General features: G+C 51.0%; 1 protein-coding gene across 1 annotated transcript; it reads right to left on the minus strand.

Moving 5' to 3' along the window:
• Positions 1–35,277: 35,277 nt before the first annotated feature.
• On the minus strand, positions 35,278–38,222 carry SIX3 (SIX homeobox 3). Its single transcript, XM_059133536.1, has 2 exons — positions 37,405–38,222; positions 35,278–35,545 (listed from the first exon to the last, which is right to left on the minus strand). Exons 1-2 carry the CDS (start codon positions 38,220–38,222, stop codon positions 35,353–35,355), a joined length of 1,011 nt encoding a protein of 336 aa, XP_058989519.1. The 3' UTR covers positions 35,278–35,352.
• Positions 38,223–70,668: the final 32,446 nt, after the last annotated feature.

The following is a 70,668-nucleotide window of genomic DNA, read 5'->3' on the forward strand; positions in this document are numbered from 1 at the left end:
TAATAGAAATTGTCCCTGAAGGGGCACCTGAGTGGCTCAGTGGGTTAAAGCCTCTGCCTTCGGCTCGGGTCATAATCCCGGGGTCCTGGGATCGAGCCCCGCGTCGGGCTCTCTGCTCCGCGGGGAGCCTGCTTCCTCCTCTCTCTCTCTCTCTGCCTGCCTCTCTGCCTACTTATGATCTCTGTCTGTCAAATAAATAAATAAAATCTTAAAAAAAAAAAAAGTCTTTAAAAAAAAAAAAGAAATTGTCCCTGAAAAAAACCTAGACATTGAGTTTACTAGACAAAAACTTTAAGTCAGCTAATTTAAATGTGATCAAGGTAATCAAGGAAGCCAAGCCTAAAGAACCAAAGAGATGCACCTGACTGGCTCAGTTGGTAGAGCGCGCCGCTCTTGATCTTGGGGTTGTGAGTTCGAGCCCCACATTGGGTATAGAAATTACGTTTTGAGAAGAATAATTAAATGAATATGTTTATTTAAACAAGAAGTAATTTTTTGAGCTGGGAGAAGAAAACATCAGCCAACTCAAAGGTAGGTTAATTGAAATTATCCAATCTGAGAAACACAAAGAAGAAAAAAATGAAGAAAACTGAGGAGATCCCATGAGCCAGAAAATCACCCCACAGCAAAAGAAGTGCAGCAACATGCCCGTGCTCAAAGAACCCACTAGTTTTACTGGGTTGCCCACCATCCTGAGACAGCTGGCTTGATAGAAAGGTGGAATGGTCTTTTGAAGATTTAGTTAAAGCCCCAGTTAGATGACAATACCTTGCAAGGCTCGAGTGAGGTTCTCCAGAAAGCTGCATATGCTCTGAATTAGCCTCCAATATATGGTGCTGTTTCTCCCATCACTAGAATTCAAAGGTCCAGGAATCAAGAGGTAGAAATGAGAGGAACACCACTCCCTATTCTCCCTAGTGACCCACTAGGCACAAATTTTGCTCCCTGTTCCCATGACAGTATACTTTGCTGGCCTAGAGGTCCTAGTTCCAGAAGGAGAAAGGCTTCCGCCAGGAGACACGGTGATGATTCCGTTGAACCTGGAGTTGACACAGCCACCTGCCCACTTTGGGCTTCTCATGCCTCTGAGTCAAAAGGCACAGAAAGACATGACTGTGCCGGCTGGGCGATTTGCCCTGACCACCAAGGGGAAACTGGACTATGCTCTACAATGGAGGGAGGCAAGAGTATGTCTGGGAAAAAATAAAGAAGGAGTTACTTTTCACACTCGTTAGAGCTTTGTATGCTTGGCAGGATAATAAGTGTCCTTTGCTTTCTGGTAATGGACTCTACCAGCCCACCGCAGCACAATAAAGGCCCCCTTAATTCGGTCTCCACGTTTCCCATAATAACAGAACCTGCGATCTGTGGTTGGTCACATGGCTGTCCAAAATAAAGATGACATGATCCAGCCTCCCTTGCAGACAGGTGTACTGGGCGACTGAGTTCTGACTGACGAATACAATTGGAAGTATTTTCTGCAAATTTCTGGATGTGTTCTTAAAGGAAGAGGAGTCCTTTTTCTCCCTCCGACCACCGTGGACCATGAGACAGCATGCTAAAGTCGGTGGAAAGTCAAGCTAAAGGGATGCCTGGGTGGCTCAGTCAGTTAAGCGTCTGCCTTCAGCTCAGGTCATGACCCCTGGGGTCCTGGGATCGAGTCCTGAATCAGGTTCCTTGTTCAGTAGGGAGCCTGCTTCTCCCTCTGCCTGCTGTTCCCCCTGCTTGCACACACACACACACACACACACACACACACACACACTCTCTCTCTCTCTGTGACAAATAAATAAATAAAATCTCAAAGAAAAAAAAAAAAAGCCAAGCAAAAGAAGCCTGAATTTTATATGACTTTAGAGAAGCTATTTCAGCCCTAGACTTCCTACTCTTGACTTCATTAATGTAAAAGAAAAATAAACACCTATTTTATTTAAAACCCTTGGGTTTTCTGGCACATGCAGTTGTATCTCACTAATTTCAACAACCCTTCCAAATTCAGAGTATAATCTTCCTGCCTGGAATCTACTCTATGGCCCTTCTACGTATATAATTTGCATTTATCCTCTCAGTATTTCTCTGACACGTGGCATTAAGTCTGACTATTCCTGGTTCACAAAGGTATAGTAAAGTCGCATACTTCCATTTACAGAGTTGCCCAGGGCAGCCGAGCTGAGAAGTGGCACCTCCTAGTTCCCCGGCACGTGCCGACCCCACCAGAGGGTACTGTGACAAGGTCTGTCGTGACTCAGCCTGGGCACCCAAATGCAGAAGTTCCCCATGCTTGCTTTTGGCAGGAGCCATGCTGACATTGAAATGATGCTGAGAAAGTTCTCAGCCACTCAGACCCCTAGATAAATTTGTCGGGACTCAGGAAGCCACCAGAGACGTTTCTACTTTTAGTCAGGCTTTTCTCAGGCTGGTGCCCTCAGGAAGAGTCCAGAGGCAGAGAGGGAAAGATCTGGAAGGGTTTTGTAGCAACTATGTGGGGTAATGAGCTAGCGGAAGCCAGAGAGAATTGACTTTTTTCCCTTCCTGGCCTGTAGGATCGGTACCTGAAGTATTTTACCTCATTTGTATAAAAACTCTGGAGGATCACGGTGAAGTCTCCAGACAGACAGATCACAGTCTGCTCTCCTAGGGAGTGAAGGACAAGTTCAGGGAGATCTCATAAAGACGCATGTGTGGACAGAGCAATGGAGCGTAAACTGAAGTAAGCAACCAGGAGTCTGGAAGTAAATAACCTAAACTTGTGGGCTGGGACGCTGAAGGCGAAAGCATGGGGTTTATTGGCAATTACTCTTCAAAGACATTAACCCATAACCGGCATAGTGCAGACTTCAATGCAGTTCGGTTGCACGATATCATCGGTCAAGAGTCTACAATGTCAGGGGCACCTGTGGGACTTAATGGGTTAAGTGTCTGCCCTCAGTTCAGATCATGGTCTCAGGGTCCTGGGATCCAGCCCCACGTCAGGCTCCCTGCTCAGTGGGGTTGTCTGCTTCTCCCTCTCCCCCTCTGCCCCTTCTCCTGTACTCTTGCTCCCTCTGTCTTTCAAATAAATAGAATCTTTAAAAAAAAAAAAAAAAAAAAAGACTAAGGAACCCTTTTGGGGTGCCTGGGTGGCTCAGTTGTTAAGCATCTGCCTTTGGCTCAGGTCATGATCCCAGAGTCCTGGGACCAAGCCCCACATTGGGCTCCCTGATCCGTGAGAAGCCTGCTTCTCCCTCTCCCACTCCCCCTGCTTGTGTTCCTGCTCTCGCGGTCTCTCTGTCAAACAGATTTTTGAAAATCTTGAAAAAAGGAAAAAAAGAGTCTACAATGTGTCAGTCATCATATCCAGCACTGGTTTGCAAATACATGGAAGATATGGTCCTTGCCTTCATGGGGTGAGTCTAGTTCCTAGGGTCACCAGGAAGAGATCTGGAAAGAGGCTCCTTCCTTGCTTTCTGAGACATTGTTCTGCTTGTATTATTTGTTTAGTTTTTCAATCTAACAATTATTTGCAAAATCTTTTTGTACCTCCTAACCATTTGGGGAAGGATCTTTTTTTAATATTCATTTATTTATTTGAGAGAGAGAGAGTGAGTGAGTGAGTGAATGGGAGGAGGGGCAGAGGGAGAGAAGCTCAAGCAGACTCCCCACTGAGCACGGAGCCCCATGTGGGGCTTGGTCTCATGACCTATGAGATCATGACCTGAACTGAAACCAAGGGTCAGATGCTTAACCGACCGGTTAATGTTTTATAAACTAAATCTGATCATCCTGGCATTCAAGTCCTTCTGTTACACGAGGAATACAAATGATTGGGGGGCTTTTATTCCTTTTGGGGACCATCTGATCTTCTCTTGGAGTTCCTTATAATCATCAGGTAACATATTTTCACCTGGAACTTGACCCGAAGAGGAGTGCCAGCCTCAATCTACATATGAAATATTAGTATAGAATCATTTTAAAATTTCTAGATAAAAACATGAAAGTTATTTCCTTGTCTCTCCCCAAACAAGGGAGGCTGACTTGAAACTCAAAAAAAAAAAAGAGGTTTTGGATAGAGAAGGAGTAGATTTAGTAAGCACAGAGCGAGAGGCAGATATAGAAACGGTAATTTAATTCAGTAAGTGTGGTGGTTTCAAAACACTGGGGCAGATTTTTTCCACCTCTTCCATCAAGAGGCAGAATTCCTTCCCTTAGGGCCCCTGGCAAACCTCTGACTACTTTGACCAGCCAGATATGGTAGAAAGGGCATTCTGTGACTTCTGAGGTTAATCAGGCAAGGTCGGGAAGCTTCCACCTTGGTCACTGAGTACTCGCTTCTGGAGCTCGGGGCCTTCACTTAAGAAACCCAGCTGCCTGGGGGCCAGGGGCCTCATGCTAGAGCACACGGAGGCATTGCCCACACCAGCCTTCCAGCCACCCCTGCCAATGAGCCAGACATACAAGAGAAGATGCCCCAGGCCCCCTGAGCAGCTCATCAGCCAGCTAAATGCTACCGCCTGAACTTTGTCAATGCCACAGAGAACCAGAAGAATCAGCCAGACAAAGCGAATTCCTGACACACAAAGTTGTGAGGTACAAGAACATGAAATATGGTTGTTTTAAATCACTAGATTTGGAGGCAGTTGTCATGCGGCAGAGGATAGCCAGGCAATAAGGGAAGTGTTGCTCAAAAATCAGAGCTACGGAAGAGCAGGGCAGACAATCCTTGGAGGGAATGCTTGTCTGCAGTAGTCAAGGAGGGCTGGAAAGGTGTTGCCCAGTGGTGATTGGGAGGTGACCCAGCTAGATCGCTCCCCTAAGGAACTGTGAGGCCGTGGGCAAGTCATTTTACTCTGCATCTCACAGGACCAGACCACGCGTCGAAATGGATGTGAAATCTGCCTTGTGCAAACTAAGAAGGACAGTGCTCTCTCCCCGACAAACATCCTCCCCCCCTGCCGGTTTTTAAATTGTAGGAGGGAATCCTGCATTGGCTGAGCAGTTGGATTAGGTGAATTAACTCCAAGATTCTATAAAAAGAGAAGAAGCCCTACTTCATGCAGAAGGCATAAACACGTGTAAAAATATATGCTCCCATGTATGACTTATAGGTCAGGATTTCATCTTCTCCAAGACTGCTCGCAGTTAAAGCCCAAGTTCTCCTCACTGTTTCCCCAGTCTCTGTGATATGCCAGCCCAACAAGAGAGCTCTTTATTAGGTTGAAAATAGAAGTCGATTTTAGAAGCTCTAGAAATGGATCTCTCTAGAAGGAGGCTGGAAGTGTTTGGGGAAAGTCCCAGAACTTGAGGGTGATAGCATAATTATGGCTTGCCCAAATTCCTCCAGTGCCCTTGGTCTAGAAGGCCAATCAGTATTTCTGACAAGTGTGTTTATGGGGCTCAGTTAAAGAATCAGAAATATCGGGGGTGTTGCAGGGACAGTGGGATGAAGAAGTTTCGCTGGACTTAGTTTGCAAAGCCCCAAATACCGAAAAGGGCAGTCCCAGGTGGTGATTCACATCCCAGGCTTGCAAACTCGGAGCTGGATCCCCAGGCACTCGAGGCTCGAAGGTAAAGTTATGGCGCCACCTGCTGGAGAAACAGAGGCTAGATTCTCTCCTGGAGCCGGTTCTGTTTCTCCCTAACATCTTTGCTCAAGCTCAACCCTCCAGAGACCCTACACTTGCAGGAGAGCCCCAGCCCAGCCAGATGGGAAATCACTGCCCTGCTTATCAATATGCCTTCAGCTTTGCAAACCCTGTGCTTTTCGGGCTGGAGAATCAGAACGTGATAAACCTAGCACTCTTTCCCAAAGCAGACTAGGATTGGATGGACATGCTCTGAGTCTCTTTTTAAGTTCGGGGCCAGAGGCAAGATGGAGTCCCCTGACATTGTCCTGCCTGCAAATCAGCAGCGCTCCCTTCCAGCCCACCGTGGTGAGAAGCCTCTTCCCAGAGCTTTCTGGAAGGGCACTGCTGTGAGTCTGAGGGAAGAGGCATGGGCAGTAAGAGAAGGCACACTTTTTTCCAGCACACAAGTGAGCCCACAGCAATCCAAAGCCCATTCCAATGTGGCTGAATTTGTCAAGGCCTCTTTCTGTGTGGACTGGCTCTAAAAGGCTCTGTAATAACTCAGTAATGGCCAGCAGACGCCTTAAAAGTGGCTCCCTCCTTTAGGGATCATTAGAAAGCTATTAAGGGTATCTAATTATTTCCAAATGCTAATAAAGGTGCTAATGAGCTGGGCAAGTTTTCTCACTTTTGTGGAGATAATTAGAAGGCAATTATTTTTTTATGTACATAAAGGAGTGGGAACCTCACTGTAATCTCTACAACTGAGTTTTGTTCTGCCCTTGTCTCGGAAGCTTCTCTACAATGTTCATTATGCCTGGACAAGAGTCCTGGGTTTTCGGACTCCATCCCACCAGTCCACCTCCACAAACATTTGGTCTGAAGGAAGCAGAGGGAGAAAACAGAGGCGATCTCTCTTTCTCTAGGACTTTGGGGTAAGGGGCTATCTTGGCTGTGCATTCTGCTTCAGGTCCCATGTAGCTCTCAGGCAAGGGTTCTCCAACCAGAGCCCACATCCGAACCACTTGGAGGCTTGCTGACCCCATCCTGGAGGCTCTGACTTGCTGGATCTGGGGAAGGGAGTGGGAATTTACATCACCAGTGAAAAACACCACTCTGAAACGGGCAGTCCGCAGCTACCCTCCCTGCAAGAAATTAACAGGTGGGATGAGAAAGGGCTACTTGACTTTGGGGGCGGGAGGGTGTGTGTGTGTGTGTGTGTGTGTGTGTGGAAATGACATCTTCATCTTCACTAACGTCTACCTGAAAGTTGGCTGTTTCTTACATTTTGAATACAAGCGATCAATCAGATATGCTCCAATCCTAATTATTAAAGCCTTAGCAGTATCTGCAAAGATCATCTGTGTGCATCCCTCCTTCAAAACACCAATGGTTGGTTTTTCTGTCCCGCCAGTAGATTTTATTATGTAATCCATTACTGGAGAAGCACATATATTACTATATCGCTAGGTTAAAAAATATTTTGATAACTGTGTTTCGAAAAGATCAATTTCCTTGAGGTCCTCTGTACTTTTCTCTTTGAAAATGTTACTCAGGCTGCCCAGGGAGGAGAGGGAAGGGAGGCAGGGCCCGCAGCACCAAAAAAGAGAAAGGAATGAAGGAAGGAAGGGAGGGAGGCAGAAAAAAGAAAAGAAAAAAGAGTAAAAACTTTGTTCTTGTGGTGTGAAATGAATCCTCAAGGAGAATTCAGAGCTCCTGTCAAAGGCAAAGTTCGAAAGAAGTGACGTTGGTGTTTGCATGGGGAGAGAGGTGGGTGTGCAGGGGGAGGTGGTGTAGAGGCAGGGGCCTGGAGAAGAGGGCAGCTTACTGGCTGCGAAAGCAAAAAGCAAAATTCACGTGGCTAATCTTCCCTAGAATTCAAAACTTTCCAGCATATTTCTTAGCCAGAAGTTGCCTGGGACTTGCTTTGATTGTTTTGTTTTGTTTCTCCCCCTCTCCCTTGTGTGTTGAGACAAATCTCCCAAACCTGTGGTTTTGAGCAAAGCCCCCTACTTCTGCGTCATCCCGTGTCTCAAACCACCCACTCTTTCTGGCTTCAGGGAAACACACACTGGAGCTTTGTTCAAGAACTGGAAGGAACTGGTAACATTAACATCTCAAAGTCCTGCATTCAGGCACGTTAATCCTTGTATTTGCTCTGATTCCTTAAGCAAGTCCCCTTTCCTTTCTGTGCCTGGGACCGACACTTCAGTGGAGGCGGGAGAGATGGATGCTCCATTTTCCTGAATGTTCTAGAAGGGGAGGATGGAGGATTCTCTTAAAGTTTGAGAGAAGGAGGTTTGTTGCTACACCCCGGATTCACGGAGCTCTTCCACAGCTTCTTTCCCATCCATCCGTCCATCCTTGAGCCCCACCTTAAAAAGAAACAGAGAACAGGACCCCTAGGCCTTCAGTACAGGAGAGACAGACTTACACATAAAAAAAGACAGCATTACTGGGATCAGTGCTGTCTCAGAAGACTGTAAAAACCCTCCAGGTACAGATGAGCAGGTGACTAGTTCTTCCCGGAGCCGGACAGCCATGGGTCGCACCCTAGCTGCATGTGGTGGGCTGAAGGAAAGGAGATCTGGGGGTGTGGGGAGATACACTGGGGGATGGTGTTCAACTCAACAAACTGGGCTGTTTGAGAGAAGCAGGCTTGCAGCAAAGGATTAGAGGAAAAACAAACTAAAATAAAAAACAAATAAATAAAAATGCATGTGTGTGTATAGGCATGCCAGGTATTGGAAATCAGAAATCAGAGCTGAACCCACAGCTGGGGCTCAGCGCTTGAACCCCAGCTCCCCCGCAAACCCAAGGCACTCCTGAGAGAAGAATGTGCTAGAAGATAAGAGACAAGGCAATAATGATGACCGTTATTTATTGAGCACCTACTAAGTACTAAGAACTGGCTCAGTGTTCTGCTTTTCATTTAGCCCTCAGGACATACCCACAAGGTGGGTATCATTGCTCTCATTCTCCAGGGAGGAAACCAAAGCTGTAAGGGACTGTCCACCAAGACTCTGATCACCCCCCTCCCCAGTGTGCCCAAGCCCTGCTGTGGGGCCTGGTGAGCACCTGTGGGACCCCTCAGAAGAGTCCTTTAACTCCAGCTACTGGCCGTGGGGCCAAAAACACACTGGGCTGAGTGGCCCCTTTGCGGTCCCCTCCCAAACTGGCTTTGAGCCCTGGTGGGGTCCGTCAGTGAGAAAAAGACCGTCTAGTAGGAAAGAATCAAAAGCAACCATAGGAACATCTCAGTCTGGGAAACAGGGTGGGCTGGCCTGCAGGCCCATGCCCTAGGCCCACACCCACCTCAGCGGGCCCAGCAGGTCGGAGCCGCCCACAAGCAGGACAGGAAGGAAGGGAGGGGGGCAGAGAGCACTGGAGGCGGCTTCAGCCCACTGGAGCTGAGCTGGAAACTTTGGCCTCAATTCTGCTTATTCAGATCCTCTTCACTCAATTGGGGAGTTCCATGTCCTCCTGGGAACCCAACTCATCAGTGGGGGGGTGGGGAGGAGGGGGAGGGAAGGGAAGCCGGGGGGATCCACCACATCCCCTCTTTCTGCCCTTCTGCCGCTGACTAGTGGGTTCGGTAGCCAAGGCCACGACACTGACGTCCACTCCGCCTCCACACCCAGGCAGGACTCCTTCAGCGGGTGTGCAGAACTTACCTCGGACTTTGTCGGAGCTCCCCTGGCCACACGCCAGTTCAGAGGGACAAACGCCAGACATGCCGGATACAGAGCTAAATGCCAGGCATCAAACAGGACGGCTGGCTCCAGCGTCCCTGAGGGGCCACACTGAGGAGCCAACGCCCCAAGGGCCTGGGAGACCGGCTAGTCCAGCCAGGGCTGAAGGTTGTGGAGGTTGCACAGGCCAGGGTCCCCACAGCCAGTAGCTTCTCTCTGAAGCCCTGCGACTCCCCCTACTGGCACCCCAGCTCACAAAGCCCAGCTCAGAGGGCAACTCTGAGTTTATAAGGACCACTTTTTCCCTACCCCTTGCTCCCCATACCCCGCCCCCCCCCCCATTGCGGGGATGGGGAGCTGCTGCTGCTTTCCTTGCCACTGCCATTGAAAAGTGAGATTGCAGCGGCTCGGGCTCACCCCAGATTTCCATCCAGAGTCCTAACACCTTAACTTCTCCTGGCCTCAGTTTCCCCATCCGTGAAGTGGGACTAAGATCAAAAGGGTTAATATAGGTGAAGAGCCCAACCTAGGTGGTGCTCAGCAGCCACAGTGTCTTTCCAGCCCTCCTTCCCCCTCCCTCAGCACTGCACTTGCCCCTGGGACTAGGAGAGGAGTCCCAAGCAAACTGGGCCCCTTTGGTGGCTGCTGGGCTGGGGGGTGGGGGGGGTGGCACAGCAGTTCTAGAACAAAGAGTTTCAAAATCCAGGATGTTCACCCTCAGGGTGACCAGGTACTGGCCTCCGATATTTAAAGGGTGCTGCCCTGGGAGAAAAGGGAGCTGCCTCTGTCCTGAGGAGTCCCAAGGGGTCGCTGGTGGACCCCTTCGAGGGTGCTCTGGGGGGACAGTGTAGGTGACTTGAGAAGGAAGAGGTCTCCAGAGGTGGGTCCAGGGATGCTGCGGGCTGGCTTCCATAGAGCCTGGTGAGGTCAAGAGGGAAGAGAGAACGGAGTAAGAGACCTTACGTTTCCTCTCGTCTGTCTCTTCTGCGTCTATTAAAATCGGTGGCTGCTAAAGGGCATGGCACGGAGAAGACTTTTCACCCCAAAGCTCTCTGTGTCCATTGTTGATGCCTGCAGTTCCTTCCCTGCAGATTTGCCACTTGGGGCTAAGCTACTGTCCCTTGCAAAATGCCAGACCCCGTGGCTGGTGTCAGGTGATTCATCAGAGCCCTGGACAAGGTTCCGATGGGGGAGGTAGGAAGAGGAGGGTGAGGCACATTTGTATTACGTCAATCCTTAAGGAGTTAAAAAACCCTCCTGTGTTTTTAAAGAATATCAAGGATAAGCCCATGGCCGGACTGGCTATGCACACGGCACGTTTTCTTTCCCATTTTAATCCGTTTTCTGGATTCATGTTTTCGGTTCTTATTCAATTAAAAACAAGGCACATATATTTAAATGTATCTTCTTATTGTTCTATAAATGTAATAAGAAATAGCAATAGAACACCAAGGCAGTTCTAAAAATGACAGCCCAGCCTCAAACACAGTAGCCAAGAGTCCAATCTAGAACAATGACCCCACACAAAGTGAAAGTACCACATGTGAAAACATTCTTTCACCTTATACTTGGTATTCTTAAAAACACCATGCGTTTTAACCCCCTAGATAGGATTGACATAATACAAAACAGTACAAGTTATGGTGTTTTGGGGGCAGTCCTCCATTTGACTGGAACATAGCGTGTGTTATCCCGGGGCGGAGTGAAAAGCTCTTTGGACGACATGGAAATTCACACTCCAGACTTGAACGGATGCCGTAGGACCCTTTTCACAGCAGCATTATTCACAACAGCTGAAAGGTGGAAATGATCCAAGTTCATCGGTGGGTGAGTGGAGAAACAAAACATGGTCTACGCATGCCCACAATGGAATATTATTCGGCCTTAAAAAGGAATGAACTCAGATCCATGTTATGACACAGATGACCTTGAGCAAATTACGCTCAGTGAAATCAGACAGAAGAAGACCCAGAAGAACATATACTGTAGGAGTCCACTTACAGGAGATAGCCTACAGTAGAACCTCGGGAGGTAGTGAAGGTCCCCATCGTCAGAGGTGCTCCACGATAAGCTGTCCTCTGCCGATTTGTAGCCCTCTGTATGCTGAGCTTCTTGATTAAGGAAGGGGGCAGGAGATCCCCAGCAGAGGAGGTTTCGTCTGAAGGAGTGGCTGCGGCTTTTTCACAGGAAGCCACTAATCCTTGCAGGGAGCCTATCTGGCCCAGGGCACTCGATAATCCCAAACTGCCATTCTGGGGTTTGCTTTCATCCTGGTGCCTGGCGCGAGGGACAGGGCTGCAGAGCACTTTCAACGCTTCCTGGCAACAGTGTGGGGCAGGGGCAGACAGTCTGGCTCCCTGTGCCTTTGCCCTTAATTCCGGAGTAGGGAGGGGACAGGGCAGGAGGATGGCACAGAGGAGGAGATGTGACCCTCACCGTCTTGAGGATTGCTTCGGAGCCGCGGGTGGAAGGAGGGGACTCGGCTCCTGGGATTCAGCAGATGCAGGGGAGCAGCCCGTGACGCCAAAGGACGGCCCTCGCCAGCACAAGATGACAATTTTTGCTTCCCACAGCCTCCAACTTTGGGACGGAGGGATGAACTCTACAGGGAGTGCTGTTTTTAGGAACTTTTTAAGAGGACAATGGGTAGCTGAAGACTTGGATGATAGACCATGGTGAGACTGAAGAGGAGTGGGCAAGGGGATCTTTTTGAGCAGAGGGAGTTTCCTGGTCTTTTTCTACCCCAGCCCTCTGCCTGTCCTTCCTGGGAACCCCCTCTGTCCCACAGCACAAGCACCTATCAGTACTCGTGGGCAGGAAGGTGTGGGTACACCTGAGGGTCCCAGATGGAGCCACGCATCAGAATCACCTCCTAGGCTCTTTTCTGTCAAGGTGCCTCTGAGAATCGTCTCTAATAAAAACACAGGATTCCATCGCAAACGGATGAACTCAGGAATGAGAGCCAGGAAGGGAAATCAGACTGAGATTTGCCCAACAGAGTTAAGGATCAGGTGGCAGTGAGTGGATTCTGCATCCCAGGGCCGTGGGCATCCCACGTGGGACATGCACTGGGCACCGTGCTAGCCACCGTGCTAGCTAGGAGCTGGGGACGGGAGAGGCACTGCACACAGCTTCACGAAACAGTCAGCAAACTGGCTGATGATGTATCCAGTTGTCTGGGTCCCTGAGATGGCCCCGTGCGCCACTGCTCCTGGGACCAACACAGAAGCCGAGCTCAAGGGATGACCTCGGTGGGGAGTCAGTGGGTCTCCCGGGACCCTTCTCCATCCTCCCCCAGAACCTCAGCCCTGCATTTCTTCGGCAGTCCCTCCATGTCGGCACCAGTCTGGGCATCTGTGGCTGAGTTACTGGCCCAGCTGCTGAGTGTTTAGAGAAACCAGCAGGGTTCTCTGCCCGCCAGGAGCAGGCAGCTGGCAAGATGTCACATCTGAGCGTGGGCAGGGCTGTCTCGCTCGCACCTCTGTGGCAGGCTTGCCAGAGGACCCAATTCCCCGGCCAGTGGTGAAGGTCGAAAGAGGTCCCGTGAATCATTTCGAGAGCCCACATGTGAAGCAGGATTGTGTCCTCTTCCTCACGGTGGGGAGCGGCAGGGAGTTGGAGATAACAGAAGGGCCCCATCCCCCAGCCTGGGGCATTTTTCTCAGAATTGCTTTAATCTGGTGATTGTTTATCAACAACCCATCTCCATCAGATCCTGGTGGAGTGTAGACTCTTCTTTTTTTTTTTTTTTTTTTAAAGATTTTATTTATTTATTAGAGAGAGAGGGAGAGAGAGCGAGCACAGGCAGACAGAGAGGCAGGCAAAGGGCAGAGGGAGAAGCAGGCTCCCTGCCGAGCAAGGAGCCCGATGTGGGACTCGATCCCAGGACGCTGGGATCATGACCTGAGCCGAAGGCAGCTGCTTAACCAACTGAGCCACCCAGGCGCCCCGAGTGTAGACTCTTCTTAATGATGATCTGATTCACCAAGAGCTCGTTTCTCAACCTGGCCTTCTACCTTCCTCCTGTTTTTCAGGGCTCACATCCTACTGCGCATACAATAATTCAATGATCTCTCATTTGCTGAGTTCTTACACTGTGCCTATCTCTGCCGAACCCCGCCTGTGTGTTACCTGATGTTCCCGGATACTCTTCTCTGACAGCCCCCTTCCCAGATTCACTTCTTTAATTTCCAGGACAACCCCCTCTTGGTTTTCTTCCAATCTCCACGTTCGTTCCCTCTCCGCCTCTTGGGCTGGTTCTTTCTCTTATCCTTGACGCGGTAACAGTTGGAAAGCTTAGGGCAAGGCATCTTGTTTCTTTCTTTTTCTCCATCCATTCTCTCTCTTGGTGAGGTCATCCCACCCCATGGCCTTAAACAGCTATATGGAATATGACAACAACTCCAACCCCCCACCCCCAGACCACTCTTGAACTTCTACTTGGTCATAAACACTCAGAGTCAGCACGTCTAACCTGAGCTCCTGCCCCCTTCCCTGCCCCAAACATGCTCCACTTTTAGCCTTGTCAGTTTCAGTCAATGGCACCTCTCACCTTCCAATTACTCAGAACCATCCCAGAGCTCCCACTGTTCCCCACAACAGCTGTATGGCCTGGCCGGACCAGTACGGCACCTAGGCTCGCTTCTGTGACCACCTCTCCCAAGGCTCCCTGCTCAAATCACAGTGGCCTCCTTGCGGGCCCTCAGAAACCGCCGACATGCCTCCAGGCCTCAAGTCTAGCTCTTCTCTCTTCTTGGAACACGTTTCTTCCAGATGTTTACTTGTCTCACCTCCTGCAAGTCAGCCTACATCTCACTCTCTCTGAAGACTAAGCTGACAACCCAGCTTTTGGCCAGGACTTGCCCCCACCACACTCTTCCTGGGTCTCTTCTTCCCTCGTTCTACTTTTTATTGTTCCCATAGACCTGTTACCTTCAAACACACTATATGTTACTAATACATACATAAAAATATTTATTTTTTTGGTCCATCTTCCTTAACGTGAGGACGCAAAGACACTCGCCTGTCTTTGTCCCCTGATACAGCCCAAGTTCCTAGAACGATGTCTCCTACATAATAGATACTCCGTGAACACTGTGGGATCATTGTCGTCAGCTGAATCTCCTCCAGGCCAGTTGGAAGAACTTCCCAGGCTGCAGAACAAACATGATGATAACACACCCACAATGTTACCGATCTCACATCATTTCCTGCTTAAAATATTTTGTCTATGGAACGCTCACACATGTAATTCATGATTAGCTTGAATGTCTCTATCCTGGGGCATATTTGGAAAAATCCTGGGAAGTGTGAGATTCTAGTTTAAAATTCGGTCTCAAATCTTTCATGAATATGAATGAACTTCAGAAATAGTAACAAAATATGTGTTTATTGTGACTTGGCATTTCTCCTTTCATATTTTGGAGCCAGAATGTATTTCTGAGGTCTGAAACATTGTCACAAGTCCAGGTCATGTGACCCTGGTCCTTGAGGAACAAAGAGCCTGATGATTGAAGTTCGTGATAGAACTAAAGAGGGGGCCAATCCTACCTGCTAAGGGGACAGCCATGTCACCTTGACTCTAGAGATGCCTGCAATCCTGAACAACACTTCTGATACCTGAACAGCTCACTTTTCAGTCTCTGTGGGGCCCTCCATGCAGCTTTCCTTGGGTTCTCAGAGGCCCAGACTCATAGTGAAGACCCTCTTCTTCATTTCCACGTACATCCGCACTGTGAGCCAGGGTTTCTGGCTAGAGAACATGACTCTCTACTCTGAGTCAAAAGAACCCCATCAACCCTCTCTCCAAACTCCAGTTCCCATTTTATGTCCTTTCTGCGGATTGGGTTGTTGGAATAACCCTGGTATCCCTCATTACCGTCTGGCCTGGGATCCCTTCAGGTGCAGGATATGCACACAATAAGCAAAGCACACAAAAATGTATGTATGAGGTTCTGCAAAGTCACTGTTTATAGAATCTTTGTGTCGGGAGCAACTGGCTGGCTCAGTCAGTAGAGCATATGACTCTTAAGCTGGGGGTAGGAGTTCAAGCTCCATGTTGGGTGTAGAGATTACTTAAAAAAAAAAAAAATCTTTATTTAAAAAAAAGAATCTTTGTGTTTGTTCACTGTCCCGATGGTAAACACCTTGGCATCCAACAGCATTAGCCCGTCTCACCAAGTAAGGAAGTGGCTTCCCAGCCCTTACCATGTGTTCTCATCCCCTGTTGGTGCCACCGACACACACTCATACTGAGCCCCAGGCCTGTTGGCGGCCCACCAATCCCCCATCTCGGCTCTCTGTGATGGTCTTTTGGTTAGGCCTCTGAACTGGCACCTCTAATTTCTGGCTAACCCACACTCACTCTGCAGCTGTCCTCCCCCTCTTGGAAATCCTCCTGGTTTCTTGTCATTTCTTCTGTAACTCCAGACTCCCGGAGCTGTGGACCAGCCACATCTCAGGAACTTGCAGGCACAATTTTCCGACACGGTGATGCTCTCTTCCCTCTGGCTTCCAGGAAGCCCCGTCCTGCTGTCTGTCTGCTCCTTTTCCCTCCCTCCTAGCTGTTGACACTGAAGCTACATGAGCCATGTGGTATAAAAGGAACATGAGCCTTGGAAGGGCACAGATTCAGGTTCCAATTTGGAATGTGCCACTTACGATCTCAGGGACCTTGCATGTGCCATCTGGCATGTCATTTAACCTCTCTGACCTTCTTTTTTTTTTTTTTTTTTTTCGTTAGTTGGATAGGATTAACAATAGTTATCTTAGAGGCTTTGTGAGAAATAATTAATAAAAAGTACCTTGGACAGTGCTCAGGGCAGAGTAAGTGCTCACTTAAGGGGAGTCTTCCCCTGGCCTTGACTTTCTGCCCTCTGTCTAGTATCTGCAAGCGCTTTTTTAAAAGGATGAGGTCTTGGCGTCAGTCTTAATTCTTCAAACTTAGGCTCAACATATGTCATCCACAGCCAGTGCACAGACAGATTCCTTCTACCTTCTGTCTTTCACCAATCCTCCTTAGAGTCCTGCCAAGTTCCTCAGTAGGACAATGTGTGAGACGATACTAGAATGGACCCCTCTGGGACCAGGGTTCACCATGACCCTGCTTGCTTCACAGATCTTTAAAAATGCCCTCTTCTCTCTCCTCCTCACTAGCCCCATCTTCTGTGGAAAGAGAGGGAAAGGTGAGAGGTTGTGACTTTCCCACAGCTGTCATTAATTTTGAGTCTTACAGACAGTGAGGTTAAAAATCTCTACTTCTTGACAGGAGTAAACACATGACATTTTTCTATACAAATAGGACCACCTCTTTATACCATTCAGGCAGCCCCCAAGATTCCTGCAACACCAGGCCTTTTGCTGTCTCCCCACAGGCCTCATAGAGACACAAATGCCTGCAAAGGACTTTCTTCTCCAGGAATGTCAGCAATGACCTTGGCCTCTGATTCTGATGGCAGATTTCTCTGATGTCAGGTTTCTGGGATGACGTTGTGATGCCATTTACCACTTGCATATTTGGTTCAGATGCTACTAGATTATTTCCCACACTGTCCCTGTCTTGACTGAGGAAGAGGACCCCATTTCTGAAGCTCTCCATCTCCAGCTGGTTTGGGATGTGGGCCGCCCTGTCTGCAAGCAGAAGTAGAGATAAACTTGATGAGTTCTCTGGCTTTTGCAGTCCATAAGCTCCCATGATAGACACAGGCCTCTCTCCTCTATTAATGTGGCCACAAAGGTGGAAACCTTTTTCCCGCCTGGCAAGTTACCATCGGCCTGGCTGCTGGCAGGGGAACCAGGGGGAAGAAGATGTTAAATGAGTCTCCTGTAGGTGCCCTAAAGTTTGAGACCACTCCACAGTACCTTCCTTAGCAGAGGGAATCCTGGGGCATGTAGGTTCTGAACCCACCTCTCACTACGCCCTTCCCAACCCCATTCCTAGTTCTCTGCAGTCAAAATCAAATTCAAAAGAACAGCCTCAAAAGAAGAAGTTGCAAAAACACAGTGTGAGGGAAAATGGAGCAGGGGGGATGTCAGTCCCTCATCTGTTTAGGGCTAGGGACAAAAAGGTCAAAATTCCCCTACTCCCTGAATCTTGTCAATCTCCGATCTCTTGGGGGACCAGCTGGTAGAGATTCTCCACGGACTCTCATGGAACCACTAAATCGGAGATGACTTGGTCTCAGGGCCCATGACAACGCCCTCTGCTTTCCATACCTGAGTAACTTCTCAGGTCCTTTGAGCCAATAGAACACACGTAGTTCTCAAGGTTCTTCCCTGTCAATAAATTCTATCTTATTCCAGGGACAGTGAGAGCCTAACAATTATCTCTGCGGCGGCTATACACCTGCTAAGATCCGTGCATTCCCTCTCCTGTCTAACCGCCATCCCCAGGTCTGGCTGCAGAAGGGAGAGTCTGCTTGCACGGAGCCAAGCCAGTGCAGGGGATGGAGATGATGTCCCCTGACACCAGAAGAGACAGCTCACATTTCACTTTGTTCTCCCCTGTCCAACCAGAGGGGTCTCACTCTTGGGTCCTTTGAGGTGACACCATCCCCACCCTAAGGACAAACCCAGCCCCTAGTCAACACCCGGCTCCTTCAGGTTTGCCCACGAACTATGAATCCTGGGCACGGAGGAAGAAAAGAGGTAAGGAAGAAACTGAGGCCAGGGCAGAGGCCAGGCTGGCCGGTATGGCTGCTTCCGAGGCATCTGGGGAGGAGGTATTCCATTTCCTGAGCTGCGCTTGTCCCATTTTGGTTTGAACAGATGGAAATATAGTTCAATGTTTCAACATCATTTGCCTCTCTCGTGCTAAAATATTGATAAATGCTGCCCAGGCTGATGGCCCGCAGTCGCCCGCAGTAACTGGAGCATGATGTGTACTGAAGTGAGACACGGCAAAGCCTTTAACGAGTGTTTAAAATTCCTGGAATAATGCGCAACACTGGCTTAGCTCATTCGGCTCCTGAAAACCTGCCCCCCCACCCCCACCCCCTCACCCCCCGCCGCCCAGGCCCAGCCGCCTCCTAAGCGACAGGAGGACTGTGGGCCCAGCCCCGACCCCCTGCTGGTGGCACTTAGAGCCGCAGCTGCTCGTCTTCAGGACGGGGAAACAAAGCAGGAGGTGTCCGCATCTGCGGCAGAGCCAGGCGGGGAGCCGACGGGGACAGGGACGCGCGCAGGGCGCTGGGCCTCCTGCCTGCAGGGGCCCTTCCCCGGGAACTCAGGCCCCAGAAAGAGGGGGCGCTGGGCAGGGCTCTCCAAAAAGACGCGTGAGGGAAGGGCAGGGAAAGGGGAAAGAGGAAGATGAAGAGAGTGGGGACTGGGAAAAAGAAAAGAAGGAGAAAGAGAGGGGAGGAAGGCAGCCATTGCCAGGAGCGCCCTGGGAAAAGTGTCCGGCTCCTGAAAGGAGAATCCAGCTTGTGCCCTGAGGAAAAGGAAAAGGGTCTCAGCCGGTGGCACCCCAGTCCCAGGACACCCCTCTTCAAGGGGGTTGCTGGCAGAGCAGCCAGGGACGAAGCAGTGTCCGTCTTGCGAGGAGGACAGAGGTGGGTGGAGAGGGGCAAACAGCAGAAAGGGCAAGGAAAGGAAACCTTTGTCGTGCTGGGTGCAGCGGAGCGCAGATGGGCTGGGAAATTCAGTGCCCATCACGTCCAGACCACTCTCCTTCCCAGCTCCCACGGCACCCTCAGAGAAGCCTTGTTTCACGGCCCATCCAGGGGTGCCCCACAATTCCCCCCCCGCCCAACACCCCCCCCCCCCCCGTGCTCTCACTCACCCTGGTCTGTCAACACTTCCTCCTGCAGGCTGTCTGGTTGCTGACCCCAGAGAATCCTCTTGTTGGCTCCAGGCTATCCTGCCCTGCCCAGGAAGTCCTTGCCTCCACGCTTTTCGGGGGTTATCTCCAGGTTCAGTATGTCCTATCTGGGGGCCTAATGGCCTATTGGTTTCTCTTGGCAAATTCTGTGGCCCACCAGTAACACCTGGGTTCCCAAACCTTGTCACTCACTCACTCATTCACTCACTCGCTCGCTCACTGATTCAACCAATACATGCCAGGCTCTGTGTTAGGTGCTGTGGGCAATCCAAGGGGCCTTCGACACCACCTTGCCTGCAGTGTGGTTGGGGAACTAAGCCATGCACCCAAATCCCTGGAAGGCCAGGGAGAATGTGGCTATGGCTCCTTGGAGACCAAGGTAGCTCAGTGAGGGCACTGTGTTTGTCTAGCACTTTCTGCACCGTGTGTAACTCCCGCAGCCTGAGTGAGTCCCTCCTGCTGCTGTTTGAGAAACCACATCTCCCCTGGGGTCAACTGCTGAGTTCCTGTGGCCTCTGCCTCCAGACCCACCAGGATGACTCAGGGGCTCAGCTTACCACCCCACCCTGTCCCTGAGCTGGAATCCTGTGACTCAGGGGCCCAGATGTTCCTGAACAGGGCAGTTCCAGACTTCCTCACTCAAGTTGTGGTGTTCTAACACCTTATGCAAACATCGCAGACCACACAGCCCGGGTTCTCAGGGAGCGCCAGGGCCGAGGGGCGAGTTCTGCCCCAGACAGAGGCGCTGAACCCAGCCTTCCCTGGAGGGATGAGGGGATGTGTCATCATTCTTACGATTTGTCTCTGACGGAGCCTCTGGGAAAGGAGCTAGTTCCATGGGATTATCCTTAAGCCAGGCCTTCAGGGAGAACCCTTTTCCCCCAGAACTCAGAGCACCCCCCCACACCCTGCCACGGCCTCCACCACCAGCAGACTCTGAAGAAGGACGAGACGGGTGCCTGTGATGGAACTCCTCACCCCACCCCCTGCAAGGTGACTTCAGACAATGGAGAAGACCAGCAAGCTCTCCAGTTCTCTCAGCCCCTCAAATGTCCTCACCTGTAAAATGGGGATAAAGATGATGATGGCCAGGATGCTGGGATGCTTAAAAGAAATAAGGCAGGGGCACCTGGGTGGCTCAGTCATTAAGTGTCTGACTTTGGATCAGGTCATGATCCCTGGGGTCCTGGGATCCAGCCCCACATTGGGCTCCCTGCTCAACAGGGAGCCTGCTTCTCCCTCATCCCTTCCCCTGCTGTGTTCCCTCTCTTGCTGTGTCTCTTTGTCAAATAAATAAACAAAATCTTTTTTAAAAAATGAGAGCTGGAAGTCCTCATCACAAGAAAAAACAATTTGTAACTGTGCATGGCGATGGATGCTATCTAGAGGTATTGTGATCATTTCGCAATGTGCACAGATAGTGAATCATGTTGTACACCTGAAGCTAATATAATGTCATCTGTCAGTTGTATTTCAATAAAAAATCATGAGGAGGGGAACTTGGGTGGCTCAGTCGGTTAAGGATCCAACACTTGATTTTGGTTCATGTCATGGTCTTAGCTGTCAAGGGATCAAGCCCTGTGTCAGACTCCCTGCTCAGCGGGAGTCTGCTTATCCCTCTTTCTCTGCCCACCCCCCCCCCACCGTCTCCTTCTCTCTCTCTCAGATATGTAAATAAATCCTGGAAAAAAAAAAAAAAAAAAAGAATGAGACCTGGCCCTAACCTACGGGTCAGTTGAGCACCTGAGTCAGAGATCTAATCTCTGCAGAATTACAGACGTCCTTGAAAAAGAACTTTTTTGGTTTTTGAAGTTTGGAGCATCTTGAACCAAGTCTCTTCTTTCCTCGGAAGAAGAAGCCTGCATCTTCCCCTTGGCCGCGTGATAAATGGAAGAGGGAAAAGGCACCGGGAGCCCCGGGACAGAGGAGGACATGCAACCTCCTGCTCTCATCCAGCCAGCATTCCCCCACTCCAGGCAGACCCTGCAGCAAACACGCCCCCCAGCCCGGCCAGTCACCAGCTCCCTGGCTCCAAGTGCCTGCAGATACCCTGTCTCCCGTCCTAGCAGTGTTCGATCCTAATTTCTTCTTTCCATCCAGCATCAAGTTAGAACCATCCTGAATGGACATACTGGGAAATAAGGAGGGGTGCAGGATGTGTGTTAGGGAGAAGGACCCTGAAAACTACAACAACTGAGTATACTCAGCCCAGATGACTTCTCTTTCTAAGGCTAAAATACAGGTTATCTGCAGGCTGGGGTGGCCCCATGCATGAGGTGGGGGTACCTGCAAGTCCTCCCCCCTTATCTCAACGACCCCCTGGGAAGAGGTGAAACCCCCTTTCATCAACTGATGAATAAATAACATGTGGTATATCCATATACGGGATATTTTTCGGCCATAAAAAGAATGAAGTGTGAGACATGCCATAAAGTGGATGAATCTTGAAAACACTATGCGAAGTGAAAGAAGTCACATACCTAAGGCCACATAGAGTAGGAGTCTCATTGTCTGGAATGTCCAGAATATGTTCATCTATAGAGACAGACAGTAGCTGACTGGTTAACAGGGGCTCGGGGAGAGAGCAAGGGGACCACGGGAACAATTGTGTATGGGGTTTAACGGGTACAGGTTTCTTTTTGGGGTGAAGAGAATATTCTAGAACTAGACAGTGGAGATGCCTGCACATCATGAATGTACTAAATATGGCAGACTAACTGTACACTTAAAATGGTTTAAATGGTAGATTTTATGTTATGCGTCTTTCTGCCACAACTTTCTAAGAAACAAAACGTTTTCAGGCCTTGAATATTTCTTCCTTCAGTTCAATCCTTCTGACTGTTCCCTCATCTAAGAAGGGTTCCAGGGGCGCCTGGGTGGCTCAGTTGTTTGAGCATCTGCCTTAGGCTGAGGTCATGATCCCAGAGTCCCAGGATTGAGCCCTGTGTTGGGCTCCCCGTCTAGACGGGAGTCCACTTCTCCCTCTGACCCTCACCCCTCTCATGCCCTCTCTCTCTTTCAAATAAATGAATAAAATCTTTTTTAAAAAATTGGGGGTGGGGGAGCCTGGGTGGCTCAGTGGGTTAAGCTTCTGCCTTCTGCTCAGGTCATGATCTCAGGGTCCTGGGATCGAGCCCCGCATCAGGCTCTCTGGAGCCTGCTTCTCCCTCTCTCTCTGCCTGCCTCTCTGCCTACTTGTGATCTCTCTCTATCAAATAAATAAATAAAATCTAAAAAGAAGAAGAAGGAGGAAGAGGAGGAGGAGGAGGAGAGTAGTAGTAGTAGTTCCGGAGGAGTAGTTCCCACTTGAGTGAAAAAGAAAATTTTATGTTCCTATTATTATTGGTGGGGGGCTGTCCACTGGCCAAAGGATAGTCCCACAGGGCCTTGACTAGGCTGTGAGTATTACCCTCAGACCAACCATCCAAGACTAAGAATGAGAAGAAGAAAGACGCAGCCTCTTGTCCATCCCAGGCCTTCGTCTTCACCCAGCCTATCAGCACTGAGCTTCCCGGGTGGTCCCCAACCAGGGAGCAGAGAAGGCTGATCTGCCATGCCTTCCTTTTTTTTTTTTTTTTTTTGAGATTGTTTATTTATTTATTTGACAGAGAGAGAGAGAGAGAGAGAGATCGATCACAAGTAGGCAGAGAGGCAGGCAGAGAGAGAGGAGGAAGCAGGCTCCAGAGAGCCCGATGCAGGGCTCGATTCCGGGACCCTGAGATCATGACCTGAGCAGAAGGCAGAAGCTTAACCCACTGAGCCACCCAGGTGCCCCCCCTTTTGCTTTTTAAAGATTTTATGTATTTATGACAGAGAGAGATAGCAAGAGGGGGAACAGGAGCCATGGGGGAGCTAGAGAGGGAGAAGCAGGCTCCCTGCTGAGCAGGGAGGCCAGATATAGGGCTTGATCCCAGGACCTTGGAGTCATGACCTTAGCTGAAGTCAGGCACTTAACAACAGAGCCACCCAGGAGCCCCGGATCCACCCTGTCTTAAGCCCATCTTCTTCTGGAAACTCTGACTCCTGTTGCAGAAGGGCAGGCAGGATGGAGTCCAGGCTCAAGCCATTCGACAGCTATCTGGAGGGTCACCTATAAGACCACAGTGCTGGTATGGACATCACCCAGCCCCTTCCAAGCCCCCTCCAAGCCCCCTCCAAGCTGTGCTGGAGTTGGCACAGATCGCCGCAGGAGGCCTGGATCTCCTCCCTCGGTGGAGATAACCTGGAACTTCATGAGACAGCACACTCAGTTTGTGGTGGACCAAACTTGGTCTAGGAGCCAGCCGCCCAAACCACCATGGAATTTCCAGGAGAAACTGACACGCGGCTTGGATGTGCCAGGGAAGAGAAAGGGCGTTTGGAGACAGGGGCCTGGGCCTGGGTAGTCCTCCAGGTAGATGGCAGGAAGACATCCAGAAAGATACATTTTCCCAGATGCCTCTGAGGCTCCTCTCACCCCTAATGCCAGGAGCCAAGATGTATCTGTCTTCTCCAGCGTGTGTAGAAATCAAGACTCCAGGCCCTTGGGCTGTCCGGGATGCCACCAGCTTTGCCGCACTGGCCCCGTGACTCTGGTCGAAGCCTTCCTGTGGACTTGACCCTTCATGGTTTCTCCACTTCCATGATTCACATTGCAACTCTTCCAATTTCCTCTCCCACCATGACTCTCTTTATCCTGAGAATATACACATTCAACCCAATGGACCCCACTTGCTTTCCCAAAACCTTGGGGTGAGAAGTGTTCGGGAATTCAGAATTCTGGAGATTTAGGGGAAGTACATACAATCCTACTTATAGTACACATTATTCAGTACTACCCAGAGGGGACAGAGCTGTACCTGTAATCCAGCACATTAATATTTCTACAGTGAAACATCTGATATCCCTGCCAAGTGGGGTCAATGAGGGCTATAAATAGCTTCACATCAGTTTAGCTCAGGTTTCGCTGCCAAATAGTTTTGGCAGCAAGTATAACAAACAAACAAGCCCAAACAAACCTTTCAGAATTCCGGGCTTGTAGAGAAGAGAGTGGGGATCTGTATTTACACTGCATAAGGGAGAACAGGGCACGCAAATTACCCTTATGAGAATAAAAGGAAAAGGCTCCTCTTGCCCACACCCTTCCACCACCCACCCTTCTGGGATCACCTGGCATTGGAGCCCTGCCTCCTTGAATCAGTGTCCAGAACTCTGCTGAGTTACAGGCCACCTAACTAGCTGTGTGCTTAAGGCCAGAGATGGAGCCACCCTAAGTCTTAGGTTCCTGATCTCTCGGAATGGGAAAGAAAATGATTCCAAAGCCTCCTTTTATGTCTGACCTTTTGCCATGCTACTCAATACATTAGCCAAAGTTGGCCATGCTGTTCAGAGAAAGGCAGTGCCTCTACCATCAGGAGCAGCCCAAGAAAACAGCTCAGCACCCAGCACCCCTTCCCACCTGAGTGGAAGGGAAGAGTAGGTGCCAAGTGGGTATGGCTTCTCCAACACAGGTCACCATGGTGGAAGCAGAGCCCCACACGCCATCTGTAGGAGACCGGGAGGCATCTGCAGGAGAAAGAAAGCGTTGGCTGTGGCATCAAATCGTTTAAGAGAACCGTACAAGCTAGACAGGTGAACCCAAATCCCTCAAGTCAAGATGGAAAGTCCTACAGACGCAAGACCGTGGATTTTGGTATAAACCATAAAACAGGGCTTGGTCCATCGAAGGTCCCTTTAAGAGCAGAAAGAGGCTACCCTGGGTAAGAGGTGCTGGGGAAAACCCAACAGGAAAGGAAAGGGCCCTAGAGTGAATCCCTGTGGCATGCGGCCTGCACATCCAGAGCCCAGGGCGCAGAGAACTGGGCCGCTGCGCGTCGCCGCCGCGAGGTGGCAGCAAAAACCCGCCAATGGCGCACAGCGCGCCGCTTCCCGCCGCGGACCTGGTTTTACTCTCGCCTGGGCGCTCAGCTAGAGAGCCGAAGGGTAACCCTTCCGACGCCGTGGAGGGCTGAGTGCCTCGGCCAGGCTCTCCCGGAGGCGGAAGAGGAGCCTTTCTCTGGTGTCCTGCTCATAAAAGCTTCTAACGTGGTGTCTGGAAACTTCTCGAGGGACTGGGAGCCTCGATCCCCGGACCCGCTCCCCTCTCTGCATTACCCCTACCGTGCCACCCCCTGGGAGAATGGATCCAGATCTCCCTCCCCCATTCCTGCTCGCTCTGCAGCTGCAGACAGGGTCAAGTCCAGGAACAGAGCTTTCCCACTCACAGCTCAGGCGAGGACGTGAGAGCGAGTCTGGAAGCTGAGACTTCCCGGTCTTGCTCCCTGACACCTGTCACATCCAGCCACACACCCTCGGTAGACACGCGCGGGCGCCGACACCCAATCGCGCAGACTTGCCGGGGTCGCGAGGAGCAGACCTGAAAGGCCGCGAGGTGCAATGGAAGAACCTCGGAACTCGGCGCGGAGAAACCCGAGTTGGACTTAAACTCACCCCATTTCTCCGGGTTTCCAAACCCGAGTTTGCGTCCAATAACGAGACGGCTAAGCTGCCTGGATGCTCTGGAGCCGAAGCCTCCTCCGTTGTGGAATTGCCTGCTGCAGCCTGGAAAGCCTTCCTTAATGTCCCAAAGGCTCAAACGGAACACCCCAGCGCTGGGCTGCCTCCCTTCCCGGGAGGCCGCGACGAGGAGGACGCAGAAACAGTTTGCAGGAGGCTGCGTGCATGGAAGTTGCACAGAGCCAGTCGCGCTAAGACGAAGACTCTCCAGCCGTGGCCAGGGGCGCGCGGGTCCTGGGTCCCTTGTTTTATCTCTGACCCTCAGGGACCCCTCGCGCGGGTCACACTCCCATTCACCCAGGGTGCTGATCCCCATCCGGTCACTCCCGCCACTCCTCGAGGACCCTTCAGGCCTGGGACCTAAGACTCAAACTTCCCTCCCTCCCCCCTTCTCCCAGCGCCCACTCAGAAAGGGTGTCACTGGGCAGCCAGGGGAACTAAAGTAGAATGTAGGGGACATGGGAGGAGACATGGCTATGCTGGGTTTCCCAAGAAGGTGCACTGGTCTGATTGGTTCTTGGGGTCCACTGACAGACCCCTCCAAGGAGCAGGTGTGAACCTTAGAAGACCCTGAAGGGCATGGTGCTTCTGGAGGAACTGGGGGTCAGGGGATGAGATCTGGGATCAAGTCACAGATCCATGAAAAGCAGGCAAACTCTGAAATCACGTCATCAGGGGGCCCATAAGTCTTCAGCTGGTCAAGTTCTTCCCCATTTCCCCTTGGGAATGTCTTTAACTGGTTTTGCAGCCTTAGCTCAATCCCCCCTCACTTCTTGCCTGCTCTTTGGAAATAGCCTTGTAACCCACCTTCCTGTCTGCAACTTCCACCCAAAGTTCTGAAGCAGAGGCATGAATATAACCACTTTACCTCTCCATAAAGCCACATCTGGCTCCCCAGTGTCCATGGGATCCAGGCCACACAACTTGCCTGACCTTGGAGCAGTCCCCCACTCTTCCAGATCCCATTACCAGCCTACTTAGACACCAGGCACTAACACACTGCACTGCTCTGGGATCCAATCCTTCTCCATGCCTTTGTTCCCTCTGTGCCAGCCTGGAACCTCCTCCAGGCAATCCAGTTCATCATTCTGAGAAGCCCTTCCTGTTCCTACAGGAATCTTGAAGTTCCCACTCTCAGAAACACTCTGTATGCAACTACAATGGATTTGTTTTTCAGTGATGACTTGGACTGTTCACTAGACTATGAATAACTTGAAGGGGAGGCTTAACCTGCTCCCTATGTTCTTATTTTTGGACTAGGTTGAATGTATTGTTATTCCCAAGCACCTATCTGGTCTGGACCCTGTCCCCTCCCTCCTCAGGCACAGGTGCAGGTGGATGTGTCCGAGGTCATGAAGTCAGTATTTCTCCTGTATCTCATAGGAATCCGGACAGCAGTCTCCGCACACTCAACAAAGCTCACGTATACATACACTTCACTCTCACATACACACCGTGGAGTCCCAAGCACTGGTAAGAGTTGCCAGTGCACGTGGGGCTTAGTCCAGTCTGGGAGAAGAGCCCGCTGAAATCTCTGCTCATCTTCTAGCCTTCAGAGGCCTGCCAGCGTGTACTGCGGCTCCTTGCCCAGGGCGGCCCTTGGGTCCAGTCCCTGTGGGAGGTGCGTTTTGGTCGGGGCCAAATGCTAGCCGCAAGTGGAGGAGCGAGCGAGCGAGAATGTGGGCCCGGACAGGCAGAGCCCGAGGCGGCCGCTTCCCGCCCCCTCCCATTCCCTTCTCTCGAATTTGCTTTATCTTGCGCGCTCAAAAACAGGATCTTTGTAAAGTATTTGCGCAGCTTACAGGGAGCACACGAGCGAGAAAGATGGGAGGGGGGCACCGGACAGACGGGTGTAGCCGAGTGTATGAAGGTAGGGAGTGTGGCTGTGTGACAGGAGCCAAGTCATGGCCCTCTCTGAGCTTCGCTTTCCCCTTCGCGTGTCATCAGGGCGGCCGCCAGCTCAGAGACGTCAGTGGGGGGTCTGGATTCCATCCTCTTCGGTCCGTCCTTCTCGCAGTCCGGCCCGGCCCCGCAGAGCCAGTGCCTCCCGGACGAGGTGGGGGCAGGCAGGAGGCAGCGGCGCGCGGCGCGGGCCGCGGAGCCAGAGGCGCGCACGCCCGTAATTAGCAGAGCGATCAGTCATTAAGAATTTCTGTTTAATAATGGTCGCAAATTAGTTATAATGGTAAATAGTCATCTCAAAATCCAACAAGCTAAAGGCATTGCTGTCCTGGAAGGGCTCCAGGCCGTCCTCAGGCACCAGCCCGGCTCTCGCCCGGGTCGGCCCAGCACCGCGGGGGACCCTGGTGGGGAAAGGCCGCGCGGCCGGAGGAGCGGGGAATCCGGCCGGGGGGAGGCTGGGGCTTGGGCCACAGCGCCTCCCAGCGGCCTGAAAGAAGAAAGACGGAGTCCGAGCTAGGGAAGCGGGGACAAAGGCCCAGCGCCAGAGCGCCGCGGAGGCAGAGGGGGCGGAGCCGGGACGCGGGGAGCGCACACCCAGCGAGCCGAGTCGGCATCCTCGCAGACCCCCGCCCCAGGGGCCTGCCTCCCACACATGCAGCCCGGGCTCTCGCTCACCTCTGGGCCTCGCCGCCGCGCTTGAGACATGTTTGGGTTCCCGGACCGCCCACACTCTTCCTGCCTTCACCTCCAGAGATCCAAGAACTCCTCCCTGGCCCCAAGCCTCACCTTTTCCAAGGGGAGAAGGGGAGCCGGTATTACCAGATCTACAGCGACCCCAGCCCCACTACCATCTCCGTCCTCCCGCAGAGAGACGTCCCCCACCCAACCCCGGGCGGGGCAAGGCAGGCAGATGTAGATTTCCCTGTGCCTTCCTTTCTTGCCAACGCACTCGGTAAAGTTCTCAGTGTCTGAAGGGTTACACTCCTGCCGCTTAAGGCCCTTTCCTTTTCCAAAAAGAGTGCGTATATAAATCGGCGAGAGTCATGGCTTATTTGTAAAAGTGGAGAGAGATCACCAGGCGGGCAGACCGGCCTCTATTCTGATCAGAGGGACGCTGGACTAGTGTCTACTGCGCGGGGCGTTGTGTGCTTGTGAGGAGGGGAGGCTGTGTGTGTCCTGTGAGCGAAGTCGCCTGTGGGGGTCTCTGGGAGTGCAGGGGTGGGGAGGTGGGGGATGCTGTTGATGAGTGCGGGTGGGGTGCATTCTGGGTTGGCCTCTTTTGGGCAGAGGAAGTTGCCGGTGCCCCCCCAGCCCCCAGGGGAGTGGCCGTTCTGCCCCCACCTCGCACACTTGCAGCCCTCAGCTCACTTTCCGGGTTACTAAACCTTCCATCAGTTAGTGAGCTCCCTAGGGGCAATTTTTTGGAAGACCAATTTGTCCCTGGGCTTGGTCCTCCCCGTTTGAAGCCGGGAAGTAGCTGCTCCCCATGTTCGCCCACCCTTCCTATTCCTTTTCTTCCTGCTTTGGGTCTCAACCCTGCCTTCCTTCTCTCTTCTCTCTTCCTTCTCCTTTTGCTTTTATCCCTTCTCTGTGATTTCTTTCCCTTTTCTATATCCTCCCTTACTTTCTTGCTCAGCAAAAAGAATGTCCCTGAGCATTTTGGGGTGGATTATAAAATGGAGGACCCCCCTCCACATTTCCTGACTGCTTCCAAGATTAGCCATGTTTCCCTGAAGGTGCTTATCTAGTTCTCCGCCCATCTTCTTTGGAGCCCCAGCCTCCTGGTGCGCATGCTTGTGTGTGTGTGTGTGTGTGTGCATGCACAAGTGCCAGAGTGAGTAGAGGTTGGGCTAATGGGTGGCCTCCAAGTGCCTCGAGTCAGGCAATGCGGTTTCGGAGTTGAAGAGCCTTTGGGGAACATTTCCATTATATCTTTGGGTTGGCTCTCACATGCCATGTGTCTGAAGGCTTCCTCTGCGTACCCTCCTGAATTTGTTTTGGTGGGTAGGCAGTGGCTGTATTCTCTGACTGTATTTATTGCTTATCTGCTCCCTTCCTTGTATGCGAACTTTTGGCGAGCCCCAGCCATTACATGTAGCAGATGACACACTAAATGTCGATTGGTGCTAATGCCGTCTTATGCAGACCTGTGTTTCTTGTCCGGTGTGCACAGCTCTGTCGAGGGTGCAGTTGTGAGATGGAGCATGTTTGCATGTGCATCTGTGCAATTTGGAGAGTACGGCCCTAGAGACTGGGAAAGGGAGGATGGTGTGTTCTTATGTTGGCGTCTGAGGACCGATGTAGAATCAGCACAGAGGAAATCTGAAAGGGGTCCTCTGTTGTGTCAGGAAGGAGGTCTGCGGGCACTGGGAAAATGCTCTGGGGGCCAGTGGGTATATAAGGGAAAGCCTATATTGGGTTTACGGTGAAATGGCCTGGGGTGAGGTGTGTGCATCACCTGTGAGTGGAGGGATGTAGTTGTGTATGACTGAGTGGGTGTGAGTGTATGGTGTAGCCTGGGCCTGCCTGCCTGCCCTCGAAGAGCCCCGCCCGCTACTGCAGAGCTCAATCAGTCGCTGCATGAATACACTCGAATGGAAAGTTGTGCTCAGCTGACCGGAGAAATTGGAGCTGGCTAGCACTGCTCCCCTCCTCCTGGCCTTCCTCCTGCCCTTCCTTGGGCCAGAGGGCTGCCAGGCTTACACACTGAGACAGGGGAGGCTCCACTCAGCTGGGGCTGGAAGGCCTTGGGGTGGTGGGGAGTTGGGCAGGCCTTAGGACCTGGGGGCCCGCGCACCCCAGAGGGCTCAGCATCTCATCCACAGTGCCTGGGAGGGCTGGGGATTGGTGAGGGACCTGGAAAAGAACCCGAAGCAGCAGCTGGTTCTCCAGGGGACAGCCAAACAAAGACCTAGGTGGGGACCTGGATGGCCATGGAGGCACAAAAAGGGTGACAGAGAAGACACGGGGGTCATTCCCTGTTGGGGGAGGCCAAGTGCACCCAATGTGCGCCACAGGTTGGAGCCTGGGCTTCGAGCTCCAGTGACCCTAGCGATGGGCTAGGTCTCAAATGTGCCAGGCTGGTCGGTTCTCCTTTCCAAAGAAGCTGAGAGAGTCCCTCTCTTTGCCACAGCCCACAGTAGGGTTCACGGTCCACCTCAACTTGACCCACCTAGGCCTGGGCCTGGCCCTCTCGCCTCCCTGGTAGCCCTCCTCACATCCAAAGTCTGGCCATCCCTGGCTGTTCCCACCACCTCCAACCTGAGTCCCAGCCCGAAACAGCCAGGCTCCTGTTGTTGCCTTCACTCCTACTATCCACCAGCAATCCCCACCCCATGTCACGGCAGCTTCCAGGTCATTTCATTTTAATCAGCTGTATGTCTCACTTGGGATAATTAACTGTGTTGGTGCTGGGCAGTCAATTCTGCAGGATTGGAAGAGGGCAAGAAGAGGGGCCGGGTGGGGGGGCAGAATTCCCAGGGGGGGGGAGGGGTGCAAGGAAGAAGAGGTGAGTAGGCCAGAAGGGGTAGATTGGTCTTTCTAACCTCAGGCAGGCAGCTTCTAGGCACCAGCGACTTTGGCACAGATTTTTCCAGCTTTGCTTCCCTTTCCGTGGCTTCAGTTTTCCCATGCAAATTCTGGATTGCCATTGTTTTTCTTTGAGGGAGGCAGGAATGAAGACACTACCCCAGTTCGGCTACTCTTCTTCAAGCTCCTTATCCCTAGAGTAGGCAGTCCAGGTACACAGAGGCCTACACACAGGGGAAGACTTCAAGCACTGCTGCTGGGGCATGAGTGTGTGCGGCAGGGGTGCAGAGAATGGTAGTGTGTGCCAGAGCAGGGCAGCACCAGAAGGAGGAGAGCTGACCCATGGGCTGCCCTGGGGCTGGACAGAGAGGGTGGATGCTTAATGTTGAGGCCTGATCACCCAGCCTGACATAGCTCATGAGAATGAACATACCAGTGAACACACTCTCCCAAGACACAGCCCGCAGCATTCAGTGGCTGAGCTGGCTTCTCTGCCAGCAGGAACTTCCATCAGGTCTCACCCTTGAGCTCTGTCCTGACTGCCCCTGGGATGTTGACTGTCTTGGCCAGAGCTTTGAGGGACCCAGAAAGAGAATGGGCAGGCAGCCCATAAAAGGAGAGATTGGGCTGGAAAGGGGCCTCTTTTCTCTCACTTCCATGTTTAAAGGGACGGATGTCAAATCCAATGTAATATCCTCAGTGATCAGGGTAAAGGATGAATTGGGGAAGCCAAAGAGCCAACTCTCCTGTGCCTCTGGTCAAAGAATAAGGACTGTGACCCCCTGGTCCCCATTCCTTAAAGGCAGAGAACGGTCAGTTAGGGCTGTGTAGCCTGGGAGTCGTATCTGTGGGTTGAGTAGAACAAGGGAACCCACCAGAATGGAGACCCACAAAACACATGTCCAAGGCACGGAAAGGCCCTGTACACACAGCACGCTATAGCTGAACATGATCCACTTCTTGCCGAACTAGGTAAATATCAACTGCCCAAATCACACACAAATACCTACCGTATAGGCAATATAAAAGAGCACACATACTGGACACACACTGATACACTATATACCCATGTATATAAAACATCACACACACACACACATACACACACACACACGCACACACACATGCCTTTATATGCAGACCTCAACTGCATGGGGGGAACCCAGCATTCGGAACTGTGCACATCCACACCACTCATTACAAGTACTCATACCTCTCCTTCAAGTACCCTGGAGCTGAGTTTGGATGTTTGTACAGACCCGAGCAGAAACACAGGAGATGAGGGAGAGTGATAGGTGACAGCGAGACAGGCAGGTAGCAGAACCTAGTTTCCCAAAGCTGAAGGCTGTTATGGAGTTGAATGGCTTGTCTTTTGCAGTGGAGAGGTAGGAGTGGGTACTGGATACTCCGATCTTGCTTGCTTTCTCGGGTATGTTGTGAGAAGGAGGTTTTTTAAGTCCACAAGTTTGTCCTCTGTCCCCAGACAAAAAGGCATCTGCTCCCTGGTTCACCAGTCAAAGCCCCTCCAGGAGTCACCAGCCAGCAAGGCCACCCTGTCCTTCCCCTAATCCATTCTAGTTAGTCAGCTGGGTAGGTCCATCCGGAGCCTCAGGGCTGTCTGAGGCCGCCCCTTCTTTGGATTTCAGGCCCAAGTTCTGGGGCAAGTCTGAAACATATATTTTAAAATGCAGGTGAGGGACAGAGCCTGTCATCCCAGGCATCATTCTGTGCACTAGAACAGAGGCCCCTTCTGGGAAGAAGCCAGCAGCATCCTCCCCATATTCCTGCCACCCAGGTCAATGTTGCCTGAACTGTGGCATCATAAGGAATGTTTCCCAAGATGGTGAATGCAGGCAGAATCTGACACTGTGCGCCAGGCCTTAGAACTTGGAAGCTCTTAAGGCCATGGAAAGCCCTGGGTCTAAGGCAGGATGCACACAGAAACCTTCCCCTCCAGGCAAGCTCACCCTGGGTGCAGAAGGCCCCATCTGCACGCACAGGGCACCTCTGGGCCTGTCGGCTTTTCCGCCCGGGCCAGGCCCTGTGTAAACCCCATGGCGAGACTGGAGATGGGGACAAAAGGAAATCGGAAGTCAAATTTAGTTTGGAACCAGTGTGAAATTCCATGCACGTTTCTCCCTAATCCGCCTGCCTCTGGAAATTGGACTTTCAAGTGAAGGCAAGTTTTCTGAAATTAGCTCTTTGGCTCCTCGGGCTCCGGCTGGCCTGGCCCAGAGTGGCAGAGGCACGGTCAGTCACACCATCGCAGGGAACTGGCGGGCTATTGGGTAGGACAAGGAGGCCTGAGGCCAGTGAGAACCTGGCTAGCAAAAGAAGGTGATTTTTTTTTGGCTTTTGTTTTCAAGTGTCAACCAGCTCTGAAAATGTCTTAGGGGCTGGAGAGATTCCTGTTGATTCCAAAAGTCGGGAAGAAATTTCAAGGAGAGAGATTGAGATCCATAAGACAAGTCATAGAGTCACACAGACGCGAACACCGGTGGCGAGGAGAAGGTTCATCCCAACTGCGGGCCCTAAACTCCTCAGACTACCTCCTCCTTTGCTCTCTCTGCCCTCCCTGCCCTGAGTACGGTTGCCCCCAACTCCACCCTGCAAAAAGAAGACAAAACCTGTCGGCTGTGCTCTGGGTAGGTGGATGGTTGGTTTGGTGACCTTGTGTGTTTACTGTTAAAAAAAAAGTCACACAGACACACAACAACAGCAACTGGAAGATGCCAAACACACCCCAAGGACCCACGAGGGCTGCCGCAGGCTCTAATTCCTGCAGCTCTCGGCCTGGCATCTCCTTCTGAAGAAACCAGCCAGAGCCCCCCTCCCCCTGTGCCCTCTGAGCCTTTCGTTCCGGACTTGGCTTCGGTTCTCCTCCGAAGGGCCTGTTCCCATCTTCCCACCCCCCACCCCCAACCCTCACCACCTCCAGGAAAAAGCTTCTACTCAGCCTTAAAATTCTGCCCCAGCTCCAGTGGCATAGTTGGAGGGGAAGTGAAGGCCCGGCGCTGCACCCCGGGCTGTGCCCCGGGGCGGACAAAAACACCAGTCTCCGGGAGTGATAAGAAAATGGAGAATACTGTATTTGCTTTAGAAAGTTTTTACATATAGATAAACACGGAGTTAAGATAACAGTAAAAGCGCCCTACGGGGAGTGAGAGATTTCTCCAAAGCAGCTAAGAAATACTTGAAATAGCTTTTGCATAAGAATACTACGGTCTCACTCTCCGCTTCCGCTAGCGACGGGGTCCCTCTTCCTAACCCAGCCCGCCACGCCACGCCTTGACTGCCAAGTCGACGCCAGGAACACCGAGTGGGAGGGGAACCCCGAAAAGGAAAGAGACAGGTGAGTGGGGAGGCAGGAAGGGGTGGGGAGGAGAATGCAAAAGGAAGAGGAGAAAAAGCAAATATCATATACAGGCAATTTCTACACATATATTACAAACTGGGAAAATGACCGATCATTAAGATATACATAATTCATATAAAATTTTGAAATAAAAATAAAAATCTGTTACAGTCATAACTATTCTTTTTCCACATTTATAACCAGTACCCACACAGGCAGTGACAGAGTGGAGAGAAAAAGGTGCTTACGAAGAAAATGATTGTCTGCTGAACAAAAAACAGAAGATTGCATTTTGTTTGACCAATACTTGGACTTAAAAACAGAGAAAGAAAGAAGAGCGAGAGAGGAAAAAAGAGAGCGAGCAACAAAAGGCGAGAAACATTTGCTATTTCCCTCTCAAGGAGTTCTTTTTTTTTTTTTTTTTTTTTTAAACAAATTCTGAACGGAGATGGCGGTTTTATTTTATTTTTTCTCTTTTTTGTCTGTTTTGCTTTTGTCGTCTTGTCGTCGTGGTGGTGGTCGGTTTTTGTATAGTCGACTCTTTTTAAATCGTTTAAACTAGAGAGAATATTTTCCCAGATACAAATAAATCGTCATGCAGGTGGGGTGCCGGGTCCGTGGGAACCGAAAGGAGAAGCCGTGCTTGTCCTAGAAAGTATACAATTGTCACCTCTTTTATGTTTTCTGCCCGCAACATCAGCGTTTGTAACTGTCTGTTGGCCGTGGCGGTCCTTTGGGGTGGCCGTGGTGGTAGATGGTGGTTGGGGTTGTTGATAGTTTGCGTTTAATTTGTTATTTTTCTTGGTTTTTATATATTTTTGGCTGGGGTGGAAGTGTGTGTTTACTTGTGTGTGTGTGTGTGTATGATTGTGTATCCTGATTTCGGTTTGTTCTGGGGATGGAGGAGGAAGAAGAGGAAGAGGAGGAGGGTGAGGAGGAGGAGGGGAAGGAGGGGGAGGGGGAGGAGGGCGGCCTTGGCTATCATACATCACATTCCGAGTCGCTGGAGGTTACCGAGAGGATGGAGGTGCCGGTGTCCGCGCGCTCCGTCAGGCTGGACACGCTGGTGGTGGGGCTGGCTGCCGTGGACGGCGACTCTGCGGAGCCGTGCGTGGGACAGCCGGGCTCGGCCAGCGAACGCATGCCGCTCGGCCCGATGGCCTGGTGTTGAAGCCTGCGGGAGACAGAGTGCGGCACCAGCCCTGACACAGCGGCTCCGCCACCCCGCTCAGTCAAGCCGCCTCCCCGCGCCCGCGGCCGCCGGTGCTCCCCAGCCTCCACAGCGCGCCCTTGGCCACCACCCGCGACTCGGATCCCGGCGCTCATTCCCTTCCCCTCCCCTGCCTCCAAGCCCCCGACTGCTCATTGAACGCCACAGAGCCCCCCAGCGCGGCGCTTGACTCGCGTCTCTCCTCCCCGGGGCTCTCTGGAGCTTCCCAAGGCTTCCCAGTTCGGAGCCGGCCGCCGAGGAGAGGTAGGACCCGTGGCCGGCCGCCTGGGGAGGCCTGGGAGCACAGCGCGGGACGCCGCATCCCGAAACAGCACAAGTCCGCGAGGGACAGGGTGCTCCTTCCTCCCCAGCCCCTTGGGACTCTTCAGATTGAACCGGCTGCCCGGGAGAGGCCGGTCTCCGCAGTGGCTCCTGCCCCAGCTCCCCGGAACACACCGAGAGCTGCGGGTTGCTCACCCGCAGCCTCTGCGGAGTAGGACCCGCTTTCTGGGTTTGCTCTCTGGATCCCCGTGCTGAGCACAGGAGCAGGGGCAGAGAGAATGTAGAAGCCAGAAGCGGAAAAAGTAGGGAAGAGGTGGAACAGAGAAAGGAGAGAAAGCAGCAGGAAAGGGGTGCAGAGCAGTCTCCGTCTGCCCCTTTGCCGCAGCAGGCATCAGCGGCCTGGGGCCTAGAGTCTCTGAGTTCCTACAAGGAGGCTTCCCCCTGTCCCGGGCACTCCCCCGTCTCAGGCGAAAAACTGGCTCTGCACGCAAAGGTGAGAGGGCCCAGGGCTCAGGCCTGGACCACCTAAACACAAACACTCATTCACTCCAGGAACTCAGCCCTGACCTCCAGCCCCTAGCAGCTGTCAGCAGTTGGGGCCCTGCTCCCTGTGGTACACCGGGCTCAGGGCCTTCAGAGGCCAGATAGGGACGCAGGCTTCTTACCAGGGCTTTCACCCCACTTTCTCCCTTCCCCCTTGCCTCCTCTTTTCCTCTAGTTATTTTTCTCCCTACCTCCAACAGGCCCAAGTGGGCTGACTGGCCAAGCCCAGGCAACTTTGTGACTTTGTGGCCAACGTGCTGGCAGTGACGCTCTTCCTGCTCCTGGTGGCTTCCCAAATTAGTGGGCCAAGGCGGTGCTCCTTGACTGGGGCAGGAGGGCTGGCACCTGTGTGCACGTGTACACACACACACACACACACACACACACACACAAGGCCTCTCCACTCCCAGCCTGGTTGTCCAGCTCCTGGGCAGCCCATTTGCAATGCTGAAGGCGAGGCCTGCTCCACTGCGGTCGCCGACCTTTTTCCTTTTGTGGCAGAGACCCAGGTTCAGTTTCCTTTCCATGACATTGTGGATTCCTCCCCGGGTTTTTGCAGTGCATAGAAATAAGAACCAGATGGCAAGGGCGGCTTTCCTTCCTTCCCTGTCTGTAGGCTCCAGAGGATTGCGGAGCTGGGGACGGGCTGAGCAGGTGGCACGGGTGCAGGTCAGGGCTAGGGCTCCCAGGGCTGGGACCAGGGACTGTGGGCACTCAGGACCTCAAACACACACACACACACACTCTCTCTCCCTCTCTCTCTCTCTCTCTCTCCATCCTGCCCGAAGCCCTTCTCGGACAAAGTCGTCAAGAATCCCACTGCCCCGTACCTCTTCTGCGCGTTTGGGCAAGCGGAAACTTTCTCCAACTGGCCAGGGGGTCGCGGCTTCTCGCGCGCCCGGCAGCCATCGACACCCTGCCCCATTCGCCCCTATTTCAACCCCTGTCTCCCTCCCGGGCCCCAGAAACGGCAGCCAGGCCGCGGGCCCGCCACTGACCTGTTCTTGGCCGCCGCGGCGCGGTCGCGCTGCCTCCGGTTCTTAAACCAGTTGCCTACTTGTGTGGGAGTGAGGCCGGTGGCCTGCGCCAGTTCGCGTTTCTTGCTGGGGTTGGGGTAGGGGTCCTGCAGGTACCACTCCCGCAGCAGGCTCCGAGTCCGCTCCTTGAAGCAATGCGTCTTCTGCTCGCCGTCCCAGATGGTGCGCGGCAGCGGGAACTTCTTGCGCACGCGGTACTTGTCCACCGGGCCAAGCGGGCGGCCGCGCAGCTTCTCGGCCTCCTGGTAGTGCGCCTCGAGCCACATAGCCTGCAGCTTGCCGTGGGACTCCTTGGTGAACTTGTGGTTCTCCAGGATGTGGTAGAGGTCGCGGAAGTTGCCCGTGTGGAAGGCGACCACGGCGCGCGCGCGCAGGATCGACTCGTGCTTGTTGATGGCCTCGCACGCCCCGGGGGCCACGGGCAGCGACCAGAGGAAGCGGCCCAGCCGCTCGATGTCGCCCGTCTCCTCCAGCGTCTCGCAGACGCTGGCCACCTGCTCCGGCGAGAAGTTGAGGGTGGGCAGCTGGAACATGGACAACTCTTCCGGGGGGGCCCTGGAGCCGCCGCCGCTGCCGCCGCCGCCTGCTCCGCCAGCACCGCCGCCTCCCGCACAGTTCCCGCCGCCGCCGCCGCCGCCGCCGCCGCCGCCCGCGCCGCCGCCGCCCGCACCGTTCCCGCCGCCGCTACTCGCCAGAAGTAGGGAGCGGTGATGAGGATCGGCGAAGTTTGGCAACAAGAAGTGGGAGGAATAGAGGTCTAGGGGGGAGCGGAATACCATGGACTGACCTGAGAGGAGAGGAGAAAATTCAGGGAGAGGAAGAGAGAGGGGAGGAAGAGGAGGAGAGGGGCGATGAGGACCAGGAGGAGGGAGAGGAGAGGGGGGAGGAGGAGAAGGAAAGGAGGGGGGAGCAGGAGGAGGAGGAGGAGGGGGAGGAGGAAGGGCGTAAGGGACACCCACACCCCACACACATCCACACACACACACACCCGCGCAGCCACATAGAGAGGGAGGAAGGAGAGCGGCCCGGTGCGCGCGCGCAGAGAGAGAACCCGAGACAGAGAGGGAGAGGGTGAGGGAGAGAGAGAGAGAGAGAGAGAAGAGCGAGAGCCAACCACCGCCGAGTCAAGATTCAGCGATTCCACAGCAATCGCCCTAATGACAACAGCCTCATAATATCTCCCCTAAATCCACAGTGAGTGCAGCATTGAAACATTTTGTTTCGCTTTTCTATTGGTCTGCGGCGTGTCGTTGTGGCGTTGCCACGGCAACCGCTGCCAATCACTGTCAGCCCTGCCAATCAATACCGAGAACGTAAGGACGGTTTTACCACTTAGCCAGAGTGGGGGGGAGGGGGAGAGGAGGAGAGAGGGAGAAGGGGGAGAAAGAGATTTTTTTTTTTAATCTTTGCAACTCTTAATCTCGGCACTTCCCCCTCTTTATCTCTCTCTTTTTTCTCTCTCTCTCTCCCCCCTCTCTTTCTATGTCTCTGAGCTCCCTTCTTCCCTCTTCCCCAAAGAAGTTGATCCAGAAATTCAAAAGGCCATGGACAGAGAGTTGTGAATGGGATGAGCAATTAAAGGGGGGATTTTCTTGGGAAGTAAGAGGCTCCCCATGAGGCAGGAAGGCCGAGGGCCAGCCCTCAAGGAGAGGCCAAGGGCTGGCTAAGCAGGCACAGTTTGCACATGGTGTGCACGTCGGGCTACCTCTTTCTGCCTATGTGAGCACTAATAGTGGCGAGGAAGAAAGAAGAGATGAGATCATGGGGCCCACCACAAGCTGACCCTTTCTGCTGCTCCTGTGATTCTGGATTTTGGGGGGCATCTAACACCTGAGAGCCTGAGCTCAGGACTCAGGCTGTCAGAAGCTGCTCTGGTCTTTTCCGTGTGTGACCATTGGCTACATTTATCCCAATTCATCTGCATTGGATTTCACCCACTTCCCTTTACTCTACCCCTGGTCAAGGAGCCTTGATTTCCCCTATTGCTCTGTATTTTTAAATACCAGTAAAAATAACAGTACACTTCTTTTTATCTTAAAAAGCAAGCCACTTCTTTGTTCCCCACCCCAGACTTTAACTGTGTCCCCCATGGAGCTGAGAAGTCTGGAACCCTCTGGAGCCCCCTGACAAGCCCATGACTCCTACTCCTCCAAGGAACTCTGGACCTGCCTACAAGCCCCAGAAGGACACTCAAACTTTGGAGGATTCCTCAAAGAAGCAGATAGGCCTGAACACTGTGTGTTTGCTCATATTGTAAAGAAAAACAAAACCTATTTTATCTAAGCACAGTAACATGACAAACCTAAAACAAACCCCAAAAGGGCCCATAGAATAGAGAGAGCCCTCCCTCCCTCTGGCCACTGCAACCATCCCCCGGATCCAGGGCCGGTATGGGTATTTATTCTAAGGTATGTTGCTTTTAAGAAGATGTAATCAGCATCTTTAGCCGGGCCTCCCTTTGTGAGGCTTCTGTAACTATGGAAGTGTGATTTACGCAGATTTGTCAGGGTCAGAGACGTCTTTCCCCTGAGCACTGTGTATATTTAGACAAGACTCGGTTTGGTGTTAAAAAGTGTATATTTTGAATGAGTTCACACACAGTAGCCAACAATGCCCACATTGTCGGCCCGTGTACAACGCGTATTGAAACGCAGCGTCCAGACTTCAACTAATCTGCCCTCAATAAAGCTGAAATAATTATCCTAAGCTGCCTTTCCAGAAGAAAAATCATTGAGGAATTCAAAACTCTTTAAAAAAAAAAAAAAAAAGAGATCTTTTCTACATTCCGATGCAGATCTGGGGGCGAGGCACCGAGTCCACACCACTTTGGAGATCTCAATGAGGGAGGAGAGAAAGAGATTGAGAAAGAATTTAAATAGGAAACTTAACGTGACTGGGGCTGTGAGTGTCCCACTCCTAAACCCCAGCTCAGGTCCTGCTAGGCCTTGACTCCCGCAGAGCCCTGCCTCCTGTGCAGAGAAGGGCGAGCTACCGCGGAGGCTCTACTCTGGCCGGGAGGCTCTGGGCTGGGAGAGGAGGCCCGCTACCCGCCTGCTCCGCCCTTGGCAGCCGAGGGTCGCTGGTCCGAAACCCAATGACTGAGGCAGGGAAATATTCGCTCAAAAGGAAGACCCGCCAAGGCCCACTTTGGGTGATCTCTCCCCTCCAAGTAGCTTGCTCCCGACCGTGGGTCCTTTTCCGTTCAGCTTCGAAGCTCTGGGCGGTCGTTCACAGCGGGCCCAGAAAGAGCCCTAAGGTTGGGACACAAAAACAGACGCTTCATCTTTTCTTCCCGATCCCTTTCTCTGGTAGGGGAAGGATTATAGGCTGAGGGGTGGGAGGGGGAAGGGGCAGGAGGAGGAAGCGGGGGAGGAAGGAATGAAAAAGGGGAGGGAGTGGGTATTGTGCCGCGTGTGGGGGGAGAATTCCTACGGGTGGGTTTCCGAATATTGTGTTCAACTTTTTGAAAGCAGCTCGTGACCCCGAAACTGCATCCCCTGGAGCCGAGGACCCAGGCGCCGGGCGGGCGGGTGAACCCAGCCAGTCCCCTCCCCGTCCCCACAACCCCCGCCTCCGGGTGGGGGCGACTCGGCCTCTCCCCGCCGCTGCCTAGCTAGCCCCGGAGGGAGCCTGGGCAGGTGCCGCGGGCTCTGCCGAAAGTGCTGAAATCGAAAACCGTCACCACTCAAGGAGAACTGAGGCAAGTGGGGCTGCGACTCAGCTCGGCGACACCCCTGTCCCCAGCCTTGGCCTGGGCGCCTGCCGATACGCCGCACCCCGCCGGCTAGGGTGGCAGCCGCGACTCGAGAGTGCAGAGCCGGACGGAGGGCGGCTTCGAGGCGCGCAGCTTTGTGCGCTGGGACAGGGCCCGGCGCCACGGGTCGGGCGGTCAGACCCGGGCTGTCAAGACACTTCCAGCAGAACCGAGCCCCGCGCCGCCCACGGAGCCCACCTCACGGCCCGGCGGCCGCCAGCGCTTCTCCGCTCTGGCCCGAAGCACGACGCCCGCCGCCGGGAGCCCGTAAGTTGAGAGTCGCGAGAGCTGGGGGGCTGAGGGGGTAGGCGGGATGGCCCGTCCTCGGCGCGGATGGCTGGTGGAGCTGGGAGCGCAGGCTCCGAGGGGTCCGGGTCTGGGAGTGCTGATGGTGTGGGGGAGGGGGCTATGGAGCACTAGAGCTTCCCCTCCCAAATTCCCAGGCGCTGGGCTTTGGGGAGGGGCGTAGGAGCCCAAGAACCTCGGATTCTGGGGCCCAGGAGCCTTTCCCGCCGTTCTGGGGGCCCGAGGCAGTAGGCAGAGAGCTGAGCCGGGAGGACATCTGGAGGGGTAGCGCGCAGGGGGGCGCCAGCACCTAGGGTCTCTCAGAGTGTAGAGATTGGGATGAACGTGTCAGCCCGAGGGGCCTGTAAGTCTCCCCTGCCCTCTGGCCGCTCAGACTCCCGGATCTGGAACTTGGAGCCCGTACTGGCAGAGGTCACAAAATTGCCACCACCGTCTCTGCTTTAATCCTGGGCCGGGCAACCGGCAGAACTGCGTACAGGTGGGGCGGGGAGAAAGGGCGTTTGAGCCGGCGAGTGTCTTTCTCGTACTAGGACCTACGGGACATTTATTTACAAATTAGCCCCAAGCCCAGCAGTCTAACTCCACCGCGAGAGGTGCCTGAGAGACCCACTCCTTCCTTGGCGTTATGCGGAAAGCCAAGAGGTCCGCAAACCTGCCGACGGGAGCAGCTACACCCACTGGGCCTTGCTCAGCTGTGGAGGGCCGGTTTGTACTGGGGGGGGGGGGAGCGGAGGAAGTAACGGCCCTTCCGGCCCCCAGGATGTCAGGAGGCAGGGGCTGGTCCCGGGGCCCGCGGTTTGGGCCTCCCGGCAAGCTGCAAACCGAGGCGCTTGGCGTGGGCGGCCGATGAGGGCGCAGGGGAGTGCAGCACGTAGGCGGGGAGGCCTCGAAGCCCTTCAAGGACCCCGATTACTTTCCTTTGAATGAAAAACAACAACAACAACAACAACTGCTCCCTCCCTGCCCCCCCCCCCCCAGCCTTAGCCTCCCGGGACCCGCGCTCCGAGCGATTGTCGCCTGGGACAGTAAACACAGCTCAGTTGCCTCAACTTTCACCGCACATAAAAGTTCCTGGCGTGCGGAGAAATTTGAATATTTGATCAGCCCCTTTGAATGACCCTCATTAGCTTGGCGCCCTGCTAAGGCCCCGGCATCGCAAAAAAGCTGCTGGGCCCGGCATTTGTATGCCTTGTTAGCGCCGCTTAATGAAGCTGCCCCGACGGCTCAAAGGCGGCCTCCGGGGCGAGCGCTGCGCACCTCTCGGCACCCCACTCTGCCTAATGAGCCCCACCGCCCGCTGTAGGCCCCTCCACCCCCCACATCCTCAAACAAGACAAGTTTGGCTCTCTCTTGGGCCACCGCACCTCCCACTGCCAGGCTCAGGAGAGAGGGCACAATCGCTTCCCAGTTGGCTGTGTAGACCCAGCCCTGAGAGAGAGAGAGAGAGAGAGAGAGAGAGATGGGAGACTTGGGAGTTGTGAGTGATAGGGGCTGGGGAGGACGCCTGTGGCCTCAGGTTCTAGTCCAGGGAGTGTACTACCAATCTCTCCCAAGAGGGCTAATTTCAAATCATTTACCCTATTTCCTTAAAGATGCATCTGAACTAGTGCTGGGGTGGCAGGAGGCAGATGTCCAGGGGAGGCTCAGTTTCCCATCTTCCTCCATACCCAAGTTCCTTTGGGTTCCAAAGCCTAGGAGACGGGCTACTTCTCTGCAGAGATCTCTTGAGAGTTCCAGAACTGGTGTGCTAAGGCTTGAATTTGAGAAGGGTAGGCACACTCAACTCCTCAAACTATCGTTGCCCCTCCATCTCAGACCCCAAACAAACACAGCTGGCACTAGGAAAGTGATGTGTTATCGCCTACCTTGTCCCACGTCCCCTGCCCCAGAAAACCAAGCCTTCTCTGGTCTCCTTTAATCATGCTTCCAGTCCTTGGGAAGCTTAAAGAAAAACATTTAAGCAGGCTTTCCCTGTACAGGACCACTGGCTGCTAGGGCAAGATGGGACTAAAACAGGCCGGAGGGAGGACTATGTAAGGTAGTGGGACTAAAGCCACCAGCTACCTCCTGTTTTCTCAGTGGGACAAGTCACATGATTGGTCAGCAAATCTAAGGAGCACAGTTAAAAGTTGGGCTGAAAAAGGAGTAGACTCCCTCTCTGTTCCTTCTCTCCTCCCATGCCCAGTTCACTGGACAGTTGTCCCTCAAGATCCTTCCTTACACACCCAGCACTTGGGCTTTTAAGGATTACTTTTGGGGCTTGGGAAGCGGTCTTCTCTCAGATCCACACTCTGGGCCTTCTGGAGATGCGCCCCACTACAAACTCACAATCCCTTAGATACACAGCTGGCTGGCCAGCTTGGTAACTTCAGGACCCTATTCCAGCATGGCCACCTCTAAGAATGAGTGGCACCCAGCCAGCCCTCACCCTCTGCCAAAAGGCCAGTGAGGCTCTGGGGTAGCAGAGCCTTCTAAGTCCTGGTCCGTTTCTTTCCCCCAGCTCAACGGGCATGCCCCGCCCCATTTCCCATCCCAGGACCCCCTAATTCAAGCCCAAACTGAGGATCTTTAGGGAATCACCTCTGCCCTGGGCAGGACGGTGCCTTGGGCCTTGATCCGTGCAAAGGGCAAAGGTAGGAACCGGCAAGCGAAGAATGAACGATGTTGGAGAGAAAGGGGACCTGAAGTAGGGGTAAAACTCAGCCCTATGGCCCTAAGGCCAGGCCCACCAACTGCTCAGGGGAGGAGGTGAAGGGAGGGGGCCAGGAGTCCGCAGGCATCGGTCGGGGCAGCACGGACCTAAGGCGTCGGCGTGGGGGGCTAGATCCAGAGGAGAGGGGCGGGGAGGCGGGGGTCGGGGGAGCGCGCAGGACGGAGGGGGCGGTGGTACGGCTCTTTAAGAGCCACATGGCTGGCAGGAGAAGCGCGCGGCCTGGTGCTGGTAGCGCATTGACCCCGAAGGGGATTTAGCGGGAAGGGAGCGGCCGGGCTCCGGTGGCTTTGTCCGGGGGCGACCAGAGAGGCCGAGGCACAAGAATACCGAGCGACCGCGTCATGAAAGGCCGCGCCAAAGCGGCGGCGCTGCCGCTCTTGACTTCTGAGCAGGGCTTAGAAAGCTTGTCTCGGCTTAAGCCATACTGCCCGCGCTGGACCCTGAGCGCCGAGTCCGCGGACTCAGAGCCCCCGACCTCGGAGCGGAGAGATGAGGCGGAACTGGGGTGGCAGGGGACGTGGCAAAGCTGCTTTTGGCTCTACAGCCACCTGACCCTAGCTCAAGGGCTACTAGCCTGACTGGCAGCGCCAGGGGATGGCCAGAGCAAAAATTTTCCTTTTCCAACTTAGGCTTTTGATTTTGTGTGTCCACTTCGAGAAGCTGCGGAGCCGGCTGACCCCAAATGGATTCCCAACAGGTGGTCGGGTAAGTCCATTTAAAAATTTTGCTCCTCCATCACCTCCTCCCGGGCTTCCTTCCTTTTCCCCTACCACATTCCCCCTGCCCTTCTCCCTCCGAATTCCCTGTGCTCCTTCCTCAGGTGAAGGAAGGGAAGGTGGTGGTGGTTGGTGGTGGTGGCGGCGGTGGTGAGAGGCGCGCTCTCCTTGAGGGTCCGCCGGCTCCCAGTTCCAGCCCAGGACTGCTGGCTGGCGGGTCCCGTGAAGCTCCACCCAGTACCCCTAGGTCCCAATCATCCTTAGCTCTGTTGTGGGCCCTGATACCCCAAGGTGTGTGTGTGTGTGTGTGTGTGTGTGCGCGCGCGCGCGCGCGCGCGCGCCGGGAGCGGGGAGGAGGGATGGGGGAGGCTGGATAGGGGAGGACGCGCCGGAGCATCTCAAGAGCAGGGCCGACAGGAGGGGGCGGGGGACCCCGTGGCCCGGCGGCCTTTGTGTGGGGGGTTTCAGCAGAAAACCAACTATACACCCTCTTTTATGGGAGACCCGGGATCGGGTCCGGGAGAGCCTGCGCCAGCTGTACAATAGCCCGAAGAAGAGCTTCTTGGCAGCCTCGGGTGGGGGAGTTGGAGGGGGCGAGCGAAGGGAGGAGGGGGAAGCGGAGAAAGGCAAAGGCAAGAAATTCCGGGCGTCCGAGTGAAAAGTCGGAAAATGTCCTCGGAGCGCGCGGGAAACAGAGGCGCGCGCGCTCGCGGGCGCACATCCTCTCTCTGTTACCCACTCACACACGCACTCACACCCACTCCACACAGGTTGCCCACGCACGCAGTCCTTGCAAGCGCGGGGTCTCGAGTCTCATCTCCCAAGCTGAGCCGCGAGCGGAGCCGCCCTCCTGCTCCCCCACCTCCCAGGCTGTCAAGAGCCCTTCCGCCCGGCCACCCGTCCCCCGAGAATGACTGGGGGAGCTGGGAGGGCCCCCAGGTCTGGGGCTCAGGGAAGATCTTACCTGCGAAAAGGTAAGGGAAGCCGGGAGCAGGAAGCAGCGGCGGATAAATATTCATTAGGAAGTGTAAGTGTCTCCTTTTAAACCGCGCGGCGCGCGCTCTCGCTCCTCTCTCTCTTTCCCTCCCTCCCTCTGTCCTCTTCTGAGGCTCTCTCCCCCTCTTGCTCAGCCTCCCCCCCCTTTTCCTGCGAAATGCCGGGTGATTCCCCGTCTAGCTAACGTGTTGGGAAGCCTGAGCCCTGGGCAGCGCCTCCACAGCTGCTTTCCTTCGCTCTTGGGGCGCGCGATCCCCATCCTCCCTCCCTCCCTTCGCCCAGCCCCTCACCCCTCCTAAATTACTACATCATTAGCTTTATTTTCCAGGGGTAGGGGGTGGTAGAGGCGCAGCCCGGCGCATTTCCCCAAAGCAGGGCGAAAAGCTGGCGCGATCTGAGTCTGCCCCAACTCCATCCCCACTTCACAAGCCCACCCTACAACCCCACCCAGTCTTCTTTTTTCCCCTCCTGCCATCTCCACCTCCATCCTAGATCAACCTAAGTCCCCCATCCCCCGTTCCCTCGCCGCCACCAATCTGGATCCTCGGCTGGGTCCGTAGTGAGATGCCAGGTCTGCAGGTCCAACCCTCCTGCCGAGATTGGAACTTCAATCTGCACTGGGTGTGGGGATAGCTCTCCGAGTCCCCCTTTCCCGCTTAGGTTTTGTAGCTTCACCCTGAGGGAACACCTGGGCACCTTGGGCTTTAGGATCAAAACGCGGGGTACACATTCAGTGCCTCACGTCGCCAGGCCTCAGGGCCCCAGGGCCATAAACCTTTGGCCGCGCCTGGGAGGCTGCGTGGAAGGTGGGGAAGAGGCGGCCTCACTTTATGCGACTGGGCATGAGAGAAAGATCCACCAAACGATGGACTGACAATGGCCTTTTATGAACAAACTGACCTGAAGTTACACGCAAGTCCGCATCTTTCTCCCTCACGCTCAAGAGAAAATACATCAACAGGATTCCAGGAAGGCACAAGTCCTCGCACAATCCATCTGAGAATCGCTTGGAGCGGCAGGCAAGCACGCACACACCCCCATCCCCATCTCCTCTTGCCCCAGGCCAGCGCTTCTCCTGCCCCCGAGACTAGAAGGCCAGCGTGCTCACAAGGTGGCTCCCAGAAGAGGTGTATGTCGCTGGACTGTTGCAGGACGGCCTTGGCCACCCTTCTCCCCGCTCCAACCCTCTAGGCCACTCCAAGGGCTCCAAGAGATGGCGTGGTCCCAAAGCGTTAGGGGGTGGCAGGGCCGCTCTCCCGCAGCCCTCTGAGCTCAGGACGCCGAGGTGGGGGCGGGAGGAGGGGCCGAGGGGGCGGGCCCAGGCAAGTTCCCAGTTACAAATACCGCTGTTCTTGGGAGGCCTAGCTGGAGAACTTCGCCCCCAAACACGCCTATTGCCTCCCACAAGGCGCCGTGACTTCCACTGTTGGGTCCTACACTTTTCCCAGGATCCTGGGGCTCCTTAATCTGTTTGGTGGCCTGGAGGTGGGGTGTGGCCCGGAGCCACCAGGCGACCTAGTGACCCCGTCTCCACCCCTACCCCCATTTGGCGAGGCTCCGCCAAAATTCAGAGACAAGTTTCGACCCTTCTAGAAGGGAGCAAGGTGCAGGATCGTCAGAGGGTCTGCCTCTTCCTGGAATGTGAAGAAGTTGGGCAGATGAAGATGCAAGAGAAGCCTAGAGGGCCCCGGGCTAGGAAGCCATATTAACCTTGCATCCCACCCAAAGCCCCGAGTTTGCATTTGCACACCTCTGTCCCATGCAGATCCAGTGGGTCGCACGTGCCAGGCTTAAGCTGAGTCACCTGACTGTACAAGAACTGTACAAGCAGTCCTACCTGAAAACACATGCTAGAATTAGAGGAGCACTAAGAACAGAATTTGAGGATAAAAGAAGTGTCCACTGGCAGAATCTTTCCAGCGCATGTCCCAGTTGTCCAGATGCTGACAAAAGCCACGGTGTCGTAGGAGAGTGACCCCAGGCACATGGGGGCATACGCACAGGAAGCCCCACATGGGGATATTGAGGGCCCATGGAGGATGCAGTCTTCGAAACCAAGGGGTTCCTCCTACAGGGATGTTGCCTCCCATGGGAAAGATTTTGTTGAGCGGACTGGGTGAAATGTTTGAGGTCAAGTCCAGGAGACTATAAAGAGCACCTCCCCCATCCCAAAGCTGACCCTTTTCCCTTGCTCCCGGCTGGTCTGGAAACACACAGAAGAGGGCAATCCAGGAAAGGTTGATTTGGACCAGGATGGTTTATTTGTTGTTATTATTATTGGTTTAGGAGATTGCATGCTGTGGGAGGATGAGAGAGCATAGGGACCTCACTCAGTGTGCACCCTAATCGGGTTCTTGAGTTGGGAGGGCCCTGATTTTGCCCCCGCCACCACTACTCTTATGCTAAATTCAGTCTTTAAAAAGAAGGCTAGCTCAACTCCACACTTCCCTGCGTTCACTTCCAGCCCAGTCCCTTTGTATAAAATAAGTCTGCAAAAGAAGGCTCCAAAGAACACTGAATTATTTTTATTAAACTAGTTTTCTTTGTGAGATATTGGGCAGTTCAAACCTCCTCCTCCCCTGTCCCAGGCAGGACCCCCGTCCGTGGGGGTTAGGATTTAAGAGGAGGGAGTGATTCCTAGAGTAGCTCTCCTAGAAAGGCCCAAGCAAGTGCACAGATTTGTTTTTGGTTCCATCTCCGTTTGCCTGCCTAGTGTGGGTGAACCTTCCAGACAGTAGCCACCATGGTTTTCCTGCACTGGATGCAGTGGTGCCCTTCGTTTCACTTCACTTCCCTCCCTGACTCTCTCTCTCTGTCTCTGAAAGTAGAGGGTAAGTTTGGGAAGATTGTTTTAGACAAAAAAAAAAAAAAAAAAAAAAAAAAAAAAAAAAAAAAAAAGAAGAAGAAAGAAAGAAAGAAGAAAGAAGAAGAAGAAAGAGGACGTTCTGGGCCAGCAAGTCGGATGAACACCCTCCAAGGGGCCAAGGAAGGTCTGTCACCTGAAGAAGAGATGAACCATCTGGAAAACACGGCAGGAGGACACTTTTAAACAAATGTAGTTACCCTAGAAATGGAGGGGGTTTGGGAGTGTGAGTAGGGAAGAACTTTCTTTTGGGGGACAAACACTGTGTCCTTTGAATTTTTCCCAAAGATACACTCGATTCCTGGAAATTGTAGTTAGAGTTTGTTCTTGTAGCTGTTATAAATAATAAAGAGTGAATATCACGAAATTATTTTAGACTCAATCTTCCTTGGAAGGGCAGTTTCTTCCAAGACCTTTTTCTTTCCCCAGGTTTGTTTTTCCTATTCCCTGGTAAGAGTCCACCTGCTGACGCACCTCAGGGAGAGACCAAGACAGAGAGAGAGAAATGAATAAGGATGAGACAGTTCTTCCCAAACCCAGAATGACTGCCATTCCCTGTAGCTGAGATTCATGGCACAAAGAAGCAGACTCCTTTACCTTGGGGGCATCTCTCCCCTCTTTGGGTAGTTTCTTTAGAGCCTTCCTAATAGTACACAATAAACAGCATTTTAGAATTAAAGATGTTTGCTCTTACTTACCAATTAATTCTACAAAATCCTCCAAACTTGGCTAGTATGATTTATAAAATTGCCTGTAGGTAGCTAATGTCATTGCAACATTCATCACTCAAGCAGGAAAGCAGCTCGGTTTCTCATGCCCCACGTACAGTCGCTGGAGCGAATTTATTCTTCTCTGTGTTTCCTAAAAGCCCCGGTCAGTTCGGCCGGAGCCCCGGGACTCAGGGTAAAACCGCCTAGGTTTGTGACCCCTTGAGAGGATAGCACTGCGTTTTTAGGGTTTTTTTTGCTGTTGTTGTTGTTGTAAGCAATTCTTGGTGATGGTGTGAGTTTCTGTCTTTTTCTCCCTCCCCAACCCCACCCCGTCTCTGTTTCTCTCTCTCTCTCTCTCCCTGTCTCTCTCTCTCCCAGGGAGCCCAGTAGAGTTGCTCGCCTCTTCGTCTGCAGAAACCCGCTGTCTAGATAGAAGCTAACCATTTCCGCTGCCCGGGGCAAAGGGCCGAACGTCGCAGTCCGGTCTTAGTCTAGGGCGGGAAAGGTGGGGGTGATGTATGCGGGTTGGGGAGGGGACAACCACCACCTTCGGCAATAAAATAAAATAACTAGATACCCCTTTAATCCCTTCCATTAACAATGTCAATGCGCTAGAGAGGCCGTCTCACCTCCAAAGGTGTCTTCGCCCCCAGAGGGCCCAGGCTTCCAGGCGCAGCCCAACACTGGGCCCGCGCGCCCGAAAGGAGGTGCTCCGACGGCAAAAATCCCATACATTTTTAACTACAGTGATTACTAAATTAATAGCAGGCACTAAGACAGATGTCAAAACGTCTTGAAAATGTTTATCTGTGAATAATTGAGAAGGTGGTGGGACGCATTATCTGATTGTGTAATGAAATATGTATGAGGAACAGCTGTTTGCGACAGTCCCCTCCCGCAGCCTCCTCAGCCGGGGCCCTTCTACTGGAAGCAGGAACCTCGGCGAATTTGGTGGTCCACTTGGGAGCCCGCTCCTCCCCTCTGGGGCTGCTGGCAGAGCTGTGGCTCCTGAGGCCCCGGAATCACCCCGTTTCCTTATGGAGGGCCTCGGTATGGAGTCACCCCCCCCCCCCCACCATGCCACGCACTTTTGGCTTTGGTGTGGGTGAGGCTTAACCACCGCCCCAGCGATTTTCGGAGGCCTTGGGCGGGTCCCGGGCTCGGCAGGCGAGACCCAAGGAGAGCCCGGGCTCGGGCGGCGGTGGAGGCCCGGAGGTTCGGAGGCCTGGCGTGCGGCGGTGGAGCTGCGCGGCCTGCTCGGCGGCTAGGGCCTGGGGCTCGGTGGCTCAGCGGGGCGGGCCCGAGGTCACCGCGGGGTGACGGGGCTCCCGTGAGGGCTTTGTTCGGCTCTCCTGCCACACTGCGCACTTCCTTCCAGCCCCCAGCCCGTAGCCCCCCAGCCTCCGCGCCCGCCCTGTTTGTTTTTCCAGCTCCGCGCCCTCCGCGCGGACACGCAAACAGCCCTCGGGGCCGCGTCCGCTTCCCGAGGCCGTGGCCCAAGGCCGGCCCGAGTCCTGCTGGGGCCAGCACGGCGAGCTCCGGCCCCACAGCAAGCAGAGCGAGGGGGCGAGGGACTCTGGGGCCTTTCTGGAGCTCCGGGGCAGGGGGCGGGCGGATCGGGGACGTGGCCTAATGGAGTGCACGGCCTTGGCGGGCGGCCCAGGCCCAAGTCCCGGGCCCCGAAGCGGCCGGCGGGCCCCGGCCCCACCCCGAGGCCGGCAGCAGCGCGACGGCCGTGTGGGGGCTAGACGAGAACGCCGGAAGGGGCCCCACCAGGCCTGGACCTTGAAGGCCGGGTCAGCCACACGATAAGCCCGCTGACCCCCGTGTGGGCGTGCTGTCCCCGTCGTTGCTCTCCGGCTGCGTCGCACGGCGGTGGAACCGTGTCTCGGGCGCGGCACTGCCCGCGGCCCCCGCCGGGCCGTAGGCATGCCCGCGCCTCCGCCTCTGCGGCCTCCGGGCCCCTAGCCTCCCTGAGTCCAGGGGCCCCGTCCCTAGTCCCTGGCGCCCAGGAAGCATCGCCCCGCAGCCTCCGGCCGCCCTGGCCCTTCCCTCGCCTCCACCCCTGACCGCTCTGGGGCCCAGGAGCTGAGGAGCGGGCTCCAGCTCGGCGAGTCCCGGCGCCCGGACACCGAGCTTCTTCGCGGTTTCCACCGCCAGCTCGTCGGGATGGGTTCGGGCGTTCTTTCTCCAGCGTCCCCCCTTTTACCTAATCCCTTATGCTTTTATTCTAATCCTGCACATTACAGTTAATCTGTAATGATACCGCTTCGGAGGAACCTGTTGCATACGAGGCATGGTAATTTGTAACCTTGGAAACAGTTTTAAATAAAGATTATAACAGTGATGTCGACTGTGTTTATTCTCCGCGCGGGGGGGGGGGGGGTTGGGGGCCTGGCAGCCCCTTGGCGGAGAGGACAGAGTTTCGGAGAGAAGGACGGGAGCGAGGCGCGTGGGGCAGGTGGGAGCGGGCAGGGGTCCGGGAGGCGCAGAAGCGGCCAGAGCCCGTTCCGGTTGCTCCCGTCCTGCGCCTGGGATCTTTTTGAGTTTCCCCTTTTTGGAAATCTTGTGGTCTTAAACCGTGAGGCTTGGAGATAGAGCAATGGTTTGCAAAATTGGGGAAAACTTGGTGAACTTGAGCCACTGCGCTTTGCGAATTAGCATGCTGCCGAGCCCTGCGCCCCTGGGAGGCTGAAGCCGCCTAGAGTGGAGAAAGGGCGGCTCGCAGGACCCTTCGGCTGCAAGAAGGCTGAGCCGCTTCTGTGCGGATCACAGCGCGCTCCGGAGCTTCCTCTGTTCAACACACTGCCGGCGGCGGCGGCGGCGGCAGCAGCAGCAGCAGCAGCAACAGCAGCAGCAGCAGCAGCAGCAACCAAAAATTGTTCGCACACAGAAAGCAAAATTAAACATAATTGCTTTTATTTATCTATTGCTTTAATATCATTAAAATATTTTTAGTTACTTTGTTCAAAATAGCATCCACTCTGATTATTACCTGCCATATCTGTTGATCTGCTCCTGTGTGTTCAGCACAGCAATATTAACAATTAAGAAAAAAGCACATCTTCTATATTGTATCTGTCAAGATATGTTACAATTTCCATTAACAAAAAAACATTATTCTTGTTGAAGAAGCTATGAAGCATATCTTTCATGAGAACTTTATTAGTAATCATAGTTGTCAAAAAGAATTAGATATGCATAGATTGTAGATGCAAAGGAAATATTAGATGCACAGAATAAAATATACAGTGGGATTGAGGCATAACTATTTTTCTTTTAAAAATAAATTTTTACTGAGGTGAAAAAAAACCCAAGCTATTAAGCTTACTTAAAAGATGGCTTTGTTGGTTTAATTATACTGTAGTTATTTTATAAATATGTTTCAAAGGAAGCTTGCCATATTGCATGTCAATGAGGACTGTAAAGAAAAGCTCACAAAAGCTAATGCATACCAAATACCAAATTTTAGTCATTAGCATTCCTATTTATTACAAACTAAAGGAACCTATTAACAGACAAGAATTTCTATTTAGCTACCATTACAATGTTTGGCCATTAAAATAAAAAGGGCAAAGTATATACGTATTTTTTCCCCTTGGAACTATACATTCTTTTTGCCTGGAAGCTGGTGGAGAGATTGAGAGATGTTTCTGACTGGGGACACACAATTCTAAGGTGGGACTAGGCCAGAGGGCCCAGAACCACTATTTTTAGTTATCGAGCTTAATGCTATTCATTTGAAAGCAAGAAGGGTGCAGGCTGGGGCAATGCAGGCTAGGGCTGCGTGGTAATCGCAGTCTGTGATGGGCCCTTTGTCTTTAATTTGTGTCAGAAGCATATGCAAATTATTAATTGTTTTTCCTCTGGGCCAGGGAGTGGATGGCCATGGTAATACTGCTTTTGTTTGGATATTAAAATTTCTTTAAATGCTCCCTAGACGGGGTACTTTCCCCGTGGAAGATTCCCCTGGAAGGAAATCCCACCATGACAGTGAATACAAGCGTCTTAATTCTAAAAATACGCACATATTGATTTGTGTCATTTCAAAAACTTTTTTCCTTTTGAGCAAAAGCGGCAATTCTGCTCTCACACCGGCGGAAGTGAATATGTAAATATATTTTTCTGAATGCCAATTTGAGAGGGAAAGAACTTTTGAACAATTGTTACACTTAGAAACCTTAAAGATCTTTTTCTTCTTAAAATCGAGGCAGATCCCCCCTCCCCACTTGTGTAGGGAAACAAGTAAATATTACAGGAACTGAAAGGAAACATTTGGCATGATAAGAAATGTTATTTCGAATTATGGTAGGTGAGGCTTTTTGGAAGGGCCCAACAGGAAAAAAAATAAGAGTCACACTAGATTGTTGGACTCTGCCCACTTACCAAGGGACTGACAGCCCGGCTTTTCCTACCCTCACTTTCAATTCGGACGCGATGCATTCTGCCCGCTTTGGGGGACTTTTTGCTTTAAGAAGACAGAAAAATGTTAAGAAAGGTTCTTCCCTGAAAGGTCTATATGAAAACAACAGGTGTTAGAAGGCAGGAAGGGCATCTCTGAATTCCTGATTTTAAAAAGTCTCTCCATCAAAATTTATTAACATTTGCAACCCCACGCAAAATCTTCGTTTTCAACAGTAAAATTTGCTGTGCTGTTTTGGGGGAAGCGGTGGGTATTCTCTCCCCGCTGATTACTTGAGCATTGATAAAGGAAGGATAGTGCAATGATTTCTACTTTTCCTTCAGGGAAATAACGAAAATTCGTGTACTAAGAAGCTTGGGTTCCTGAGTGCTGACAGTTCTAGAAAAGGAAATGTGAACTCTCCCCATTTCTAGCCCAATATATGTGGATGAAGAGTATAACCTTAAGTTTCTAAAGCCATATTTGACACAGAGTGGGGAAAACGGTTTTAGAAGTGTATCAAAAAGGGTGGTGACACCTGCCTTCAAACACCAGATTTCCACAATTACCATCTCCTTTGAGCCCAAATTAACCAGTCTGATTTTGCCTCCACTGCTGAAAGGGCCCCTATAATCTCAACTGGACACCCTCTTACCTCTCCCTCATCCACCTCCTTCCCCTTCATTGAATGCTGACTACTACCAATAGCCAAGGAGGAGAACGCTGTTTCTCATATATTTAAACCAAGTTGGTTTAAATCTCAAGTGTGTGAAAGATAACCTTGTTTTCAGTTGCTCTAAATCCCCTTTTAAGGAGCGTATTAGGGAAGACCATCTCTGAGATAAGTAAGATAGAGGCCATTTTCTCAGCGAGCTGGTACTTGTTGGGGGAGAGGAACATACACAGGTCAACAGCATAGAACAATGCTGTTTTATGGGTGTCCTGGCTGGGAGCACACTGGAGGGAAGCATGGGAGAAATCTCAGACGGCTTCCTGGAAATGGTGGGGCTTAAGTTGAGCCTTGAAAGCTGAGGATGATTTGAAATGGTGAGGAGAATGACATATAAGCAAAATTGGTTTCCAGTTAAGGTATAGTGACAGGTCTGATATAACATAGGCATTAAAAAGTGCTTCCTTAAATGAAAGACATTATTTAGAAGCCTGATAATAAATTCCTCAAAACATTTCTTTTTTAGGGTGGCCTGCCTGCTGTGTTAACTTGAACCTCTCTTATTTTTCTCCCCCATTAATGTTGAATCTTTTCCTCAGTTAGGCTGAGGGAGCTTATTCTGAAGTTAGGATGGGTCTAGGGCTCTTACAATGATGCCTGTTGAGAGCAGAGTGAGTATTCTTACTTAGAGGACATCTCTCTACAGGCAAATGTTCCCTCTACTGAAGTCTTGTTCACAGTCTTGCAAGGAGGGGATTCCTGAAATTCTAAGAGGTCTCCTATTTTTAACAAACCTTTCTCTCGTGGAACCAATTTAATGATTTTTTCCAAACATACTGGAATGCAAAATGGTGAAAGGGAGCTCGCTGGGTTTTTAAATGCAAAGCGGAGCAGAGTCCACTGAAAATGGCATGTGGATTAGAAACAAGGAAACCTGGTGGTGTTACTAATTAGTGGATGGGTAAAGTGGTTCACCCAACCTAGCTTTGCTTTTTCTCATCTGAGAGAGCCAATGCTGGCTACTCTCATCTGTAGGACTTGTTGTTTTGTTCCTTAAAGATACAATAGGAAGGTAAGTTTTCATATAGCTCTGGACCCCAGCTATCGCAGGATTTGGGTGATATTAATCAGCAATGAACAGGTTTTTTTTTTTTTTTCTTTCTTTTTTCTTTTTCTCCTGGAAACAGATGCTTATTATAGTTGGAGCTTGAAGATACAAATTTTAAACTACCACAACCAGAAAAATAAATAATCCTGGCAAAGGGGGAAATCGACATCCATATTATCTTTTCTTCAGAATATGTTTCATGTTTTTTTTTTTAAGATTTTACTTATTTATTTGACAGAGAGAGAGATCACAAGTAGGTAGAGAGGCAGGCAGAGAGAGAGGAGGGAAAGCAGGCTCCCTGCTGAGCAGAGAGCTTGATGCGGGGCTCAGCTTGATCCCAGGACCCTGGGATCATGACCTGAGCAGAAGGCAGATGTTTAACCCACTGAGCCACCCAGGCACCCCTATAAAACTCATGTTTTATGAGGTCTTTGGGTCTGGGACATGCAAGTCCCATGAGGGCACAGCAGAGAGGTCTTCGGAAAGTGTTTCAGCTGGGAAAGCAGTCCGAGCTCCTGTCTGGAGCAAAACATACTGTGTCTCCCTCCCCCTCCACTTGGCCCTCACCTCCACTTCTGCTCCAGAAATCTGCCTTTCTTTTACTGCTTCTCCACGTCCCTCCCCTTTTTTCCCCCAAAACAAACCACTGTTCCTTCCTAAACAAAGCAGGAAAGTCAACAAGTTGAGGGCAAATCAGTCTTCATAAACAGATATCTTTTGAGTTCTCAAGACCTAAAGAAAGGCCCTTCCATGGGAGGCACCACATTGAAAAGGGGGAAACACTAAGGGTTCCAGAACATTCTGTGATGTGTGCAGCTGAAGAAGAGCCAGCCTCCCACCTCTCCTCTATGTGCCATCTCTCCAAATTCATCAGAGGGAAGCTTGCCCTTCCAAGAGCCCGTTTTTGTCCGGGATGTAAAGTGTATTCAACTCCACCATATACAGGCTAAACAGTGTGAAGAGGGAAGTGTGGGAAGTTTGTCCACTGGCGCACCAAGCGGCAGAAACTGGGAGGCACGTTCGATAAAGGGCTTCTTGTACGGGAGCCCTATATTGTAGGATTCCCTCCAGTGAAAGCTGAACTGACCTCGGCTGGTGCAGACGATGTGCTTGGGCGCGCGTGTGGTGTATTTACGAGGCCAGACAAATTCCAGCTCCTGTGTGAGACTCTTGGTCTAAAGGAGGAAAAAAGTATTGGATGACCCTGTGTGTATGTGCTGAGGAGGAGGAACCCCCAGAGATTAAAAACAGAACAGGGACTGGAATTTTATTTTAATTAGTCTCACATTTCCCTGGAGAGCTTTTCGGAGAATATGATCTTCTTTCCCATTTGCCTCCCCGTAGTCAACCTTGGAGATTCACCAAGCTGAGGAGGAAGAGGGGACCGCCTCGACCCCAGCTGCATTCTGAAGAAAACTTGGTCTTAGCTTCCCCAAATCCCAAATCACACGCAGGTAAAGTTTTGGCCCCGTGACCAAGTATCAAACAGAACCTGAATCCATTACTCGAATTTTCAAACTAACCAGAGGACACACTGAAAAGCCCTTTCTTGAGTAAGAAATGGACAGTCTGGCTCAAGGGTGGCACATTGGGTCTTCTCTTGACATGGGGCGTGAGGACAGCACCCTCACGTCCTGGAACCCAGATCACATCTTCAACCACTCCTGGGTCACATGCAAGGGAGGGTAGACCAGGCGCCGGGGAGGGGTCCACGGAATCAGTGGAAGCAGCAAGAGGAGGGGACAAGAAACACCCCGCCGGGGGGCCCAGGAGACAAGGAAGTTTCTCTGCACACTAAAGGAAGGCACCCACCTGGGACAGAGAGGTCATGGGGTCCTTCCCTGAGCCACCGGCTGATGTCCTCATGAGGTCTCCAACCCTCAGTAGCACTCTCCAGCATGCGTCAGTATGGGTGGAAACGCTTCTTCGATCAAGTTTAACAACTTTCTGGTGTAACTTCTGAGAGGGCTGATTGCTTATTCATGCGGAAGCAAGACGCTCCATTCGTTTGGCCTGGTTTTGCTACTCTTTGTTGGGTTTGGGAGGCTGTTATGGTAGCGGCAAATGGCTTCTCAAGTGACATTTGCTGACATTCAGTGGAGCACATTTATCAGTATTCGCCAGCTCACCTCTACACACGCAATCCATTTTGTTTTGTTCTTCATAGTAACCTCCTTGCCGACACCCGTGGCCTGAAAATGATAAATGGCAAGGAGGCAGATCTCTCCAGCTGCACTCAAATGTCACTGTGAAAAATCTTTAATGGACTAAGTGTAGCTCTTCACGTTACAACTTGTCAGGTCCTGAGAAATTCTAGAGTTTCTCCTTAATCCACAAGTCTTTGGAACCACACATCTGCAAGCAGAGACTAATTATAAGCTACACCAGTCAGACCGGAGCAAGCAGACACCAAGCAGAAAACATCTGATATTGGCTAATTCTTTTTTTTATTCTCATTCTTCTTCCTTTTTTTTTTTTTTTTTTTTTTCTACTTCCATTCCTACTCAGAGAGTATGCCAGGTATGAGCAATTTGTTACTCTAATTAAGTGGGATAGAGTGCCCCCCACATCAGCCCCCCAACCCCTGCCCCATGCAGGCTTAGAATCCAGTTGTACACTCAGCGTTCTCCTCCATGACGGCTTTTACTCTTCTCCTCCAAGACTTGAAATCACCAGGACTTCTCCCTACCTCCATGCCCCTCCAAAACAAAACAATGACAACAAAACTCCCAAATCAACAAATAAACAAAAAACCCCCACCTGATTCTGAATCATAAATCCTGGCTCCTAATGTTGGCCCTAATGGGGTGGTTCAGAGTGTCTGAAGCATCAGGCTGGAAGAGCCCTTTCTCCTGCCTCCGTAGCCATCCCTTTTCAGAGTATATGGTCATCCTTCAGCTCACCACCAAAGAAGCCCGCCATTTTCCTCCCCCGGGTGCATACCTGTCCACCACCACCATGCCGCTCTGGGGGCGGGGGGAGTAGCCTGTAGGCACTCACTCACCCCTGATTGTGGCTCCCTCACTCGAGTTCTACCTTTTCCTAGTCCCTGGAATGTGCTGCAAGGAGGAATCGGCCTTTGCCCACTGTAGTCAGTGGAGAATTTGTTGATTTGCATGTGTTTGAGATGTGTTCCAATGAAGACATCGTCCACAGTTCAATGGATTTTACAATCAATGTTGGAAGGTCAAAGGCATTGAGAAAGCGGTAACTGAAGCCACGGAGAATGACTTCTACCACCCACTGTGCCAGCCAAATTAATCTTTGGCCAGCTGCTAAAGACTAAGATGTTTTGGATTTACTCCTGTTCCTTAAAGCCCCATCCAAGCTTTAAGCCTGATATCTGCTTCTAGATTCCTTGGTTTGAGCATCTCCTGAGCTCTCCTGTTTTGTTTTGTTTTGTTTCCTTAATATCATCCTTGGCTTTTCTTCTCCTTTTGGTTTGACCTCCTGTCTCTTGGGTTGAGTAACTATCTTATCTGGCTCCTAGGCCCCAGGGACCCTTGCAACAAGTATAGGTCTTTGGCCACATAGAGGCTCAACAATCAAATCGACTAACAATCAAAAATCTGCAAATACCTCCGTTTCTGTATTTGTATGAACTGACATCACTCATATGTTGCACAAAGAATCACTGGGCACCTCTGTAGGACCCAGCCCTGTGAAGAACACAGTGTCCTGGTAAGTAAGAGAAGCACGGGAAACCCAGTCAAAATAGGATTATTAAAATGATGGGTGATGTTCAGTTAAGGACGACTCAGAGCAAAATGGCAGGAGTATTTGCTTCATAAAGGTCTGGGACTAGAAGGGAAGTGGCCATTCTCACCCTCATTCACTCTTGCCTCTGTTTAGTTCATGCCTCTCTGCTGATTGACATTCTCTACTTCTTTGTGTGGATAGTGGACCACGGCCCTTTCCGTTCTAGAGCTTTTATATTCTCACGTAAGGTGACTAGCAGACCCCACCAACTCAGTTTTGTAATGGCCAAGTCCAAATTCCCTAGAGAGAGAGTCTGTATGTTCTGTTGGGTTGGAAGTCAACTGAGAGGACGGAGTGAGTCCTTATGTGGGTGGGGACTTGTCCTCAGAAGACAATGTTGTACGTTACATTGTCTAACGATCTAACCTTATTTCCTAACTAATTAGGAACTAAGAACAAGAGCCACACTGGGGTATAGAATCTTTAGGTTAAATCTTCTACGGGATATGGGATACCTGGGTGGCTCAGTAAGTTAAGCCTCTGCCTTCAGCTCTGGTCACGATCTCAGGGTCCTGAGATGGAGCCCCACATTGGTCTCTCTGCTCAGAGGGGCCCCTGCTTCCCCCTCTCTCTCTGCCTGCCTCTCTGCGTACTTGTGATCTCTCTCTGTCATAAATAAATAAATAAATAAATAAATTTAAAAAAAATGTTTTACAGGATGGAGGCGATAGCTCTTATTAGTTGCTGTCACACATAAGTAAATGAATTTATTGTGTTCTTTCCTGAGGTCTCAGGGACATTTGGAAATAACTGGGAAAACATTGAGAACTCAAGGGACTGTAGGGAGGACACTGTGAGTTGTTGAAAAGATTGCACTCTCCTTCCCAGGGCTCCGTGAGACATGTAGACAAGCAGGGGCAAGGGATTTGGGAAGCTGTGTCATGAAAGCCATTTGAACTTGAGGTTAGAAGAACATAAGCTCCTTGAGTGACTAAATCCACATGGCTTGGTATTTTGGTTGCTTAGATGGTTCATAGAAGAATTTAACAGGATTAAGGAAACAGGCACCCTCTCTCATGGCCCTGGGAGATTCCCTTGTTTGTCTGTTTGAAAACCTATGGACACTGTTTGCCTTTTTCTTCTTCTCATTTCCTAGAAGGTCAGCAGGGGAGGCCTGGGGGATCAAGGGAGTGAAGAGGAGTAGGTCATTCAGATCCAGGAAACGGGTCTCCCCAGGGACAGAATCAGAGATTTTGAGGAATAGGACCTTTATTTTTTGGCTTCACAGGGGCCACTAATTTAATCTGAAGGGCCCACCTCTGTAGCATCCTCTTCTTAGAAATCCCCTTTTGCATAAATTCAACCTCAACTTCATTCTCCCTGCTCACCAGCTGAGCTGAGGTTATTGGTCAGGGAATCAAACACCCAGACAGGGGGTCTGGTTCTGCCTCAGACATTGTTAGGGTCTTTGAAAGAGACAGAAATAATTCCTCATGAGATTTGAGCCCTGTCATCTACTGGGCCGGGGACAGGTGAGCCAGGTTGTCCCTGGCTTAGGAGCAAGGCTGTCATCCCCCCAAGGGCCAGGCCACAGGATATAATGTTTCGAGCCCCAGTTGCTGCCCTTCTCATAAAACAAGACTCAGGAAGGAGTTCTTCCCCGGGTTCCCATTGTTCCTCAGAGCAAAAGAAGCACTGGTGGAGTAAAAGAGAATTAGGAGACTTTGTTTCTTGTTCTAGCTCACTCATTCCATCATTCATTCATTCATCCAGCAAATATTCACTGAGTGCTTATCACATCTGGCTAAACTCAGAGGATGTGCAATGAGTGAAGCAGACACAGTCCATTCCATGACCAGAAACATGGGCTCTTGCCATGCCTCAGTTTCCTGATCTGTAAAATGAGACGTTGGACTAAATGAGCTGTTCAGCCGGTATCCAAATCACCTGGAGGGCTTGTTAAAACATGGTTTGCTTGGCCTTACCTCCAGAAGTTCTGATTCAGTAGGCTTGAGAATTTGTCTTTCCAACACATTCCCAGATGATCCTGGTGCTGCTGGTCCAGGACACCCTTGGAGAACCAATGGACTGGATGAGCCCTCAGTCCCCTTCTGGCTGTGACAGTCTGTGATGTGGATTGGCTGGTAGTCACGGGAGTAGCCCAAGCAGAAAGGGATTGTGGAAAGCCAGCCTGGAAATGGAAAAGTCCCGTTACGTTTCCTGAGCTTAGAGGTAAATGGATCAGAGATAAACCTTAACAGAACCACTGAAGTCTTTGCCTCATTATTTTTTTAAAAAGTGATTAAAAAGTAATTCCCTAACATGAAAGTTCAATCAGATGCTGGAGAAATTATTTCAACTTTCCATAGGGGGAAAAAAAAAAGGCTCCACTAAAAAGCTACAAGGGTATTGATGTCTATTAAATATTTGCTTTTCTCTCTAGCCCACACTAGACTGAGTAATTTGTATTTGGCAGAAACCAGCTGCAATTACATTAGTCAATCCAAAAGCCCAACTTGCTCATACAAAATGCAAACAAATTAGTTAAAATGGCCTAATTAGTAGACTCTAAAAATACAAACTGAGGCTGGCAGCTTGATGTGTGTTAGTCGAGAACGCAGTCCTCCCGCCCAGGGAGGCCTGGAGCTCAGAAGACCACTGGTCTTCTCTTGGGGCCCTGAGAGTCAGTGACCCAGCCGGAGCCCCCTGAGGCTCTGCTGTAGGTAACCACATCCTCTCCTGGCCCAGTGCGTGGCCTCATCTTTGGCCAAGTGGATACAACGGGAAGAATGTGGGGTTTGAATGTAGACGAACCCAAACTTGAATCTCTCAACCCAGCTCCGGCTTTTAGACAAGTTGCTTGAGTTCCCTGAGCCTCTTGCTTCCTGTTTAAAATAAAAGTAATGAAGCTTGTACTGAAAAGTGGTTGTGAGAATTAACAATCATGTAAGTATGAGCCTGGCACTTGGGAGTTCTGTTATTAGTTAACGTAGGTCTGGGTTTCCTCTGCCTTCACATACCGGAAGGACCCTACAGGCCAGCCTTCTGACTCAGATGTGGGGCGCTGGTGGGCAGTTTTGTAGATATTGGATGAGGTCATGACTCTCGGGTTTGACTGAGGTCAAGGATTCTATTCAGAGTATTGTGGTGTGACTAAGACAACTCATCTGTGCTGTAACTCAAGGGGCCACAGCCTACAGCCCCGATACACGCCTGGGTCACAGAATCAGAGAACTGGAAAGGACTGCAGATAATTGTCCTGTACAGGGATTCAAATCCCCACAGTGCATCAGGATCTCTTGGGGAGCTCATAAAAAAATGCTGGAGTCAAGACCCCTCTCCCAGAGATTCTAATTCAACCAGCTTGGGAGGGACCTAGGCATCAGTGTATTTTAATGTCTCCCTGGGGGATTCTAAATGAAGTCAAGGTTAAGAATCTTTCCTCGAATCCAAACCCTTTAATCTGTGGAAGAAAACAAAAACAAGCAGACATGCAACAAAAATCTTAAAAAACGCGCCAAGAAGCAAAACAGTGACAACCGAGAAACTCAGAAAGGTGTGAGTTATCTAAGGGCACACAGAATTAAGTTTTCCTAAATTTACTTCTTATGCAAATAGTTGGAGCAGATCCCTGGCTCCAATGGGAAGGAATGTTTGCAGGCTGCGTATAGAGTTGGGGCTTTCTACCAGATTCCTAAAGGAAGCTAGACTTCCGGCAACAACCAACATCTTGTATTTTCTAACACCTTTCCACCAAAGCACATTTCCTACCCAGTTTTGGTCATATCATCAGCCAGATTAAGACTGAAAGTCCCGGGGCGCCTGGGTGGCTCAGTGGTTTGGGCTGCTGCCTTTGACTTCGGTCATGATCTCAGGGTCCTGGGATCGAGCCCCGCATAGGGCTCCCTGCTCCGCAGGAAGCCTGCTTCCCTCTCTCTCTCTCTCTGCCTGCCTACTCATGATCTCTGTCTGTCAAATAAATAAATAAAATCTTTAAAAAAAAAAAAAAAGACTGAAAGTCCCGGGGAAGTTGCATAGACACAAGAGCGAGATGCCCAGGGTCAGGCATTGGACAAATCGAGAGTCCCTGCCAACTCTGCCCACCAGACTTTATGAATCATGTCAGACGGTTCTCATCCACTAGTAGATTCCATCCAAGAGCAGACAGCAAAGTTACACTTTGCACTTTACACTCTATCTACAAAGTTAGATAGAGAGGACCAGGGACAGAAGATTTCCTGAGTGAGTGGAGAGTTGTCTAATTCCCTTCCTGTGTGATACTTACCTCCAAAAGAGAATCTAAACCCTCAGGGGCTATTTATTTATTTTGTCTCCTGCATTAGTAAGTGCTTTTCTGAATCCTGCCTCTGTACTCCTGGGTCTCTGCTGGCTCCAGCAGAGTGGGACACTTGGGCTCCAAGAGGTTAGAACCCAAGGAGAATCTAAGAGTTCCTTCACCCTGTGGGAAAAGGCAGGAAGCAATGGTTCCACTCTTGTCCCATTTTCCAACTCCAGGTTCCATCCTTGTCACCCCAGCTCCCAGACCCAAAACCTCAGGGACCATGGAGATACACTCTCATGTCTGATGGTGTGGCATTCAATAATAATTTCATCATTGCTTATGCTTGAATCTCTCTAAGTACCCTTTAGGTACAATTCACTTTCACAATTCAGATCATGGCAAGAAAGCAGGTAGAGGTTAGATCCCTGGATTTGCCTGCCTTCCTAAGTCAGATGTTAGCTCACTAATTCTTAGCCTTTATTTCCTTATCTCTAACACATCCTTTAAGGTTCAACATTTCCTTCTAAGAACTACTTTAGCGGATTTCCACAATTTTTGAAATGTACGATTTGATCTTACAATATTTGCTAATTTCCTTAGTGAAGATCTGTTAGAAGAAAAATTAGTTTGTGTGAAATTCTTTGAAATGTATTTTTTTAAATATAGAATTCGATATTGCAAAGTATTTTTTTTCCCAGTACATTGAAGATATTTTTTTCCACTGTCCTCTTGGCTTTCGTTGTTGATATTGGGAAGTCAGTTGCTACTCCAATGATCGTTCCTTTGAAAATAATGTTTTTTTTTTTTTTTTTCTCTCTGGCTGCTGTTGAGATTTTCTCTTTGTCTTTTGTGTTCTGTAATTGTAGTATGATATGCATGGGTGTATGATATGACATGCATGACTACTTTATTGTGTATTGATAAATATCAGTAGTAGGTTCAGACTGATAAACCAGACACAGACTTGGATAATTCAGATGATGTCTGCTTATCTAAAAAATACAGATGGGGCACCTGGGTAGCTCAGTGGGTTAAGCCTCTGCCTTCAGCTCAGATCATGATCTCAGGGTCCTCCTGGGATCAAGCCCCTAGCGGGAATAGAGCCTGCTTCCCCCTCTCTCTCTCTGCCTGCCTCTCTGCCTACTTGTGATTTGTCTGTCAAATAAATAAATAAAATCTTAAAAAATATATAAAAAATACAGATAGAAATCAGTGTAGTAAGAACACATAGCAGAGAGAGACAGAGGTATAAGCTCCTGGACCCTAATTTTCATGAGAGTATCTCCTTATAAATGGCAATTTCTAAATGAGTGAGTGTCACAGAAGACTCTCTTCAGAAAATATCTTCCTTTTCTAAGCTCAGTCTCATGAACAATCTTGGTGTTATACAATATAGAGTACAACCACAAAGCTCAGGACAGCATAATACAGCATGCAGGTATAAAGGGCTGCAATCCTTACTAATTACCCGCAGCTTGGTCTTAAACCTGTGACATGAAACTAGAACAAAGGTCAGGGACCAAAATGTCTCCATAAATCATACTAGGTACTGGGCCTTTACTACCATATAATTTTATCTTCTGTTTATCCTTCTTGGCATTTTGGGGGCTCAGAGTCTATGGAAAATTCTTATCTTTTTAAATCTTACCTTGCTTTACTCCTCTCCTTCCCTCTATATTTTCTTGAGATGTGCATAAAACATATTCATTCAATCCTACCTGATTCTTACATTTCTTTGACATTATCTTTGTCTTTCTGAGCTGCATTCTGAATCTTTTTTTTTTTCCAGATCTATATTCTAGTTGTCTATTTGATCTATAGTCTAGGGGTCTAGCAGCACATTTAGTGTGTCTAATCTTCTGCTGAAGCCATCGATTGAGTTTTTAATTTCAACAGCTTTATTGATTGATTGATAGATAAAAACTCTGTTGGAATTCTTTTCCAGTCTGAGAATTTTTATAACCTCTGGATTCTAGTCATACTATTAATCCTTTCCATTATTTCTTTAACTGTATTAAACATAGTACTTTATGTTTTTATTTGATCATTTCGACATCTGAGGTCTCTGTGGGTTCGACTTTGCTGTTTGCTGACTCTTGCTAATGGTACTTTGCTTCCTTGAATGCTTTAAGATTTTTGACTGTGAGTTTGTAACTTTATAATTTTATCCATGGGAATTCTTTGAGGTCTGGCTTCAAGTTCCCTCAGAGAGGTAGCATCTGATTTCCTCGATATCTGGGGCCATAACTGATTTAGATTCACTTCCTCAAAATTTTAACTTGAGGCTTCCTGGACCACCCAGGGAATATAAACTTGATGTGCAAACCCATGGAAACCTGGCTGTGGTTATAAATTCTCAGAATAATGCTCTCCTCTACTTAGAATCAAAATTAGTCATATGTAATGTTCTCTCTCGTTCCTGTGGTAAAAATACAGTCTAGTTTATTTTTCATTTATCTTTACACAAGGAGCAATAATTTGGGGGGTCTCCATTTTAGGCACAGGGGATCTTTACCAAATCCCCCATTGTAGATAAGCAGTTGGCTTTTTCTTCTTTCCCCCTTGCCCTGTGAGGCTGTGAAAACTGAAACCAAATCTTACATGATTTGGCAAATGCTCTCAAGGTCAAAGCCAACACCAGGGCTTCATTTATTTTTCTGAATTTTCACTTTCATCTACTTTTTGGACTGAATAGTCCTTAGTTTCTTTCCAACTCATTAGTACATTTTATTTTAGTTTTTACTTTTTAAAGATTTTATTTATTTATCTGACAGACAGAGATCACAAGTAGGCAGAGAGGCAGGCAGAGAGAGAGAAGGAGGCAGGCTCCCCGCGGAGCAGAAAGCCAGATGCGTGGCTCAATCCCAGGACCCTGGGATCATGACTTGAGCTGAAGGCAGAGGCTTTAACCCACTGAGCCACCCAGGTGCCCCTCATTAGTATATTTTAAATGTTATTTTTATTTTATCCAGATTTTATAGTTGTTTCACAGGGAAGGTTGGCCAGGGTGTCTAGTTTGCTGTCTCATAAGAAATGGACATGGCCACCAACTATCTTTCTGATTTTGGGGAAACAATTGATCTCTCTCGACCTCAGTCTCCTCATCTATAAAATCACATTATTTCCCAAAGTCACTTAAGGATCAACTGAGATACTGTACAAGAAAGATCATTTAAATAATAAGGTAAAACAGTACACCAATATTAGAGCCCTTTGTGAATCGGTATCTGATAAGAGGGATTTCTTCTTCATTGAGATGAGTGAAGAAAGCTAGCACAGGCTATTTACAACCCAGGTCAGTATTCACATATTCGTCCAACAAAGATTTGCCAACCACCTGCTACCTGACACTTTCCTAGCCTGAGGTTTACCTGCTTCAATTATTTCTGGAAGGGCTGAATCCAAAACAAAGTTGTGGTTTACTTAAGAGTTAAAACAGGGGTGCCTGGGTGGCTCAGTGGGTTAAAGCCTCTGCCTTTGGCTCATGATCTCAGGGTCCTGGGATCGAGCCCTGCATCGATCCTCTCTCTGCTCTGCAGGGAGCCTGCTTCCTCCTCTCTCTGCCTGTCTCTCTGTCTACTTGTGATCTGTCTCTGTCAAAGAAATAAATAAAATCTTAAAAAAAAAAAAAAAAAAGAAGAGTTAAAACAAAACCCAGAAAACGTGTGCTGTTTACTTATATCTTTTTTTCTCTTCTAAACCACAGGCATACAAAAGACATGCCTTTTATCGTACATCCTCATATCCTTCGCTAGCCAAAAAACCATTTGCTTCTTTAAGAGTCCCGATACCCACTGGGAGTTTTTCTCAAGGACTGTTTGTTGTTGTTGTTGTTGTTAAGATGTTATTTAATTATTTGAGAGAGAGAGAGAGAGAGAAAGCATGCCTGCACGCACATGTGAGAGAGAGAAGGAGAGAGAGAGATAGAAAAAAAGAGAAAGGAGAGAGGGAGGGGGAAGAGAGGCAGAACGAGAATCAGAGTCCTTGCTGAGCAGGGAGCCTGATGCGGGGCTCGATCTCAGGACCCTGAGATCCGGACCTGAGCCAAAGGCAGACAGTTAACCGACTGAGCCACCCAGGCGCCCCTCAAGGACTGTTTTTGACTCAACTTATTTGTGTACAGTCGGGGCCAGCCCTGGGAGGGGCTGGCAGTTAGAAAACCAGGGTTCTAATTCCCTTTCCCACTACTTGACTGTTTGAGACTGGGCAAATCACACCCCTCAGTTCTCAATACCATAGTCCCATTCCTACAAAAAAAGGAATACTAATCCCAGCAGCGTTGTGAGGGTCAAGTGAAGTAATGCGTATGAGAATACCTTGGACCTTCTGAAACGTTCTACAATTTTGGGGGAAAGGAATCATGATTGCCCAGCATTGGAAATGATTTATTGTCATACTCCTTCCCCTACCCTCCCCCCCCCCCCAACTAATGCTATCTCAGGCCACAAAGAATTTACAGGAACATTTTCTTAGAAGCCAGAATCTGAGAATGCTCAGAACTGTGTGTAATAGTGGGACACATCCCTGTTTGGCGGCAGGCCCCTGCCCCCAGGGAAGATCGCGTCCCCACTGCCCTTGGCTGCTGTAGCCCCTGTGTCTTTGCCTCTCCCCAGCTGCCTACCTCTCTGGGGCTTTGGCTCCTGAGAGAGGACAGCAGCCCTCCCATAGCCGGCCGGGCCAGACCTGCCTCTTCTGTGCTGGGCGCCGAGTGCCAGAGCCAGCTGATCCGCAAAGGGCTATGGTATCAGGGGGTCAGTGTCAGGACGTGCTAACTGCGGAGGACACAGTGACAGGCTGAGCTGGGGCAGTAATTAGACAGTGAGAGCTTCCTCCAGCAAGCTACAATCAATAGGTCCGCTTACCAAGGGAAAAAAAGATTAAAGTAAAGCAGATGGCAGAAGATAATAGCATCTCCCACTTAACTCGAGTTTTCTCTGGTCAAAGCCCTTTCACCACTGTTTTCTTATCTGGTCCACAGTCCTCCATTCCCAGATCCTCTGGTGGCTGTAGTTGCTGGTTTTGTAGGCAAGAAAGCTAAGGTACAGAGAGAGTAGCCGCCAGCCTTGCTGCTAGCCTTCCCATCTCTGTATCTCAGAGAGAATGCAAGCATATTGATTAATTCAACCCATTTTTATTGAGCACCTGCTATGTACCAAATACTGTTTCAGGCATGATGGATACAGTCATTATTGGGACAATGTCTTATTTCCACGGAGGCTTCTTTTCAGCAGGAGAAGATGACAATACACCAATAAATGAACAAGATAATTGCCATGAAGACCATAAAATAGAACAGTTTGATCAAGGGGAACCAGTAAGGTTAATTGAGCCCGGAAACAGCTCTATGGGTAGGGGACTTCGGAGCTAGGACCTGAATATCAAGAAGTTGCTTGAATGTCGAGAAGAAGAAGAATAATGAAGAAAGAGGCAAGAAAAGGGCAAATTAATAGTGAATAATAGTGCAATGGGTCTGTGGTCTGTCCATATTGAAAAAGGAAGCTGAGAAAGGAAGTTCTGTGAATCCCAGTGATGCTGCCCTGGAAAGTTAGAACTTCCGTCTGGAGCTAGCTTCTCAGGCTACCAGCTTTTCTTTACTCCTCACCTCAGATTACTCATCTGTGAAATGGACACAATGATGTCAGTCACCAATTGAGACAACTGCGCCTGGAGGTCACGGTGAAGAGTTTTGAAGCGTTAAATGCGTGTTATCCCACCACACCAGCAAGGGCTTGCAAATTCCTTAGACACATAGTGAATATTAAATATTGCCTCCTTTAAATAATGTTACCAAGATAGCTATAAGTTAAGACACTCTAGGGGTGCCCAGCTGGCTCTGGCTGGCTTAGTTTATGGAGCATGTGATTCTTGATCTTGGGGTTGTGAGTTTGAGCTGCATGTTGGGTGTAGAGATTGCTTAGAAAATCTTAAAAAAAAAAAAAAAAGGTGAGCCACTCTGTTCTTACTTGGATTAAATTCAGGTTGGTCTATTTGGACATGATGGCATCAACTTCCTAAGGCTTTCTTTTAATGACACCATTATCTCTTAACTTTATATAGCTTACTCTACTGTAAAGAGCCCTTTGAGAGCTTGTAGAAGACATCTACTAGATGATAAGCCCCTGAAGGCAGGGACCTTTTCTTACTCATCTATGTCCACATAGTAAGGGCACAATAATTGTTTGTGAAATGGACAGGTGAACGACACTGTTTTTGTCCCCACCCCAACCCTTTTCCCCATCTCCCATCTTCATGTATCAGGTGAGGAAACTGAGGCACAGAGAATTTGAGAGACTTTCAGTCTCTACACAGACTCACTTGACTTGACTGGAAAATTTTTCTTGGTACCTCTAACCTCAGCAGCAGCAGAAGCATAGACGAAGTTTTCAGAGACAGACACCAAAGTAGTAGAGATTTCTCTCTGCTTAGCGAAATAAGTCAAGCGGAGAAAGACAACTATCATATGATCTCCCTGATATGAGGAAGTGGTGATGCAACATGGGGGCTTAAGTGGGTAGGAGAAGAATAAATGAAAGAAGATGGGATTGGGAGGGAGACAAACCATAAGTGACTCTTAATCTCACAAAACAAACTGAGGGTTGCTGGGGGGAGGGGGTTTGGGAGAAGGGGGTGGGATTATGGACATTGGGGAGGGTATGTGCTTTGGTGAGTGCTGTGAAGTGTGTAAACCTGGTGATTCACACACCTGTACCCCTGGGGATAAAAATATATGTTTATAAAAAATAAAAAATTATAATAAATAAATAAATAAATAAATAAAATATTTTAAAAATTTTTAAAAATTAAAAAAATAAAAAGGAAAAAATAAAAGAAAGCCTGAGGCAGGAAGGTCAAATCACTTCTCCTACGCACCGGTTCTCACTCTTGGTTGCACGCTGGAATCACCTGGAAAACTTTAAAAAGCACTATTGGCTATGCCCTACTGCCAGAGATCTTGATTCAGGTTTTCCAGGATGTGGCCTGGACACCAAGATATTGAAAATCTCTG

This window comes from Mustela lutreola, chromosome 9 (assembly GCF_030435805.1).
Source record: "Mustela lutreola isolate mMusLut2 chromosome 9, mMusLut2.pri, whole genome shotgun sequence".
Classification (NCBI taxonomy): Eukaryota; Metazoa; Chordata; class Mammalia; order Carnivora; family Mustelidae; genus Mustela; species Mustela lutreola.

Excerpts from the sequence above, each read along its gene's own strand:
- SIX3 (XM_059133536.1), bottom strand. The coding sequence starts at position 38,222 with ATGGTATTCCGCTCCCCCCTAGACCTCTATTCCTCCCACTTCTTGTTG. Across the intron at positions 35,546-37,404 it reads GCCGCGGCGGCCAAGAACAG|GCTTCAACACCAGGCCATCG; the intron begins GTCAGTGGCGGG and ends TGTCTCCCGCAG.